The sequence below is a fragment of the Prunus mume genome, linkage group LG3, assembly GCF_029339155.1.
Source record: "Prunus mume cultivar Tortuosa linkage group LG3, ASM2933915v1, whole genome shotgun sequence".
NCBI classification, from domain to species: domain Eukaryota; kingdom Viridiplantae; phylum Streptophyta; class Magnoliopsida; order Rosales; family Rosaceae; genus Prunus; species Prunus mume.
This window is the reverse complement of record NC_142700.1, coordinates 23744269-23816357: the sequence shown is the minus strand read 5'-3', so window position 1 is coordinate 23816357 and position 72089 is coordinate 23744269. Positions and strand designations below refer to the sequence as shown.

At 39.4% G+C, this 72089-nt stretch overlaps 3 protein-coding genes and 1 pseudogene across 4 annotated transcripts in view; 1 reads left to right on the top strand and 3 right to left on the bottom strand.

Annotated features, from left to right (window-relative positions):
• The window catches only part of LOC103326805 (dihydropyrimidinase-like), an 8546-nt gene extending 5311 nt beyond the window's left edge, over positions 1–3235 (bottom strand). Inside the window, exons 1-5 of the mRNA XM_008229049.3 lie at positions 2931–3235; positions 2658–2822; positions 804–855; positions 261–530; positions 1–158 (exon numbers count right to left, since the gene is read on the bottom strand). The exon at positions 1–158 is cut by the window's left edge and continues 54 nt beyond it. Coding sequence (XP_008227271.2) covers positions 1–158; positions 261–530; positions 804–855; positions 2658–2822; positions 2931–3023 — 738 coding nt within the window. The 5' untranslated portion in view covers positions 3024–3235. The remainder of the gene's footprint in view (positions 159–260; positions 531–803; positions 856–2657; positions 2823–2930) is intronic.
• Positions 3236–25458: 22223 nt separating this feature from the next.
• LOC103326804 (dihydropyrimidinase-like) lies at positions 25459–32965 on the bottom strand. Of its 2 annotated transcripts, none has more exons than XM_008229048.3 (13): positions 32739–32965; positions 32460–32627; positions 30886–30937; positions 30305–30574; positions 29990–30201; positions 29154–29274; positions 28321–28408; positions 28143–28221; positions 27738–27825; positions 27594–27634; positions 27435–27487; positions 27188–27344; positions 25459–25816 (listed from the first exon to the last, which is right to left on the bottom strand). In XM_008229048.3, the coding sequence occupies exons 1-13, from the start codon at positions 32832–32834 to the stop codon at positions 25625–25627; spliced, it is 1617 nt and encodes a 538-aa protein (XP_008227270.2). In that variant the 5' UTR covers positions 32835–32965; the 3' UTR covers positions 25459–25624. The 2 variants fall into 2 exon arrangements, with proteins under 2 accessions (XP_008227270.2, XP_088904457.1); XM_089048331.1 differs by having other exon boundaries at positions 32711–32844.
• A 1281-nt stretch (positions 32966–34246) lies between these two features.
• On the top strand, positions 34247–43710 carry CLT1 (CRT (chloroquine-resistance transporter)-like transporter 1). Its single transcript, XM_008229047.3, is given in 11 exon segments — positions 34247–34789; positions 34791–34912; positions 38487–38632; positions 39094–39131; positions 39735–39850; positions 40943–41042; positions 41133–41168; positions 41530–41580; positions 41713–41836; positions 42516–42641; positions 43155–43710. Coding segments are annotated over 11 exon segments (1362 nt in total). The 5' UTR covers positions 34247–34459; the 3' UTR covers positions 43328–43710.
• A 12386-nt stretch (positions 43711–56096) lies between these two features.
• On the bottom strand, positions 56097–57366 carry LOC148919163 (uncharacterized; annotated as a pseudogene).
• Positions 57367–72089: the final 14723 nt, after the last annotated feature.

The window sequence follows — 72089 nt, the reverse complement described above, 5'->3', positions numbered from 1 at the left end:
CATTCTTCTCTGTCCTTCATATACAGCATCTCCATTTTCCGCATGAACCATAGCTAACGCACCAAGAGACTTGCACTTTTTGAATGCTTGTAGCAGAAGCTCATCATTGATCATAAAAGACCCCTTGTATGCCATGAAAAACTTGAAAGAGTTTATACCTGAATTAAGTTCACAAATTATAAATACAAATAAATTTCATAAAACTTAGGATGGCCAACAATTAAGCTCACTCAATAAAACCTGGAAATACATAGACTAACCTTTCTCATTGACCATTATTTCCATTTCTTTTGAAACAACTTCATCCCATTTTGTAATTGCCATATGGAAACCATAATCCATGCAGGACTTCTTAGACTTTTTTTCATAAGCTTCTAATCCTGACAATAAACTTCCATTAACTGGTATAACAAAGTCGATGTGCATTGTTGTTCCACCAGCTAACGCTGCAGCCTGACCACTGAAGAAATCATCAATGGTTCCTGAACCCATGAACTCCATGTCTAGGTGGGTATGAGGATCAATGCCTCCTGTTAATGTTAAACAAATTAAAGTGCCCCTAAAGAATGACAGTCATATTTCACTATTAGGGGATATTTAATAATGGAGAATAGAAATCCAAATACCAATATACATAACAAGAAAAGCTTGAAACAACATGATAGACCTCAAAAGGTGAAGCCTGTGCAGAAAACAGTATTGTGATCCTGACTTGCACATTGTGTCCCTTATTATAGACTCCCCCGACTCCGAATAGTTAAAAGCTGTAGTAACCTATCACATAGGTGTAGTATGAAACTAACCTGGCATGACAAACTTTCCAGTGGCATCAAGCACAGTAACATCATCACCAACCTGCCAATGGCATTTTTTTTTAAAAGACGGTAATATGACATCAAATCAAGTAGAGCATAAAGAAATAAAAGATAATACAAAGAGTAAATAGGAGATAAAGAACTCAGCACAAATGAAAAAGTGATTTAGATAGATAACATTCTCTACATCGCTCTGAGTAATTTAGATCAAGACCATTACACTTTCATTTCAATAAATATATACCCCCAAAATTGGATACAGAGCACTTCATTTTCTGTGATATTGCAAGCGCAATTACTATTTCATTCAAATGGATATAAGATTGATCTTCAGCAACCAAAGTTTTTCTCCAAATTCTAGAGTTAGTGGGGTTGTACTAATAATTTCACAATTTATGAGATTTTGGAAGTATTGTATTCCATTCTCTAATTTTATGATATTGTAACTGAAAATAGTTTGAAAATCATCAGTTTTAATGTTCTCTCGAACACTAATTTACAGGAGAATGATTTGCACAAACCAAAGATTGGTCATAAAAGTTGTCTATTATACATATATTTTGACATTGGCTTTATATAAAAAAAATCTCATTATATATACGAAAGTTAAAAGTCAACTTAAACTTAATTAATATCATAAAAATGAATTATAGTTTGTCCTTGTCAATTCTACATAAAAATGAATTTATCTATAGGTATCTCCTGGTCATAGACATCCATGCTTCCTAGACCACCATCTTAAGTTTATGCAAGAGATCAAAAATATCCATGATTATTTTACATAAAAGAAAAAGGCAATTTCTTCTAAGAAAAAAACTTTTTCAAAATCTTTAGTAGACAGGATACTCTGCCACAAGTATCAGGACTAATCTGCAAGCTTTGGAACCAGTGAGGTTTTACAATAGACCAGACCATATAACTAACCACGTCTGCAGGCCTCATCCTCATCATGAAATGATTCTTTTGAAAATATCCTTTTGCCAAAGCATCCTCGCTAATGCCAAAATCAACACCGCATACATTTCATCCACAAGAAAATCTCAATCACATCTTAGGCACTCCTTTTGCATGGATTTGATTGGAAAACCTCAGGATGAAACTCTTAATAAGAGCTGCCTTGCCCCTTATATACACTTCTATATTCTCTTTAACACAACATCAATTGGCAATCCAATATTAAAGCACATCGACAAAGAACTTAGAACATAGGGAGGAACTAACCTTGCACCAAAATTTAAATAATCTTTTCAACTACCGTCCAGACAAAACCCCCTCAAATTTCTCCAAAAATAACAAGAGACTGAAGGGAAGAAAAGAGATAACCATATCCACTGTGCCTAAATCCCACACCATAAAACTGATTGAGATGAATTTACCCTAAAAACTCATCCTATAATCACGTTTACAAATTGTATTATCAGTTGGAAAAGAAATGGGGGCAGAGGATTGCATTGCTCCACTAGTCCAGAACTAGTAAAGAAACTCGTAGGAAACAGGTCCGCACGGATTGGAAAACTACAGAAAATGCAAAACCCACATCCTTCACTGCCCCTAAGGCCCCCAAGCATATACATCAAACCTACCAATCTCAATATCCTATCTACAAGTTATAACTAGACCTCCAATATCAGCTTGTTACTTAAGAAGTTACGAGCCACTTTTAGTAACTAAAACTAGAACGTCCACCCCATTTGCAGAAACAAAAATATTTGGAAAAAGAAAATAGTGGTTAAAGATTTAGAAAATCAATGACCAGCAAGCTCAACTACAACATACCAATGAAATTCATCCAATTTTGACAAAAAATACAGAATAAAGAAAACAGAGATTGAAATATTGCACCTTAATATTAGGCCTAACAGCAACAATGATTCCATCCTCCACAAAAACATCAGCGACCTCCATGTCATGAGCATTCACTACAGTTCCGCCTTTGATCAACAACTTGGTCGACGAAGACGAAGAAACGCCACACGACTCGCCATATCCAATTCCAGCATCGCAAAACTGACACACGTTGAAATAACAAAATAATCAAAAGACTGTAAGACTTTTTGTTTTTTATTTTTTTTTTCTCGGGAACCAAACAGAAGGTGGAGAGTGAATCGAGGAGACCTGGCCTGATTCTGAGATGGAACAAAAGGCGAAGAGAAGAAGGATGAGAGATAACAGAGGGAGGAGGCGTTGAGGACTGTAGCTGGACGCCATGGATTGGATGCTTTAAAAACTTCACTCCACTTGAATTCAATCCTGGAAGTCTGGAAATGCGGGAGTGGATCTCTCTCTCTTGAAAGTCTCTTCTTGACTTTGAGCGCCCTTTGGGGCCTTATACTTTTCAAATCTTTAGACTTTTCTTCTCTTTTTTTGGTCGACCTTTGGAGATTCTCTAAGGTCTTTGTTTCACAAACTAATGTGTGTGTGCTGCCCATCTCAACTGTTGTTTTGCTTTTCTCCAAACAACTCCACAACGCTTTAGCTTTCCTCCCCTTCCCCAACATTTTCTCTTTTACCCTCCGTTTGGATGATGAAAAATAATGAAAAATAACTCGGAATTTATCTAAAAATTGGAAATTTAAGAGGAAAAATTGACAATTCTCTTGTTTGGCTACTTAAATGCGGAATTTATTAAATGACCGGTGTAATCATGAAAATTTGGACATTAAATTCCCGAATTTAATTTCCCCCAAAATATGCGTTATTTCACAATTTTCATAGTGTCATTTACAAAATTCAACATACATAAATTCAAACACTGAAATCTTTAATTGCTAGAAATTGAAATGATGGAAATCTAACTTTGTCGTTTTAGAATTCTATGTAATTTTCAATTCATTCATCCTCATGGCATGTTTACCTATATGTGGTGGTAATAAAATGAAAATGAATGTGATAAATAAAGGATGAGAATCATATCAACAAGAACAGCCTAGTTTATCCGATTCATGATTTTTGGACATTTGATTAATAATTTTAAGGTGGGAGACATTCATATTAAATGATTCCGCATGTGTAACTAAACGTAGGAAAAGTCGAGAATGAAAATCCTCCTTTTTCTTCTTATTCCCATTACTTGTAGGTAAATGTATCATAGTGTGTATGGTAGCTTCACCACTCGATTTGTTTTTAAATCATCCAACAATTAGGAATAGTTGACCGAGTTATTAGCTATCACATACTATAGCAAGTTAGGAAGTAATCCACTAGCAAGAACTAAGAGAGGAAACCTAAGCTGAGAAAAGTTTCAGTTGTTGTCCCCATTAGGGGTCGGTGGCCTCCATCTCTCCACCCTTCTCCTTTCTTCCCCTCCTCCTCTCCAATATCATTTTCTCTCCGCCTTTCCCTCCCTTTCTCTCCCCTCCCTTCCACCCGCCGCCCATCCCCTCAAGCTTTCACTGGCCCTCCTCCCACCCTTCCCCTCGTTAAGCCTTTTACCCTTTTTTTAGTTCAACTTTGATGCTTGGCGGCCTTGATTGAGTTTTTTGGTTGTTTGGTTGCCTTGGGGACAACGTGATGTCAAATCAGCTTTTATTTTCTTATTGTGTGTTGCAGTTTTTTGAGTTGTAATAAATATATCAACTCTTTTTGAGTTTTCTGCGTGTTTAGAGTCTCTACTTGTAGGTTTTACTTGTGAGAATTAGGTGGCGTTTGGCAGCGCTTAATTTTTAAAAAAAGCAGCTTTAATAAAAATTTGTCATGAGTTGGGTGTTTGGTAAACATCAGAATCCCGCTTTTGTAAAATCGCGGTCAATGATCGCTGTTTTTGGTCAGATTCTACGCAGCCTTTTAAAAGTCGCTTCAAACAAAATTTAACCGTTGTTTTAATGAACTTTAACTTTCCCATAATACCCTCACTTGTTTTACAAATTGACAGTCTTTTGCCCCTTTTTTCTTCTCCATTCTGCGAACTCCATTTTCTTCATTTCCTTCTCTACTCTGTGCTCACTGAACTCTCATTGTGGACAGCAAAAAATTAATTGCTAAGAAAGTTGCCCACTCATCAGTAACTTAATTATAATTATGATTTTTCGGTTTTCCACTTCTCAAACTTTCTGCATCTAGGTTTTTCTCTGTCAAATTGGGGTTTTTCTATTTGTTGCAGGTTTTAGGAAGAAGAGAGAAAACCAGTCATAGGGGGAGAGAGAGAGAGAGAGAGAGAGAGAGAGAGTGATGAGTTTCATGTTCCACCTGAGTTTGTTGTTCTTGTTTTTGGTTTTGGGTGGAAAGATCCTGTTGCAGTAGTCCCAACTTTGGGGTGGCTTCAACTACCCCCACTACAGAGTGTAAACCACTCAAATCTCCATGGCTGCAACCCAGAAATCAGTATTTTCACCATGGCTACTTTCTCCACTATGATATCTCCCATCGCAAGAACACCAAAACATAAACCCAACATACAATTTTTCCCCTTTTCAGTCTCACCCACCCAAAAGTACTAAAAACAATTGGGGGAAACATATTAAAAGAAAAAAAAATACTGGGAAAACATGAGATAATTTTGGTTAGATGCAGGAATGAAGAAAAAAAAACTTGCAAATGGTAGAAAGAGAAAAATTGAAGTGGAGAGATGGGTTGTGTTGGGTTTCCAATTGGTGTTGTTGGGTTAGCTTCAATATATAACAAAAGGCATTTACTTTTCTGAGAAGAGAGGAACACGTGTATAGTATAAATAAAAAAATAAAAAAAATAATGTAGGGAAGCTTTTCTTAAGTAGAAAAAGAATGAAGAAGAAAAACAAATAGTTCCATCATCATGTCCTTTTTGGTCATTGTATATAATAAAAGTACTTTTTTTTGGTCATTTACCAAACACTTTGATTACTCACAGCATTTTTTCAAATATAGTTTACCAAATGCCTAACTGATTTTTTTCACAGCTGATTATTCTCGCAGCAGAGCAGAATCAGTTTTTTTTAAAAGCACAGCAATGCCAAACTTAAAAGGTTGTAGTTGTAGTTGTAGTTTTGTGCCTTGAGGCCTTTGCCTGATTTGTCGAGGCTTGTGGATTTTGTGCTCCAATTTATGTGGCTCTATGTATGAGTGGGGCTACACCTTGTGCGCTTGGTGTTGTAGGTGGGATCTTCCATTTTTTTATTAACCCCTTGAGATTATTGTGCTGTAGGTGGACTCTTCCCTATTTGGTTCTTTGTATTTTGTATTGGCCTTTGTGGCTGATGGTCTTTATGCATGAATTATGAATGCAATCACTACTACAAAAATGGAAAAAGACGACCGTAAAACAACGACATAATAAATAAATACCGTCATTGTGTTTAGCAAGACGACGGTAATAAAAAACTGTCGTGGATAAGTAAGTTAAACATCTCAAAAAATCGAGATCACTGGGGTATTTTTAAAACACAACGCCTGAAACTTACAAAGCGTCGTCTTGTTAAACATGTTTTCTCCAGACATAAACTCTTAACCCCAAAAAAATAATGACAGAAGGTATGAAGCTACCGATGTAGAAATTAAAGACTATGTTTTACCTAAACTATCGCCTTGTTAACTAGTAGTTAACCACAACAAACTCTTCTTAATTAGCATTGTATAATTTTACAAGAATTCACGTCGGTAGTTTCGTAATCAGCACCGTATTAATTTCATATACCATGACAGTAAAAATAAATTTATTGACATATGATGTCCTCATGTACTATGACTATATTGATAACATTACTGTCGTATAGAGTTATAGCGAACTACGGCACTTGTAGCGTAGATAACAATGTCTAAATGTAAAAATATCCACATCACTGTTTTACTATTTCAAGACGTATTAAGTTAGCACACCACGACGGTCTGTATAAATAAACGGTTGTGGTAAATGTAATTTACCACTTCGTTACATTTACCACGACCGTTATTGTAGAATATAGCGTCGGGTTGTTTGTACCTAACCACATCGGTTTAATTGACCGGAAAAAAAACAAAACAAATCCACATCGGTTTTTTCACAATGAGCATTATAGGAATCCACGTCGTTAATTTCTAAATAGCATCGTCTCTATTTCCTTTATACGATTGTCGTTCTGTGACTACCGTCGTTTGAAATTTGTATTACTTTTTAAGATTTATTTTCTTGGTTTTGGTAGCCTACAACGGTAGATCAACAAAATGACAAGTATGGAGTAAAAACATGACAATTTATATAGAAAACTGTCGTATGCGATATAATTTTTAGGCCTATTTACTAAATGAATTCGTCAGAGAAATGCAAATGAGATCCCATGAGATATGAAATCTTACCAGTGGGAGCTATGTTCCTCATCACAATCGAACCACCAATTTGAGAAAGACAATATTTTGGAAGTTGGTTATGTGTGTGTCGTCAATATTTTGGACCTTCAGAGAGGTGAGAGATGCACACACATACCAACATCCAAATTATTTCCTCCCACCCAAATTCGGACCTTCAAAGAGGTAGAGAGAGCCAAGGGCGTATGCGACTTGAGGTAGAGTTGGAAACCTAACCCTCCGTTTGGATGAGGGAAAATAACTCGAAATTTAGGTAAAAGTTGGGAATTGAATAAGAGAAATTGGCAATTCCCTTGTTTGGCAACTTAAACGCGGAACTTATTAAATGACGCGTGGAAAAAATCATGGAAATTGAGGCATCAAATTCTCGAGTTTAATTTCCACCAAAATAAGCCTCATTTCACAATTTTCGTAGTGTGGGAATTCATATTTTCCAGTGTGCTAAAACTTACATTTTAAAAAAAAAAACCCACCAAACTTTTCATTAAAAAAAAAACAGCGCCAAAAACCTATGAAACCAAGTATAGCCAGAGAAGTAAGGAGAAGGAGTTCTTCTTAGGTTACATGGCTCTTTGGATCAAGTTTGAAGGTTAGTCTTCAAGCCTTTCTCTCCTTCAATTTATATTTATATTTTATTTTAGGGTTACCATGATTTCTGAATGGCTATCAAAATTGGGTGTTTCTGCTAAATTTATGAATGTGTTGAATGGGTTTTGTGATCTTTGTGGTACTATGGCTGGATTTTTGGGAAGTTTTAACAAAATACTCTATGCCCATGGATATTGGTGTGTGATTGGTGTTTATGGTACAACTCTATAGTTGTTTGCTAGCTTTATCACTTTTGTTATTGCCTTGCTCTGTAGTTGTTTGTTAGCTTTATCGCTTTGTGTGAGCCATTAGATGTTGATTGTAAGCTACACCAACTTGCCCGTAAGCTGCAGCTTGGCCAAGGTGCTCCTTCATTCTTTGGGATCTGAATTAAGTCTTATGATAGTGATTCATTGATTTCATCATTTATTCCTATACTTTAGTTTGCAACTTTTTAATCAAAGCCCTTTCAGTTTCTCTGGTCATTGGTCTTTTGCCAAGTGAAAAAGAAGTACCAGGGTCTTGATTGCTGATTGCTTCTAGTTCTAATTCCATAGGTACCAGAGAAGTATCAGGGTTTTGATTGCTTCTAGTTCTAATTCCATAGGCACTCCCAATTGAGAAATATGTTGTTGATGTTCATTGCACGTAGGGAGTGATTTGGTTTGCTAATATGCTTTGTTTGTTTAAGTTGAGTTATTTAGTTCATCAAACAATATGTTATTTCATACTTCGAGGAATACCTTCTATGTCGGTTATCAGTTTGTTTGTTCTTTTGAAATATTTAATTTATGTCATTTATAATTTACATGAGCTATCCAAACATTGAAATTTTCAAATTCTGTCATTTACAAAATTCGATATACATAAATCCAAACACTGAAATCTAATTCCATTATTTCAATTTCTGGCAATTTGTAATTCCTTCATCCAAACTTAGCATAAGAGAAAAGTAAAAGTGAAGAATGCATGAACAACCCCAATTTATGTTTACATCCATATGGGTCCCACCTAATCATTTTATTTTGTAAGACGTCGATGGTTTTTTGCTTACGCCATAATAAAGCGTTACAACGTCGCTAGGAATATAACTACCGTCATCTAAGTGATATACCACATCACAATTTTACTACTACACGACGTATTAAGTACGTACACCACTTGGTGTGTACACATAAACTTCGTTATTGTAGAATGTAGTGTCCAGGTTGTTCCAACTAACCACGGTGGTTTATTCATAATGAGCGCCATATTAACTTAATATACCACGTCCGCAAAAATACACTTTTGTCTTGTAAAATTGTAATTAACCACGGCGGTTTCGAAATACTAAAAGTCATTTGACATTATTATCAACCACGTCGGTTTCTACATGTATTGCGTCGTATTAACTTCCATACTATGTCCATTTTTATAAAAATAATCGTGTTATGAAACTTTGCATTTCTATATTAACTTTTGCCTCACCTGACCTAAAATTTTACGTTTTCTGAACCCAATAAAATATTTCACTCCCCTCTCAGTTTTCCTTCCCAAAGCAAGTGTGTCTGAATCTCGCCATCTTCCTCTCTTTCTCGTCTTCGTCTCTAATTCTCCCAACTTCTCAAGCAAACTTTCATTGCATGCCAAAGGTTATGTTTTTTCTCACTCTCTTCTCCCCTTTTTGTGAAAATCATTTTACATGTTTCTAAGTTTGATACCATGAAAGAAAGTGTCTAGAAACAAGACTCCGTTTTCAAAATACCGCCGTCTTTCATTGTTTTGAATAATATCACTACGACAGTGTCTCTCACTCTCATGATTAAGACGGCGGTTTTTTTTTTTTACGTCGTTTTAATTATCACACTAAGACGGTAATTAACTCCGTACTAAAGCAAATAGCAATTACCATGGTGGTGTGATAATTAAAACGACATAAACAAGAAAATCGTTTTCTTATTAAGAGTAAATACAGAAAAAACCGTCGTAAGAGTGAGAGACGGTTTTTCTGTATTTACTCTTAATAAGACGACGGTTTTTTCTTGTTTACGTCATTTAATTTATCACACCACGACGGTAATTAACTACCGCCGGACTAAAGCAAATAGCACGATGGTACTTTTTATCTAGCGACATGTGAAATGTAATATTACGTCGTCATTTTTATTCTTAAAAATCTAAAATATATTCACTTGCATGTTATATTTCTCTATAACCATGGTTTCTAAAGCTCAAGGTAAGGAGGTTAGTTTGAACAAAAATAAAACTAAAGAGCTTCAAGTTTCAAAAGCTCAAAGTAAGGAACTTCCAATTTCAAAGGCTCAAATTAATGAAGAAAAAGCAACTCAAACCAAGTCCTCGAAGAAGATGAGATTTGCTTCAGTCGAGAAAGAACCAAATAGCACAACGACATTTGATGAGGAGCCAAAGTCAAGTCCTGGTATCAACACAATGAGCCATGTTGTGAAGAGAAAAATTCAAAAAATTAAACATGTTGTTGGGTACAATAAAAGAGGCAGGCCACATGGCAAGGCAGATGCAATCATATATTGGGGTTTTGGCATGCACTAGAGTCCCTCTTGTGGACATGGACTGAATTGCCCAATGATACAAAAGAGCAAATTTGGGAAGTTGTTCAGATAGCTTATGTTGTTGGGCAAGGGGCAAGAAGTTGGTCTTATCATCTGCCACAAAAAAATGGAAGGATTTCAAGTCTACCTTAACGAGGTAGTTTATTCTTCCATTCACAAATGATAATGAAAAGTTAAAAGAACCCCCTAGCCTATATAAATTCATAGAGAAACCAGAATGGGATGCCTTTGTAGCTTCAAGGTTATCCCCAGAATTTGTGGCTGTGCATATTGAACAATCACAGAGAAGGGAGAAATGCGAGTACAATCATAGATTGTCTCGAAAAAGGTATGTTGGTTTAGAGGACCAATTGGAGGAAACCATGCATGAGGAAGAAATTGATCATTCTCTATTATGGAGGAAGGCTAGAGAAGACAAACAGGGAAAAATCCCCGATCCAAAGGCTGTAGAGAAAGTAAGATTAATTGTAAGCCTCGCTCACTCTATTTTAAATTTGAAGTATAGAGTATTTTGAATTTTAATTAGACGTTGTTTGTTTTCTCAATGTCGTTAGAAATCTCACACAACAACAGTTTTGATTTACCGCCGTTTGAAATTCCATAGTACGTCGATTTTTTTAAGAAACCGACGTCTGGAATGAATTACCACGACGGTTTAGATTTGTGAGTTAGATGTTTTATTTTAACTGTTTTATGAGCTATCTTCATTTACTCACACACACACACACACACACACACACACACACACACACACACACACACACACACACACACACACACACACACACACACTCTCTCTCTCTCTCTCTCTCTCTCTCTCTCTCTGCAATTGGTTTTAACTCTATTTCTGGTAACGAATGTTGGTTTTCTATGGACTTTGTTAGTCTTTGCATTTGAATTATACGACAATTTTTTTGCCTACCGACGTTAGAATTGATACACAACGATGGTATTAATTTACCACCATTTGAAATTCCATACTACTTCAGTTTTGTCAATAAACCGTCGTCTGAAGTGAAATACCATGACGGTTTAAATTTTTGAGTTAGGGTCGTTTTTATTTTATTTGTTTTACAAGCTATCTTCACTCACACACACACACTCTCTCTTTTAGGATGAATTGAAAAAACAAGTCTCTAAGAATGTAGAAGTAATGATGTATTAACTATGGCTTTGGGAACACCCAAGCATAGTGGGAGAGTAAGAGGTTTAGGAGCTAGGGTTTCCCCTAGTCAATACTTCAATATACCCAAACAACATTGAATAAAATTTGCCGATAAACTCAAGGAAAGTGTATTAGAGGCCGTTAGAGAAGAGAGTTTGAAGACGGAGGCTCGAACATGGAATTGCTAAAAGCTGAGAAGGAATATATGTTGAAACAATCCAACTAACTAATTCCCAATTTTGATCCCAGCATGCTCAAACATCCAATAGTCCCAAAAATCCAATGTCTGACAAAGTAAGGTGCTCGGGTGCTACTCATGTGAGACCCTTTGTTTTAGAGGATGAAAATCCCAAGCTTGATTTTGCTGAAGCACAACAAGATGAAGTGGTAAATTCTCTGAACTTTGCGTTTTTCTGCTTTTTGAAATCTCAAACAACGACGGTATTTATTTACCACAGTTTGAAATGGCATAGTACGTAAGTGTTGTCAAGAAACCGTCGTTGAGAGTGAAATACCAAGACACTTTAGATGGTTGAGTTAGACGACGGTTTTATTTTACTTGTTTTACAAGCTATCTTCACTCACTCACACTATCTCTCTCTCTCTCTCTCTCTCTCTCTCTGTGTCTCTGCAATTGTTTTTATCATAATTCTGCTAAATAATGCTAGTGTTCTCTGAACTTTGTATTTCTCTACATTTTGCATTTAATTTAGACAACGGTTTTTTTGAATTGTGACGTTAAAAATTGGACACCACGATGGTGTTTATTTACAGTCGTCTAAAATCCTTTACTACATTGGGTTTTTCAAGGAACCGTCGTTTGGAGTTAAATATCACAACAGTTTGGATGGTTTAGTTACTATCGTTTATTTTACTTGTTGTACAAGCTATCTTATATATCTTTCTTTATTTCTTGAAATAGGATTTCTCAAAGCTGGACTTGCCACTTCCTCTAAAAGCTCTTTGCCATTATGCGGAGACAACATCGAAGACTTTTGGCAATACCTTGAGAATTACAATTGCAAAGGAAGTGTATGGCTTTAGTGTGAAACCTTCATCTTGCATGAAGATATTTTTCAGTTTGGAGCCATGGTAGAAATAGGAGCCACTGTGATTGCAATACCATGGTAAACATATAAATCCAATTTTCATTTTACAATTCACTTTCTTTAAAAAATAAAAAAAAATAAAAAAATAAAAAAACTCATTGGATTTCATTTATTTAGGTACCTATTTGAGTTCAAGAAAATGAAAAATGTGGTAAAACTTGTTGGCCTTTTCGACCCCGCTCAAGTTAGCGTTCAATTTGGACCATTATCTCAAAGATCATGGCACTAGCAAATCAACTTAAAAAGGCAGATGGGGATCAAATTTTCTTGGTGCCTTATAATATAGGGTTAGTCCCCTTAACAAGATTTTCTTTGTAATTAGGCAGCAACTCTAAACTATTTAATCTCTCCTCGTTTTGTGTAGGGGTCATTGAGTATTACTAATTGTGAGACCAAAAAAGGAGGTTGTATACTATATGGATTCATTATCACACTACATGGTTGGTGAGGAATGCAAAAATGTAGTGAACATGTAAGTTGATTTACTACATTGTAATGTGTGTTCGTGGGCTAAAATGTTTTTCATTAACACCTTGTTGTCTTGAAACAATGTGATCAAAATGTATAATGCACACGTAGGCAGACAATCGCCCAAAGCAACGATTTGGAAAACTCTACAAGGCACTCCAAGGCAACCATCCAATGTAGAGTGTGGCTGCTACGTGATGCGTTTTATGAGAGAAATAATCATGGATCCCAGCCTAGACTTTGACAAGAAGGTAAAAGTCTAAATTTAAGATTTAATTTTTGTCTTTTTTGTGCACTACGACAATTGTAATTGAAAAAATCGTCGTTTGTATTTTTATAACACGACGATTTTTTAAATATCGTCATTTGTATTACTATATCACGTCAGTTGTTTTATCTTTGAATAATCATTGTTTATTTTTTGCAGTTTGAGAAGAGAAAAGAATCCATGTCGTATGCCCAAAAAGACATTAATGAAGTTAGGAAGGAATGGGCAGAATTTCTGAGCCTTCATATGGACTAGATATTTTGTGTTACAATGTACATATTTTTTTTGTAATTAGTGAACAATCAATGATTGAGGAGATGTATATGTGTATGAATGACTAACCTTTGAACACAACAGTAGTTCCCTAAACCGACGTCTCATGATAGTGACAACTATGGATGGCAACGGGTCGAGTATGGGCCAGGTATGACAATACCATCCCCATCCCCGCTCTCCATCCCCGAACCCATCCCCATTTAATAGATTTTGGGAATCCCCATCCCCATCCCGTCGGGGACTATCTCTCATACCGCCCCGAATCCCGATTTTTTTTTACATTTTAAAAAAAATTTATTATATATTTTAACATTAAGTTTCATATTAATCTATCATTCAACACATCCAAATTAACTATAAAGTTCAACTCAACTATTTAAAATCACTTCAATATGAAATTCCAAAGAAGATTATGAAGAATTAGGATAGGGATGTTAACATAGGGTTAAACATAAATATTATAATCTATATATATAAAGCAAAATTCAGAGCATGGTGAAACATTCAAAATATCAAAAAATACCCTTGATTAATTCAAACATTAAGAATTGAAATTATTAATTAAATAAGGATAATATGGTAAATTCAAATTTTTTTCATATTAAAAAAATTAAAATTAAAAACAAAATCAAATAATAGTTTCTACTTTTATGGAACATAACTACCTATGTTATCTTTTCTTAATTCTAAAAATAAAATAATAAAATAAAAAAGAAAACCAATTGGCACATGATTCACGCATGTGCCAAGAGGCTAGTTATATATTTATTTATTTAAATATAAACATGTAAATTTTCAGGTCCGGTTTGGGGATGGGGACGCCAATACCATCCCCTCCCCATACCCATCGGGGATTTTTCAAGTTCGGGAATCCCCGTACAAGATATCCAGTTGGCCGATGGGGACCCACCCCGGAGGGGATTTTTGCCATCCCTATGGCAACGACACAATTATTTTATACACTGTCGTTTTATGACATGTAATTACTAAAAACACGATGGTTTATATAGAAAACTCATGTCTACCATATACTTTTTAAGGAAAACAATAACCCACCTTAAAAATACCTAAAAAATGTTGTACCTTTAAACAACATTGGTATTTACCCACATATAGATGTCTTAAAGGATTACAACGGTGATAAATACATAAAAAATGATGTTATAATTTTAATCAACATCGGTATTTACCCACTTAGAGACGTCTTAAAGGACTACGACGATGATAAATACATAAAAAAATGATGTTGTAACTTTAAACAACGTCAGTATTTACCCACTTATAGACATCTTAAAGGACTATGACGGCGATAAATACATAAATATGACATTGTAACTTTAAACAACATCGGTATTTACTCACTTATAGACGTCTTAAAGGACTACGAAGGAGATAAATATATAAAAAATGACATTGTAACTTTAAACAACGTCGGTATTTACCCACGTATAGACGTGTTAATGGACTATGATGACAGTAAATTCATAAGACACGATGTTGTAATTCATAAACAACGTCAGTTCGTGCCCAGCTATAGACGTCTTAAGGGACTAGGACGGCGATAGATAGACAAATAACCCCGTTGTAAAGGCATACGACGGAGGTTACCTATCAATACCTCGTGGTTTGATGTTGGAAATAAGCCATCTCGCTCGCTGAATCTCTTGTCCCAACATGCGTCAAAAATACGAGAGTAAGCCTATGAGCACCTGACACATGTCATTTCCCATTAACAACAGTTTTTTTATTGTATTTAATTCCTAATATTCATAATAAATTTTAAAAAAAATCTGAAAAACAAACCGACAACTACTATACACTCATTGAGAGATTGTCTTCCCCCACAATAGTACTTATACTTTCATAACATTACCTTAAGGTTTGTGTGATCCATTGGTGGCCATAAATACAAATATATGAAATCCTAATTTTAGCCTTCTAATATAGAAGGCATTGTCGTAAGGAGTTCATTGCAATTTTTGATTTACTTTTCTCATACTTATGTATTTTTTTGGATTTTTGTAAAATAAAAATAAAGAATTTAGGGTTTAGGGTATATTGAAACGACACCGGTTTCCTTATTTCTTTTTGGTCAATAAGGCCATTGGTCACACGCGTTCGAATCCCAGGAAAACCAAAGCCCACCTAATTATTTTATTTTTGAAGACATTGGTGATGGTTCTTGCATCGTGAAAAGGTTTTACTACAGCGTAATCCATATATTACTGTCGTAGTAAAGTTGTACAACGACCCTATACATGTATTAAATGTCGTCTCTACCGTGACCTTCAATGACTTTTTTTATTTATCGTTTTCGTCATTTTTTAGAAACGCATGCGTTTGAAATATTTGATCGCAACCTAAAATTTTCAAAATTTGCCCTCCCTTGAAAACATTTCGCTCTCTCTCTTCAATCCAAATTCTAATCTTAAAGTTTTCGCTCTCCATCCTCCTGCCGTTTCAAGTTGCGCTCTCCCTCTCAAAGCGTTGGTAATATTCTATGAGCTCAGTCTACCTGTAAGTACAAACCCTAATCTCACATGCTTGTCCTACTTTATTTAATGATATTGTGTTATGGTTTCTTAAGTACAAACCTAATCTGACATACTTCTTAAATCAATTAATGATTTCATTTGTTTTGGTAACTATGGGTTCTTAATATATGTCTTGGGAGCTATGAATCGGAAATGGAATATGAAAAACCCATTTAAGTGTTTGCATGCTTTTCATTATAACTCTCTGTTATGGGTTCTTAATATATGTTTGGTTAGCTATTAGTTCTTGGAAAATGACTGGGAATTGGAGATTTATTTTCTAGGTTTTTGTATCATACGACGACGGTCATTGGAGCAAACCATCATATGTATTGTCATCATACGTTGGTAGTTCTGTAACTACCGTGTATGAAATTTGTATTACATTTTGAAGAACAATTTTCTGGGTTTTGGTAGCTTAAAGACGACGGTTATCAAAGACATCATTGTCTGTATTACTATAATATGATAATCGTTTTGTAAATACTGTTGTCTAAAACTTGTAGTACTTGCTTTTTTAAGAAAATATACTCTGTTATGTGAATACGTCTTTTGTCATTGCTTGTCGTTTCACTTTTTATATATATATATATCGTATACTGTGGGAGATGGATAAGTCATGGATGCAAACAGATAGAAGATCGAAGGCATATGAATTAGGGGTATAAGGATTTTTGAATTTAGCTATAGAAAATCTTGGAAATACAACACATATTCATTGTCCATGTGTTAAATGAGGGAATATTCGATTGTTTGGGGTTGGAATTATAAGGGACCACTTATACTTTAATAAAGTTGATCAAAGCTATAAGATTTGAACATGGCACGGAGAACTTTGGGGATGGAATACTAATGCTAGTAGAAATGTGGAAGAAGATGACCAAAGTAGGTATAGTTTTGTTTATAAAGAATTAGAGATGGATGATAATGCAACCAGGAGATAGTTGTCGGCATTAGTGAAGTTATATAATTTGAAAGCAAAACATGAGATGAGTAATTTTTGTTTATAGAATTATTGATACTTCAAGGAGATTGGCTTCCAGAAGGAAATACAATTCCTTCCTCTATGTATGAAGCAAAAAAGACTTTGTCTGCAATGGGGATGAGTTATGAGAAAATCCATGCATAGGAAGGATTATGAAGATTCAACTACTTGTCCTACTTGTGGTATCCCAAGGTGGAAGGAAGACAAAGATTCATTCTTGAAAGAAGGTGTGTTAGCGAAGGTGGTGTGGTATTTTTCACCAATTCCAATGTCTAAAAGGATGTTTCAATCAAGTAAGACAGTTAAGAGTTTGACTTGGCATGCTGATAGAAAATCAATCAACAGTCATATGTCTCATCTAGCGGATTCCCTGTCTTGAAAACTTGTTGATGATAAATGGCCCGAGTTTGTTAAAGAGCCGAGAAACTTGAGATTGGCTCTCTCATCTATTGGATTCAATCCCCACAATTCTTTAAGTAGCATATACAGTTGTTGCCCAGTTATCTTAGTTACATATAATCTCCCACCATGACTATGCATGAAATGAAAGTTCATAATGTTAACCTTATTGATTTCCAGTCCTAAACAACTCAAAAAGTGATATAAACATCTACTTAGAGCTTTTAATTTATGATTTAAAATCTTTGTGGGATGAGATTAGAGGAGTGTATGATGCACACATAGGAAAATACTTTACACTCAGAGGTGTATTACTGTGGACAATTAATGATTTTCCTGCCTATGGAAACTTACATGGTTGTGTCGTTAAAGGATATAAAGCTTGTCAAATATGCGGCGATGATACACCTAGTCACAGGTTGAAAAATGGCCATAAAATTTGTTACATCGGGCATAGAAAATGGTTACCAATATATCATCCATATCGGAGGCAGCATGCAACTTTTAATGGGAAACCTGAATATGACATGCCTCTAGAGCCATTAACCAGAGAAGAAGTGCTGCAAATAGTTGAAGGTATTAATTACAAATGGGGCTCGAAAAAAGGGAGAAGTATTGGTGAAAATGATGGTAACAAAGTTTGTTGGAAGAAGAAGTCAAAATTCTTTGATATCGAGTATTGGAAATACCTTCATGTGAGGGATGCCCTTGATGTTATGCACATTAAGAAGAATGTTTGCAACAGTATCATTGGTACATTATTAGATTTCCCTAAAAAAATAAAGATGGAATTGATGCTCGGTTAGATTTATTGAACATGAGAGTTAAAACTGATTTGCAACTCAAGTATGGAGAAAGACGTACCCGCTAGCCTCCAAGGCTTTGGAATTTGTTAAAAGCATATAAGAGAGCGGTTTGCAATTCTTTCTATAGTATGAAGGTCCCTGAAGGTTATTTTTCAAATATAAAAAAATCTTGTATCTTTACAAGATTCAAGACTTCTTGGCCTTAAATCACATGATTGTCATACCTTGATGCAACAATTGCTCCATGTGGCAATTCGTTATGTTTTGGAGAAGCCTATAAGGTATGCAATAACTCGATTGTGCTTCTTCTTCAATGCTATATGTGCAAAAACGGTAGATGTTTCCAAGCTAGATAAGTCGGAAGAAGGTGTAGTAGTTACTTTGTGTTTGCTTGCGAAATAATTTCCCTCTTCATTATTTGATATCATGGTTCATCTAGTAGTACATCCTGTCAGAGAAGTTCATCTATGTAGGCTAGTTTATTTTAGAGGGATGTATCCGTTTGAAATATATATAAAAGTTCTAAAATGGTATGTTCAGAACTGTGTACTCATACCAAAGGTTGCATCACTGAGCGGTATGTACTTGAAGAAGCTATAGAGTTTTGCATCGAGAATTTATCTAATGTTAGTACAGTTAGAGAGTCATCAAGCCAAAAGATGGGACTTTCAAAGCCATTATCAGGTTGCATAGTGAGCTTAGTTGATCAAGACTTGTTGAACCAAGCACATCTATATGTCTTGGAGAATATGAAGGAAGTCCTACCTCATATCGAGTATGAGTTTTATTCATTAATTACGTTTTTAATTATTCCTTATGTTTATCTTATATAAAAGGGACTGTAATCCTTGAATTTTTTGTGTCATGTAGGAAACATATGATCCACATCAAGACCACTTATTCAAAATTTAAAAAGAGAACAAAGTGACTGCAAGATAAGCACAATAGCACTTTCATTCAATGGCTACGCTTTAATGTATATGTTATTGAATAATATTGGCGTGATTAATTTGCAGGTTCAAAGTGAACTCAATAGGAAAGACAATAATGGCATATAAGAAAATTTGAGGTGGCTAGCAGCTAGTCCAAGTATGGCAGTGCCATCATATAGGAGTAAATTGCAACATCAAATTTAAAAAAACCTTTTGGCAGAGATGTTCAGAATAACTTGGCCTTAGGGAAACACATTCTGATAATTTACAAAAAGATTAATTGGTCAGCTGCGGCATCGGCAAGACCATCGAGTGAGCGGCACCCTCGGCAGACGATTGAGGGGGAGCGTCTTCATCCTCGCACTCTTCCACCATCTCCTTTGTGACCCTTCCGGTAAAGGAGGAAAGTAGGCGGTGAAGTTGAGGTTGAGCTTCTGACCAAGGCTGAAGCGCTTGAAACGATAGATCAGATCCACCATCTCCAAGCCCACCTCCTTCTCTTGTAGGACGGTGAACTCTTATGAGGATTGGTATTGTCTGGCCGCTTCCTTCACGACAGTCTCGACCTCTGTAACCTTGGACCGATTAATCTCTTCCAGCGCCACCTGAACCACCTCTTTTGCCTCCTTAGCCTCCTTGGCTATCTGCATTGTCGCCTTAAGGTTCCTCTTTATTTCAGCAAGTTTTTCATTGGCTGCCTTTACTTGCTGTTTGACAGCCTCCTTGTCCTTGATAAGGTTGGCCTAATCCTGGAGCACCTTCCCACCCTTAGTAACCTTCAAGTGGCCATCCTCTTACATCATTTTGGCTCGCTAGGTAGCCGTAATGGCCCGCTTCATGTAGAGCCACATGTCCATAGATGATTGTAAAAATAATATATCAACAACCATATATATGATTCTAAGCAGAAGAGAAACGACAAGATTAGACTTACCAAGGCCTGGAAACCGAAGGCACAGCCAGCCTCTTCCCGAAGGAACTTCTTTGGCAGCTCCTTGATCTCAGTCAAGTCAATCTGAGAACCAACGATCATATGGTTAGCAAATTGGACAGTTTTTAGAGGACATGCGATGGTGACAGGATCGGCAGCCAGATTGTCTAGTCATCCTCGGCAGCAAGAACATCCCTCAAATGGTCCGGCACTTGAGGTTTCTTCAATCGAGTCGCATCCACCAATAACGGCGGGCCGCTTGCCGGTGACCTACTAATAGGCTTTCTTGGCAACAGCCAGCTCATCGACCCTCCGATTATGGTCGTCCAATTGCTTGAGCTGCTCGCCGAGTTTGATTCTCTAGTTCGGACTCGATGGCTCATGTGCCATAACCTTCGGGCTGAAGCACGGCCTTCGACTCGCGCCCTTGATGCCGAGCCTTATTTCCCATCGCGAGCCGTCTCTTAGATGACTCGGACATAGCTCTGGCATCCGTCACTACAAAGAAAAAAAACCATTCGATAAGGCACATTTACAAAAAGTCATAACTGAATGGTGATGGGGAACACTCTCTTCTACGCTGATGAGTTTGGCCTTTACCAAATTGGCGGTAAAGAGAAAGTTTGGATAGGTCCGAACAAAATCCGGCACTTTCGTCTTCACCCGCTCAACCTTCCTGATGTCCTCTATTGGTAGGGATCGCCTGCTTCAATTTGCCTGCAAAACAAAATGACACATATTACTTTTGGAAAGAAAAACTGAAAAGCATATGACCTACCGAATGATACTCTAATGACCTATCGGCTAGCTGAAAGGTAGTACAGATATGAAACCAATCAAGCCTATCAAGACGCAATTCCCAATTGCCGGATAGAAGCACCCGCTCATTCCTCCATGACTTATGAGAAGTCAGTACAGCCCTCACAAAATGCCCTCGGATGGAAGCTTAGAGGCAGTTTGCTTGGACCCAGCCTCCGTGGCCTGTGCACTTTGACTGGATGATGCTATAGAGGTAGGAGAATTGCTTGTAGGTCGGCTCCTCCTCCTTGGCAAAGCCAAACGCCATTATAAGTCCTCATCAGGGCAACCTAGAAGTTTGGGTTATACTAACCAAGAGCATACCCTAGATGGGCCAGGATCCTCTGAACAGGAGGTTGCAACGACAACCAAACCCTAGCTTGAGGATGTCTGTAAAGAAGGCCACTACCAGAGGGATTACAGTGTTCAACACGATACTTTGCCAGCTCTACTTCGGTCAATTTATTTGGTTCTAAATAGTCAACCTCGAATAAAAGCTCCTTAGGTTGACCCATTAGCACCCGAGGGTTCCCTTGCTGAACCATAGTGACGACTGGTCGATAAGATGATTCGGCAGTGGCAACCCCACGACCGGATGTAGAGGCCTCCAAATGAAAGCTTGCATGCTAATCGGGCAATTGCGTATCCCTCATTAGGAATTCACAATATTGGCTTGTGTTAGGGCAGTCAACGTCGCACGGTATTACAACCAATGGCACCACCCCGTCCGTTGGGACGAACACTTCTTCTGCCGACAGAGGGCACAACCTTGGCCCTCTTCTTGATGACCTCAACTTCGGCATCTTCACTCTGGCATCAAAGGCTAGTGCCTCACTCTCAGTATATTTCTGATCGTCTGATGATTCTCTATCAAACGCATTAGGTTCATTGTCATACGGTGACTCGCTATCAGACATCTACAAACAGAAATGAAAGGGAAACTAAATGCCATGCAATGATCAAACTATGAAGTCCTATGACTATCGCTACCTACGGCTATTAGACTACCTAACGTTATTCGTGATCAGACATGCTTATTGTCTAGTTTAAGCCATAAAGGTGCATTTGATTGAAAAAGAAAGCTAACAGAGCAACATACCTTGTTTTTTTATGGTTGATAAAGTCACCGGAAATCCTTCGTTGTGTGAACAATGGCGAAATCGCCTTCTCTCCGAAGAATGCATTGCTCTCACACACGGTGATCTCCAAATCTGAAATCATCCCCTTTTATACTGAAGGAACCAACAGAGGCCATCATTACTTCGTTCACGCACGTGTGCCCACGACACATCGCACCAAAATGCGCGATAGCAACCTGCATGCCACACACGAAGACTATGCATCATCCTATGCTCTAGATTTCGCTTCCCAACGCACACGCTACACACGAAGACTAAGCGCATCATGTTATCCACCAAAAATTTGGAAGATTATGAAAACATTTGGATGTATATAGCAGCAAGCGAACAAGCCTTGTACGCATTACCGTTTCAAGATCGTTTCTAACGTATGGCAAACATATTTTTATGGCCCATGATAAGCCAAGAAAACAATTTCGTACGAAACACCAAAACATTGCCAATGAAACGTTCGGATCTCCTATCCCAAAAAGGAGGCACTGAACGAACCACCATGAATTATGAAGGCATCTTATACCGAGCGACGCCTCGCAACAAACCCTCAGCTGATCAGGGTACCGATGAAAAGAGCAAGTCCCCAACTACGAAGATTCTCTCATATGGGAACTTGAGGTTATCTTGTTTATACCCCATTTGATCGACTAATGTGGAGGTCACAGGTGGAAAATAAGACATCATAGGTAGGGGAGTGTTCGACACCCTTTATTGTTGAACGCAATACAAGACCCCTTGCCAGTCATTTCTTGCTGGGACACGTGGAGCCACCACAGGCAATATCTATAGTCCCACATTGAAGTTTCACTCAACATGCATACCTCTCAAGACTTATAAAAGTGGGCACATGCCCCAAAAAGGAGGTAACAAAGACTTTCGGCAATTCAGCCATTACTATGTCAAGATTACTATACACTCTGTACTTATTTTTACTTAAGCATCAGAGAGCCTTCGACCGGTACCACATCAGTGCCCAAGGGTTTATCGAGCGTTTTCTATCTTGCAGATCGATCGTTCTACCGAAGCCTAGAAGGGACCGAAGGCCAAGACATCACTAAGTTGGCCCCAAAAGTGCTGAACGATTTTTGAGTATCAACAGGTTAGATTTGATTCTATGATTTTTGAGTGTCAAGTGGGTACACGAGGAGATGCCCACTGTCCTTTTGTTGCTTTGTGCTTTTCAGTTTTGTGGTCTGCCAAAAAAAATAGTTTAGGATATCTAACACCTGCCATAATTTCATTTTCGAAATAAATTTTCAACATTATGTTTTTGGTTTCTTTTTCTCAACCAAAAAAGAATTGTTGATTCCTTCAAGTCATATACTGGGCACTTCGCGTGTTATTAAATTTGTGTATAATATCTAGCTAGTGGAAAAAGCCTTTTACTTGTAAACTAGTCGTCTCAGATTTGAACTCCCATAGCACTTTTGTAATGCATGTGTAAGAAACCCTCATTCCCTTGTAGTTTAGACTATCACTTATTTTTAAAATATTGTGTATAATCAGGGACGGTCCTATACCTAAGGCAAGGTAGGCTACTGCCTACCCCAAAATTTTCAAAAATAAAAAATACCCATATAAAATAGGCTAACCCATGTGAAACATACAAACCAATGCCCACCCAAAAAGTAAGCCATATGTTATGTATGCATAACCTAAAATTTATCCTCTTTAATTATCTCCTCTTTGATTTTTGAAATTTTATTGAGATGTTTGATTTGATATTGGTATTGTTGAGATGTTTTGATTTGTTGTTGGTATGTTAATGTTTGATTAAAGACATTGATGTTATTATGATAATTTATTTGATTTTTTGTTGGGATGTTGGATTAAATAGGTTATCATTTGTTATGTCAAATCACAATTCGAATCCCAAGAAAATAAAGAATTTGTTGGAAATTTTTTTTTAAAGAAAAAGAATAGTTTTTTTTTTCGCTATACTTTTATTTATGTATAAAGATGCATTTGAGGGTAAAACTCATTATATCCTCATACTAGGAGTATATTTTTATGTTTATTAATGAGATTCACTCATAACCTTGAGTTTTTAATGTGAGTTTCGCTCAGTTGGATTTCAAATCCTGAATCCGCCACTGTGTATAATATGTCCATTACATAAAATACTTTTATTTATTTTTTTGTATAAAATACTTTTAATTTTTTTTTTAATCAAACGTCATATATATACATGTACGTACACATTCTCCATGTTTAATACACAATTTTTTTACAAATTTTGAATAATTTTTGAATTTGCATAGCATACATGTATTTTCACATAGTATTATATAAAATGACTATACATTTAAACTTTTAAATACGAAGTATTTAAAAACTATATCATTGCCAAATTTTTCATTGTGATTTTATTCGTGTTTTTCCCATCACATTCTTATATTTATTTTTTTTAGAAATAGAAGTCATTTATAGAATCAAGATAGCGTACATAGAACGACATGAAATAATGACTTTATTAAAACCTTCATGAGGGACAAGCTCCAGGATAGGAAAGAATACCACACGTCATGGACTAACAAGAGAGTCTGAAACAGTCACGTAGAACCAAAGCCAACGGAAACAAAACTAATTAGCAAGAGAACCCAAAAGGACCAGTCCTCAAAATCTAAAAAAACTGAAGCCCACAAGGATGCCCAGAAGCTAACTCTCTGTAATCTTCATTGCTGCTGCGTACGATGTAATCTTCATTGCTGCCGCGTAGATTCAGTCATGACGTACTGTTTAGTTATTGGAAGAACCAAAGTACTCTCTTTCGAATCCAGGAAACAGCTCCCAGACATCCCTTTTCCTTTTGGACATGAAAGAATACCGATGATAGCTAAAGATGCAAAAGCTTGATGGATCAAAAAAAAGAGGAAAGATGCAGTAGGCTAATGATGGGGTTGTTGGTTAAACTCCATATTATGAAACAATGCTAAGAAATGCGAGCTTACATTTCGTGCTTCTCTCAGAACCCGTGATTTTAGGAAGAAAGCACTGTAAAGAAAATGGAAACCAGTGTCGAATCAGAGGGAGAGAGAACGGTGGTGGCAAGTGATGGCTGTAAAGAGAGACTAAGAAAGGTGGCGTGATGGGCAGCTGCATTGGTTCTTAGTAGCACAATGCCATGAAATCAAGTTGGAAATAAAAGTCAGAAGAATAAGAAGATCACGGTATTGTGTTCCTGGTCAATAGAGTGCCATACATGTTTATACTAGAAAACCAACAAATCACTTCTCCTAATATTATGCTCTACAAAAAACCAGCCTCAAATGAAGCCAACACAATGAGCCTTCAATTAAGGCAATCCAACACTTACATTAAACAAATGTAACACATCGTCAACAGCCTATATCATTAACAAAGTAATGACACAAGTGAAGTTGGTTAATATAAACTTATCCATTCAAATAAATTGCCAACTGCAAACTGCAACAAAAGTATTATTTATTGACTTTAAAGTGAATTCACATACATGGTACAACAAAAAGTAGAAACTTTGATCTTATTATTCAAACCATTTGTCATATATACAGGAGCATCATGTCCATTTACACCTCAAGTTTAGTCGAAAAGGAAAGAAGTACCTGAGCTTTTTAAGTGGTGGCTCTAAAACGCTTTACAGGTGCTTTAAGAGAAGATAGATACTTTTCATCTGCCTTGCCAATTCCATTGAAAAGATAACTGAAAGGTCGCATTTCTACGTACTTGCCAGAACCAGGAAAAACCTTCAACTCATCATTTAACCAAACAACCCTTCCACCAGAAATGGTCACTTCAATCTTTCCCTGCGAAAATAGAACATTGTCACTTCAACCTTTCCCAGAAAAAATGTAATATGAACTTTTAATGTCTGGCATGCCATAAAAATGCAACATGAATGCATGCACAGTATTACACAGGCTTTCTACAAGCTCAATCTACACACACGAATAAAAATGAAACTTTATGAATGCAAGTATATTTTGTTGTGTATGTACAAACTGGAGAGAGGTTTGAGGGGAAAATACCACACACGGGGGCAAAGATTAGAAAGATGATACAGGGAAGCATATAACTACAATAAAAAAGATATAACAATCCACAATCTTCCTTAGAACCTGTTGATTTTCCCATGAAAATACTGTGAATAGAACTTAAAAACTGTGAATCACATAATCACACCAAGAACACACAAGATTTATTATGGTTCACCAAATTCGTGCTACATCCACGTCGGTTTTCACTATGTAATGAGTGTTATATTTACATTGAGGCATGAGAGCCTTTTGAGAGAGTAAATCGAAGAGAGTTGCGATGAGAGGGTGAGGAGGGCCATTATATATGGAAGATAATGGGTTCTCCTCTTTTGGACTTCCTCAAGGAATAAAGTGAGGCCAAAACTATGGTACCAACCTTGTTGATTCACCAATAAAATACCAAGAATAATGCCACCGATAATTCTCATATCGACTGAAAATTAGAAATATAAACAGAATAAACACGCGCTGCTTTGCATAAGTTAACCAGCCAATTCTTGAAATTAACATTGTTCTCTTCTTATTTTGACGAATATGAGGCTGCCTAAATTTTGGCTAACAACAGCCTAACTATACTAACTACTAAGTCAAGCAGCTTAGGCGTAATGTAAATCTGAAAGGAGTGAATAGGATCGGAGCTTTTAGTGTAAATTGTTTAATTTAACTTTAGAAGAAAAAGAAATATTAATTCAATATGTTAATAAAATCCACACATACATTTCATTATTCAAACATAAATAATAAATAAATAAAAGAGGGATTAGAACTACTACTTTTCTCTTGAGTATTTGAAATCCCTCCACTTATTAATCAATCAAATTTAGATGTGGACTTGTTAGCATAAGAAATTAAACTTCTAAGGTCCAATTGAGCAGTAAAACTCATTTCTAAATTCCTAAATTTAAATCCTTCCTTCCAAACATCAAACAATTTGTTTCAAATTACATTTTATAGTATCCATTACCTGGGAATGCACATAATACACACATATAATATATCTCATTTTTGTTTTTTTCTCAGCCATGTCTGTAGATCATAGCCACCAAGGTGTCCCCAAAAAGGGAGCAGTAGCCTCCTAATTGTAAAGTAATATCATACTATCTTATGGAAAAATAAAATCCTTTATGTGACAAATATTACCTTCCCTCTCCATCCCTCGAAGACATTGGTATCAGATCTCGAGTGGTGGGACTTTGCACTTATTTCAAAGCTTGAGTTCGGATTGAGTATAATTATATCTGCATCAGAACCAGCACGAATTGCTCCCTTCCTCGGATATATATTGAAAATCCTAGCACTGAAAATTTTGTGGACGTTGAAATCATTTTAACGTACTTTAGGCAGCATAATGGGAATTTATAGCAAACACAATTTGATGCAAGAATACCATTCAGTACTTGTCACCCGGACATAGTCAGTAACAGAAATTTGACCGGATTCCTGAAAGTATGCACAGAAATTTAAAAAAATAAAAGATTATCCTAAACACTGATTCTAATTTAAGCTGCTTATTTAAGGGATAAGCAGGAATTTTATGGCAGCTTACCACCATTGTATCCCATACAAGATGCATCCTCTCCTCAATACCTAATTTCCAGTTGCCGTGTTAAGTATTAGAAACTGAAATTCGAATAGAAAACAGAGAATATATCTTAGTTGAACAATATCAAAGACCATTTCTGTTGACTACCATTGACACCATTTGGAATTTTCTGGAAATCATCAATTCCAAGAGCTTTCTGTGTTGAGTTGAAAGGACAATGATCGGTTCCTACAAGCTGCACATTGCAAAATCTAAGTCAATTTATACTTTCTTAAAACAAATTTGTTCACTATTAAGTTCAGGTAGCTAAATTATAGACACAAAAAAAACAAAAGTTTAGGCAGCTGAATAGTATATATCCCATCATGTTTGATCAAAATCTGGTTCTGAATACAATGTCAAGGGAAACCCATTAACTTGTGTCATCATTTACAATAACTCCTTACTAGTTCCCCCCATCCTTTCAAGGCTTTGAAGTAAATCATTGCAGTACCAAGATGCAATGTGGACCAAATCAGATAATTCTTATATAAGGTTGAATAAGAGAGACACCTGCAGAGCTCCCATTGAAAGAGCAGCTTGAAGGGCTTCGCCATGTCCTGCGGCCCTTATAGGGGGACTCATGACATACCTGAATTTTCAGAAGGCGGCTTTGCTTAACATAGCTCTATTTGATCGAACATCAAAAAATTCAATAAAGAAGAATATAACAAAGAGTGCAGACTCCTACTTAGCGGCAGTGATAAAGTCAGGATCCCAAAGCCAAGAATCATTCAGCACTAACCCAGAAACTACTGGTTCTCCAATAACCTTCTGCCCTGCAGTTTAAGAGAGTCATTTTTTTCCCCTTCCCAAAATGATAGGTAAAAAAGAAACAGGATACTGTGTCTGGAAATATGTCTACAGTTTATATGCCATCTTAATCAGCTTCATCTATCTTTATTAATACATGTATTTGTGGAAGTCTGTCTATAAGTTTTTTTTTTTTTTCAGTTTGTTCATTGTGTTCTTTCTATTAGCCTTCATTTGAGCTTTTTGGTCTCTAGGCTACCATGAAACGGCACATATCGGAATTGACAATTAGATAAGAAATTCTTTGCAGTTGCTAAAATGCACTCTGGCTGGGTATCATATACTCTTGCAGCATATTCTTTATGACGCCACTTCAACAAATCAAAATTTTTGGAAATTGGTACCTGTTTGTCATTGATTTAGGATACAAAATACAGGTGATACAGAGTCAGTCCACATCACATTATGGAACTTTGGGAAAGGGTGGTTGAACATGATTACGACATGACACGGTAATGTTAGAGAATGAAGTTGTTGTATACGAAGACCAACTGCCGAAGCTATTTACTTAGGCAATTAATGTAAAGTTTTGAGAATAAAGGAGAGTTTATTGCTTACTTACACAAACTGTAACTAAACAAACAAACCAATGAAATAGTAGAAATTCTAGTTAACAATAACAAGATAGTCCCCAATCGAAAAAAGTAAAAAACATGGTCCTGCTGACCAATATATTTACCAGCAGAGCAAGAAATGTCAAACACAAAGAACCTGATTTGCGAGCTTCAGAAATTTCTTCCATAGCATCAATGCTCATCACATGAACTACATAGAGGGGAGTATTCACAAAACCCGCGAGTTTAATTGCTCGAGCAGTTGCTTCTCCTTCCAGCTGCATTGTTATTTAAGCTGAATCAGACATTGATCATATGCTCATTAACATACTTGCAAATAACTATTAGATAATTTAGAGAACCACAGAACAAATATAACAAATGAATTTCCATTAATATGACTTCAGCATTAAAAGATATGTGCTTAAATAATTGCATATTCATTACGAAAGGACCAATTTTCATACAATCATTACTTTGCATTCAGCTGGAAAGGGGATCAGATTAGAAGCATGTATCCTACTTGTTTTAGTCTTTCTAAAACAGTAAAGGCCACAAAACCAAATTCTTTTACGAAAGTTCAACCTTTCCTCCATCTCTAAGAAAGTTTTTAACAAGTCTTTCCAAGATAGTAAGAACGAGAACATCTTCTTAGTTTCAAAGAGAGAAATAAGAGCCTCACCCAGAATTAGGATTGCTACCATATCTATGTCATGATTGCAGAAGAAAGTTTGCCCATAAAAATAGGGACTGATAAATAAAAATAAAATATTCATACCAGGTAGATATGGAATATAAAGTACTATTGAATTGTAATTAATAACAGCATTAAATATTACTGCATAACAAATGCTCTATGTGAAGGGAGATGATGCACATTTAATAATTACTAATTAATATCAAAGTTATGTTTGCACAATAGGAAAAAAGAAAAAACCACACTTTCATCTTATCCAAGTTATGTTTGCACCATGAATCTATTTCTATAATTACCACTGGGGGCCTTGAAAGAGCATGTCCCTCTGGACCAGTAATACCAAGTTCTATCATTCTTCTCTGTCCTTCATATGCACCATCTCCATTTTCTGCATGAACCATAGCTAACGCACCAAGAGACTTGCATTTTTGGAATCCTTGTAGCAGAAGCTCATCATTGATCATAAGAGACCCCTTGTATGCCATGAAAAACTTGAAAGAATTTATACCTGAATTAAGTTTACAAATTGTAAATACAAATAAATTTCATAAAAATTAGCACGGCCAACAATTAAGCTCACTCAATAAAACCTGGAAATACATATGACTAACCTTTCTCATTGACCATTATTTCCATTTCTTTTGAAACAACTTCATCCCATTTTGTAATTGCCATATGGAAACCATAATCCATGCAGGACTTCTTAGACTTTTTTTCATAAGCTTCTAATCCTGACAATAAACTTCCATTAACAGGTATAACAAAGTCGATGTGCATTGTTGTTCCACCAGCTAACGCTGCAGCCTGACCACTGAAGAAATCATCAATGGTTTCTGAACCCATGAACTCAAAGGCTAGGTGGGTATGAGGATCAATGCCTCCTGTTAATGTTAAACAAATTAAAGTTTAGAGAACACAGATTGGCCCTAAAGAATGACAGTCAAATTTCACTACTAGGGGATATTTAATAATGAAGAATAGAAATCCAAATACCAGTATACATAACAAGAAAAGCTTGAAACAACATGACAGACCCCAAAAGGTGAAGCCTGTGCAGAAAACAGTATTGGGAGCTTTAAACATAAAACTTTTATTCCTGACTTGCACATTGTGTCCCTTATTATAGACTCCCCCGACTCCGAATAGTTAAAAGCTGTAGTAATCTATCACATAGGTGTAGTACGAAACTAACCTGGCATGACAAACTTTCCAGTGGCATCAAGCACAGTGACATCATCACCAACCTGCCAATGGCATTTTTTTCAAAAAGACGGTAATATGACATCAAATCAAGTATAGCATAATGAAATAAAAGATAATATAAAGAGTAAATAGGAGATAAAGAACTCAGCACAAATGAAAAGTGATTTAGATAGATAACATTCTGTACATCGCTCTGAGTAATATAGATCAAGACCATTACACTTTCATTTCAATAAATATATACCCCCAAAATCAGATAACATACAGAGCACTTCATTTTCTGTGATATTGCAAGCGCAATTACTATTTCATTCAAATTCATATAAGATTGATCTTCAGCAACCAAAGTTTTTCTCCAAATTCTAGAGTTAGTAGGGTTGTACTAATAATGTCATGATTTATGAGATTTTGGAAGAAGTATTGTATTTCATTCTCTAATTTTATGATATTGTAACTGAAAATAGTTTGAAAATCATCAGTTTTAATGCTCTCTCAAACACTAATTTACAGGAGAATGAATTTGTCTATAGGTATCTCCTGGTCATACACATCCATGCTTCCTAGACCACCATCTTAAGTTTATGCAAGAGATAAAAAATATCAGTGATTATTTTACATGAAGAAAAAGGCAATTTCTTCTAAGAAAACAACTCTTCCAAAATCTTTAGTAGACAGGATACTCTGCCACAAGCATCAGGACTAATCTGCAAGCTTTGGAACCAGTGAGGTTTTACAATAGACCAGACCATAGAACTAACCACGTCTGCAGCCTCATCCTCATCCTGAAATGATTCTTTTGAAAATATGCTTTTGCCAAAGCATCCTCCCATATGCCAAAATCAACACCACATACATTTCATCCACAAGGAAATCTCAATCACATCCTAGGCACTCCTTTTGCATGGATTTGATTGGAAAACCTCTTAAGTGTTGCCTTTCCCCTTATATACACTTCTATATTCTCTTTAACACCACATCAATTGGCAATCCAATATTAGAGCACATCGACAAAGAACTTAGAACATACGGAGGAACTAACCTTGCACCAAAATTTAAATAATCTTTTCCACTACCTTTCATGACAAAACCAGCTCCTAAAAATAACAAGACTGAAAGGAAGAAAAGAGATAACCATATCTACTGTGCCTAAATCCCACGCCATATAACTGATTGAGATGAATTTACTCTAAAAACTCATCCTATAATCACGAAATGTATTATCAGTCGGAAAAGAAATGGGGACAGAGGATTGCATTGCTCCAGTAGTCCAGAACTAATAAAGAAACTAGTTGGAAACAGGTCCGCAGACGGATTGGAAAAGTATCAGAAAATGCAAAACCCACATCCTTCACTGCCCCTAAAGCCCCCAAAGTATCAAGCATATGCATCAAACCTACCAATCTCAATGTCCTATCTACAAGTTATAACTAGACCTCCAGTATCAGCTTGTTACTTAAGAAGTTATGAGCCACTTCTAGTAACTAAAACTAGAACCTCCACTCCATTTGCAGAAACGAAAATATTTGGAAAAAGAAATAAAGAAAACAGTTTGAAATATTGTACCTTAATATTAGGCCTAACAGCAACAATGATTCCATCCTCCACATAAACATCAGCGACCTCCATATCATGAGCATTCACTACAGTTCCGCCTTTGATCAACAACTTGGTCGACGAAGACGAAGAAACGCCACATGTTGACTCGCCATATCCAATTCCAGCATCGCAAAACTGACACACGTTGAAATAACAAAATAATCAAAATACTCTTTAAGACTTTTTGTTTTTTATATTGTTTTTCTCGGGAACCATACAGAAAGTGGAGAGTGAATCGAGGAGTGCCTGGCTTGATTCTGAGATGGAACAAAAGGCGAAGAGAAGAAGAAGGATGAGAGATAACAGACGGAGGAGGCGTTGAGGACTGGAGCTGGACGCCATGGATTGGATGCTTGAAAAACTTCACTCCTTCACTTCAAAATTCAATCTCACCATACCATAAATGAGTTTCCATTACCATATGTAGTAGCAATTTGTGGCTGTGATGGAAGAGAAATTATAGAATATTAGTGGCGATAATGTTTATTTTTCCGTTTTTATATCCACTTATATCATAACATGTATACAAGAGGAATATTATCTTGTAGCCCTGTGTTATACGACGTTTTCTTGCTCACTATTGACCTTAACTTGGTGGATAATACTTGGGTCCTAACTAGTCAACTTAACTACTCCAGTTAAAACCAGACAAGTGTTACAATATAAGCTTTATAAAAATTGAAAAAAGTAACCAAACACTGTGTTATCTAGAGATGCAGAAATTTGCCCATTCGCTTGTGCCCACCAAGTGTTCTGATTAAAAGCCTCAAAGATGCTGTTTTGTTTCTGCTGTGCGAGACCTTGAATATTTAGCTTAGATTGTTGAGCTCGATCTCACGATCATGTAGGAGAAAACGGTTCGTCAATTGGACCTCTACAACCAAAGTTATAGATTTTAGAAGATTTTAAAATTTTTTCACGTAAGTTGCAGACACCAATCGAAGAAGAAGATGACTCGACGTGTTTGTAGTAAAAATGTTGTGCTTCTCAACTTGCATTCCTTTTTAATATGATACACTATTAAGGCGCCATGTGTCAAATTTTAGCTAAGCCAACTTCAAAAATTCATTAAAAATTCAAATGTGTTTTGAAAAATTCACCGAAAAATACCCCAAACTCATAATCACATGTATTTTTAATCTTGTGACCTCCAAATCACATATACTTTGGGTTAGATTAATTTGCATTGCTTTTGGTTAGATTAATTGATGATTTCATACGATTTCTGATAGACTAATTGACATGCATTTTGTTTATATTTTATATGAGTTTTGATAAATAATTGTGTAACATGAATTTTGTCCATATTAATTGATATACAAAATGGACTATAATCAATTAGTGACGTAAAATTCTTATTTATTTTAGTTACTAAATAGACTATAGTCAATTAATGAATTTTGTTTAAATTGTTATTATTATTATTATTATTTTACCTCCTGGTCACTGAACGCCCGTGATGGAAAGAAGACCTCCGCACGCAAGTATAATGATTTGTATTTATGATTATTCTAAAGCAAGGTACAAACCATGCATGCACCGCAGCCAAACACTCTACGCCATATGTTTTTTCAACGCGCTCAAATTAAATTCCTGTAATTCAAACCAGTCCTCCTTGTCAAAAAAAAAAAAAAAAACAAACAAACCCAGGTGATTTGGAAACGGGCCAAGGTGACCATCTTACCTACATCTCAATTTTCGTGGAGCAGACAAATGGTAAAAACGCAGGTGCCGGGTTTCAACTAGAACCGACCGTATCTAATTACTCCCCCCCCAGCTTCTAGATTCCTAGCTTTTTTTTATTTTTTATTTTTTATTTTGTATGTTCTGTTCAGGATTCGAAGCCGTTTTAAACAACAACCCCCTACAAATCATTTGAGAGCTCGAGACAACAATCACCTCTCGCATTTTGTCTCGGTATACGGAAATTGAAACAGAAAAAAATTTATCAAATTACAATTTCTGTAATGATGTGGTGTATCCGCCGGGTATGCGCCGGCGCCGGAGCTCCGGACCGACCTATTAGGTTCCGGGGACATCCGCGAGCGTCGGAGATCCCGCGTCTCGCCAGCAAATTCCTCCGGAATCAACGGCCAGAAATCGTCCTCCGGACGACACCGTCTAAGCATTTGCGGAAGGTGGTGTGGGCGGTGGAGGCGGCGGGACCCGGAGGAGCGTGGGATCGATCGGACGGGGGAGATGGAACGGAGAGCTCGAAGGCGGGGCTGTGCTCGTACGCGGTGGGGGAGTATCGGACGGTGGAGCAGGAAGGTGCGAGGAGTCAGGATCGGAGAGTTGGACGTGGCGGTTGCAGCGGCGGTTACGGTGGTTCTGGGTGTAGGCAATCGGGTGCTCTATAAGCTGGCCTTGGTTCCTCTCAAGCACTACCCATTCTTTCTCGCTCAGCTCGCAACTTTCGGGTACTTCCATTACAACCGCCTCTCTGTCTATGTGATTATTTTATTATTTTATGAGTTTGTTACCATTTTTGCTACTTTTTTTTTTTGGTCGAATCCATTTTTGCTACTTAGAAATTAGTTTTAAATTCCACTGTGGTTTTGGTGACTCAGCCATTGGTCATCCGAGATTTGCTGATTTCGAGGCTAATTAGTTGGCCGTTTAAAACTGTAGCAACAATAATACGAACCCAACAATCTTCTCTTCGCACCCAATACCAAAGTTTGGCGCCTACAACTTCCTAATTTGCCCTCAAATTAAATTACATGAGAAAAAGGAAACCAGCCAACTTCCTTCTCTGTCTCTCACGGTGGTGCGGGGAAATGCTGGCGGGCTACTTGCCAGCGTCGGGGAAGTAGTCGCCGGAGTTGGCTGAGGGGATGGGGTTAGGTTACAAAAAATTTCCTACACCTTAAATTTAAATAATAACAATACTCGTCTCGAAGAAAATACGGGTTAGACGGGTTGATTAGGACAGTAATGTAGTGAGCCCACCCCTTACAGCCAAATTCAGATATTCCTCCGGTCGATTAGGAGTCGTTTGTAGTTAAAAACAATGCTTGCCTCAAATAATTGCCTCACTATTATGTTGAGCGACACCGTTTCGCCTCATACAAGGCCCATCCCTGGTCTTGTTTTCTACCCGGGGCCCAGAACACCACTATACGGTAGCCGACGCAATGAACCATCCCATCACGGTACCCAACACCCCACCGGCGGAAACCAATAATGTCTTGGGTTGAGACAAACCAAAATGCATAAAGTAAAATAACATAAATTTTCTGTACGAAAAAACTTTAGGAAAATTTTTAAAGCCACAAAATTACCGTGGATGGTGTAGAAATAATAATCTGGGCCGTTCGTAATTCGGAGGCCTGGTTGAAAGGTTTTGGTCCGATGAACAAATATTCACAAATATTTTTCTTTGGGAGAAAATGACCACCCTATACTTGTCCTCTTGTGATTTTCTTTTGAGTGAATGTGACTTTCTTGTTGGATTCAAATTGGACTTCTCCACTTCTCCTTTTTCATGTTTTACACACTACAAACAAATTCTTCCCTTTTTGTCTTTTACTTGCACACCCCAATAGTCACATCTCTTGATTGTGTTTACGAGTTACGCTTGACTAGTGTCAATTGCGCATGACTCATAAATAGGAACAGCAAACGTGGATTAGTTAATCGACTAAAGTAGTGCTCAAGTTTGATGCTTCTTTCCACAAACTAGAGGAATTTAAAATATTATTTTGTTAAAAAAAAAAATATAAATAGGGATTGACATTTCCATAATTAGATCACATTTGTTTAGAAAATATATAATTTCAGCAAGAATTATACAGATTTATGGGGTTTTTTTTTTCTTCCTGGTAATGAAATTTATGTTTTTTTACTTTTATTGAGTATTTTGCTATTTGTGCTTGCAGTGGACATTGCACAATCCACTATAAGATGCATGGTCCCTGCACTATGATAATTCCATTAACTTAAGAGATTCATCATGAGAGGAGCGAGAGATTCATCATGAGAGGAGCGAGAAAATTGAACTTGAGATCTCTTTTAACATCTCGAGAGAAAAGTGACACTGAACCAATAGCTAGTTGGATAGAAGATCACTATTCATGTTTTTTCTTTTAGCTTTTTTCCTTCATAAATGGAACTAAAGTATAGAGGTAGGCATGACATAGATGTAGGCGTCTAAAAGCAAGCACATTTTGGTTTTATCATGACACCCATAAGCGTTAGATGCCATAATATAAAATTTTAAAACTTTATGAGCCCAAATTGAAAAGGCTATTTTGTTTCATTGTTTGAACCCCTATTCTCATCGCTCTCTGGTAAATTCTAAGTTCTAACCTGTTTGGAATTATTAATTTTTTCTATTTATTTTATTTTTTTGGCACTTAGACAAATGAACCCGGATGTAAGAGGGCGAGCACACCGCCTTTGCCAACCGACATAAGTCACAGCTGCCTTTTTTTTTTTTTGGGTCGAAAAGTCACAGCTGCCTTTTTAGACAAATGAATTTGGTATTTCTTTCTTTTTCTATTTTAAAACTAAAAGGGCGGATAAAGGAGTAGACGCTGCGAAAGTGAACATGTCGGGGTGGGCCTAACTTGAATCCAAACCACGGACTCATAAGGGAGAGACATGTTATCATCACCTGCCCTTCTTTTTTGGTTTGATTTGATTCCTTGCTTTTTGAGTGTCAAGTGGGTGCACGAGGAGCTGCCCGCTGTCCTTTTCGTTTCTTTGTGCTTTTCAGTTTTGTGGTCGGCAAAAAAAAACAAAAAAGAAAAAGAAAAATGTTTAGGATATCTAACACCTGTCATAATTTCATGTTCGAAATAAATTTTCAACATTCTGTGTTTGGTTTCTTTTTCTCTACCAAGAAAAAAAAATAATTGTTGAGTCTTTCAAGTCACTAGCCCCTTGGCACATGCTGCAAATTGATTTTCTTTTTTCTTTTTTATTTTATTTTTAGAATTAAGAAAAGATAACATGGGTTGTTATGTTCCATAAAAGTATGACTTATTATCTGATTTTGTTTTTAATTTTAATTTTTTTTAATATGTAAAAAATGTGAATTTATCATATTATCCTCATTTAATTAGTAATTTCAATTCTTAAATTAAACAAGGATTTTTGCTGGTATTTTGAATGTTTCACCATTCTCTACCTTTTGCTTTATATATATAGATATATTGGGCACTTTGTGTGTTATTAGATTCGTGTATAATATCTAGCTAGTGGAAAAAAGCCTTTTACTTGTAGACCAATGGTCTCGGGTTTGAACTCCCATAGACCTTGTAGTGTATGTGTAAGAAACCCCCGTTTCTTTGTAGTTTACACTATCATTTGTATTAAAAAAAAAATTGTGTACAATATGTCCATTACATAAAAATATTTTGATTTTTTTATATAAAATACTTTAATTTTTTTTTATAATCAAACGTCATATATATATACACATACATACACATTCTCCATGTTTAATACACATTTTTTTCTTACAAATTTTTGAATTTGTTAGAATGATATAAATAACAATAATACTTTAACCTTCAAATATTTTTAATGTTTCTTAATTTTAATTGCACAAAATTTGAGCCATTTATCTTTTGGAATCAAAGAAAGTTAACTTTCAAATTCGACATAGATAGTTTTTTATGACATGTGTACTTGGAATGGGGAAAGTTATATTGGAAGAGAAGAAATTAGTATATGATCAACTACTCCCCCTATTCATGTTTTTCATGTATTGGATTTAATATGGAACTTACATAATTTTTGATTCCTTATGTGTTAGTAAATGCATGGGAAGTCATGAATTGTATTGATTTTCATAACCATATATAAGTTAACGCAGGAGAGGTCATTAGATAGTACTTTAGAAATAGAATAATCTAATTGTGAATCTCTCATATCTAATTTTTGTTTTATTAATGGCATTGATTAAGGGGAGGTGTACAAGCAACCGTCCAAGGCTCCAATACTATGGACTAACTTCAGTCGCTGCCTTTTAATTTTGTTTCTCAGATATGTAATTGTATATTTCTCAGTCTTGTATCTCCGGTATCGTGCTGGTATTGTCACAGATGAGATGCTTTCCATGCCAAAAGCTCCATTTCTTGCTGTTGGCCTCTTGGAAGCTCTTGGTGCTGTTACTGGAATGGCAGCTGGAGGTGACGTTTTCAATATTACCTAATGCATTTCAATTTTTCTATCTTTCAACGCTTATAATCTTGGGATTTTTTTCATTTCTATATGACCATCAGGAACTTCTCTGAGTTATATGTGGGTACATAATTAAAACGTCTCCAACAATCATTTTCTGTACTAGTTCTAGTGCACTCCTCATTTTGAACACCATATAACCCGAACCTGTTAATTGCTGAATATTGGCCCTTCTTATGCAAGTTTTGTAGACTCTTCATGAATTCTGTTTTATGTTTTTGGTTTCAGTATTTATATACAGGTTTACATGTTTTTAATTCTGTGGATGCCATGCCTAATATCTGCTAGATTAACCTTTTTTTATGGTTACCGAAATAGCTGATTTATACTGAGGATTATTAGTCTGTTATACTTACAGCTTCATACGCAAATATCATTCCTCACTTTATTTCCTTTTTCCTTGAATCAGCAATTCTTTCTGGAGCATCAATTCCAGTTTTGTCTCAGGTAATCCGGTTTCAGTGCATGCTTTCGAATACAGCTGCTTGTTATATGTGAAATTCTATTCTGGTGCTTTAGTTATACTGTGTTTCCTGAAACGAGCATATCTCTGAATTTCTTAAGCTAGCACATTGTGGTTTGAACAAATGAGGTGATTATCCAACTAGATAATGCCATGCTTTATAGAAAATTTGAAAGAAAAAAAAATGCAGCTGTAGATGTTTAAATACCGCATTTTTTTAAGATCAATTAATTGGAGTTGATGCATTCCATACAATCAGAATACATCATTATATCTATATACAATGCAACCTATTAATAATAGAGTAAGCTTCAATGGAGGGATCACAATTAGATGTCCTAATGGCTTCAAAATTGTACTTTTTTCTAAGGATGATCTATGAATGAAGACTTGAAAAATAGATAGTTTGGATCGTTGAAATACAATGCGGAGTGGGCCCATCCTAAACTTATTTGGGAGCTCTGTCGATAGAAAGGGACTCTTTGTACCAAATCTCTATAGATATTTCCACTAATTGACGTGGCTTGATGCCAGTAGAAGAATACTGAAAGTCAGATGTTTAAAATATTCCTGTACTTATTCTGCAGACGTTTCTTGTTTGGCAAATTCTCCTGTCAGTTATTTTCCTTGGAAGGAGATATAAGGTCAATCAACTTTTGGGGTGCTGTTTTGTAGCCATTGGTGTAATCATAACTGTAGCGAGGTAAGCCATATGCTTAAACATCTTTTTATTTATACTTATGACCTTAAAATGATGCTTGTCTCTAAACTATATTCATTTAGTTTTTTCTGTGTCAACCTGAACAATTTGTTCCTCTAAGGATTGTGAAATTTGAGTGACATAGGTTGACTGAGAGAGAAAAAAACATTGAAACAGTTTTATCAAAGTGCAGCTTCCCCATGGATGCTGATTTTGGTCATAGTGATCTCACAGTGTAGTTTACATTCTAAAAGACTAGTTCAGACTTGCTAAGAATTCAAAACTCGTTAAGACTATTGAGTACACTGGTATGAGGGCAAGCCATTGCGTAGATTCTGTTGTTGATTGGGTTCAGGTTCCCCTTCTGAAAAACTAGTCAAACCCTGTTAAGAGTTCAAAACTTGTTAGGGCTGTTAACGTCCGCTAGATACGCTGCTGTGAGTGTAGGCGCCATTGCATAGGTTCTGTTGCTCAGTTACTGTTTGGGTTCAAGCATGTTACACTGCAAAAAAGAAAACAAAAATATGTTAACTAAGTTGAAACAGACAGACAGACACACACTCACGTACTATAGGTGGATTTTCAATTGTGGGATGTCGGGATGTCCCAGATCACTACACAATGTTAATTGTATTGGTCACACAATGAAATCAACATGATCAGTGCTGCATTGAGGGGCCTTGGGCATCACAGGTGATTATTAGATCCTTTCCGAAAGGTTGACAGTTGATATGAAATACCTTTTCCAATTATAGCCAAATGTTCACCTTGGTAATTCATTGGAAACTTGGAAGCAATCCTTGATAGCTTTCGGACTGGAAGAAAATCCTAGTAACCACAACAACAAAGTTATGAACTTTCTCCCTCCTATGTTTTTATGGTCACATTAAGTAGTTGATGGTCTCACTTAAGTAATGGCCAAACTTTATATTTTAGAAAAATAACCAGTCTATCATGATTTACTTCATAAGATGATATTTTTACTTTTTTTTCTCTGAAAAAACCAGTCAGCTAGAATTTGGGTTCCTCTTTGGTATGTTCATTATGATTGTCAATGTTAGCATGTCAAGTACTTACCATTTTCTCTCTCTGAAGTGGATCTAGTGCTGGACATTCATTAAAAGAAGCTGGTATATTTTGGAGTCTTCTCATGATAGTTTCATTTTTGTTCCAAGCAGCTGATACAGTGCTGAAGGTTGTAAAATTTCTAATGGTTATGTAACTTTTCTACTTTTTGACGTTGTATTACATTCTCTGTAACAGGAAACTTTTTATCATTTTGTAGGAAGTAATTTTTCTGGATGCTCGTCAGCGATTAAAGGTATAACTGGCTATACACAGTTTTCGTCTGTATGTTCCTAGATCAGTTGTAAGCTTGTAACTTCTGCTTTCTGAAGGACTGGGAAGCAACAAGTAAGATAAAGGCTATAACTTAGATGAATAAGATTACCACTGAAACCAAGACTAAAAATCAATATGACATAATTTGGAATGTTAAGATGTTTTACATGCTTGTAGGGAATAGGGATAGATATTGAATGAAAATATTATTTTTTTCTCCTCTGAGATTAAAAAGCAGCTCAACAAAAATTATATAAGCATAATGAAATTGTATTAAATTTGTGATTTTTTTTTGGGGTTATTTTATTCTAAGAATTTTTGTTACATCCAACCTGTTACAGGGAAGTTCGGTGGACCTATTTGTTGTAAATTCCTTTGGGTCTGCTTTTCAAGTAAGTATCAAGCAACGAGTTGAAATTCAGATTTTTGGGTGTTTCAAAGTTGTGTTGTGTTCACCTTTTTATGTTGTCTTCCATTATCAAATTTAAGTGAAAGCCAAATATTGTTGTCTATATGAATTGCAGGCAATATTTATATGCCTTCTCTTACCTTTTTTGTCCAAATTATGGGGTATTCCATTTGGTCAATTGCCAAACTATCTCAAAGACGGTGCAGCTTGCTTTCTAAATATGGGTACCTTATCAGGTGGTAAGATATATATCTGACCTTCTCTTCTGCAGTTATTCGAATTCATTTAAATACTAGTTATTTTCTTTACAAGCCTATGAATTTATTTATTATACTAAATCTCATATCAGCTTATCCTGCATTCTTTATTCAGATTTAAAATTTGTTGATGTGCAAATTTGAAATGAAATGCATGTATATGTCAATGTGCAACCCAACGAAGAGTGAGCTACCGAAAAAACCACCTGGTAACCGAGGTGGTGTCCGACCAGTCACCACTAGGGAGCAGTATTGATGATCGTGGGAACCCTAATTACGAGTGAGTGTGAGGAAAACACTTGAGTGGTTGTAACTGTTTCTCCTTCTTCTTTGACAGTGAGAATCTCATAGAAACCCTGGGATGGCTCATATTGAGTGAGCCTTGTAAGTTCTTGTGTGGTTTGTGTGATTGGTTTACTTTTTGTGTTTCTCAATTGCGTTTAAATTGTTCCGCACTTGCTCTCCAGGAGATTAAGGGCCTGATTTCCTAACATGAGTAGGTTACAACCCAAAATAATAAAGTGCAAGTAGGTTACTCCCGAAATAATGTAGAGGATAGTAAGGCTGTAACGAGAGTGGGGTTTGGGCCCTTATGGTAATCTTTACACTGCAATTTAAGTGCATAATTTATTTGATTACATTCATCTTTGGCTTGTCACAGGATGTGATGGTGCCCCCTTACTTCCTTTGCTGTTTGTTGTTGTCAACATGGGTTTTAACATATCGTTGCTGCATCTTCTCAAGATATCTTCTGCGGTGTTATCTTCCCTCGTATCAACATTTTCAGGTATGTCAATTTTACTGAAGTAACTTATATATGAAAAAGCTCTGAAATAAAATAAACAAAAAAATAGTAAAAAGAATTTAAAGAGAAAATTCCATGCGAAAGGTTTTACAGCAAGCAACTATCACAGCTGGTGCATGAAAAATGGGAATCTGAAATTTTGGCTTGGTTTGTGTGGTCGGTTTTCCACGAAGCTGAAAGATGGGTCAGTAAATGGATGATGCTCAGCATGCATTGTGCATTTGGGTTGATGAGCCTTAAAGATACATGAACTCATCAAAGGCAGACCTCTCTAGCCCTTTGTCATATATATTAAACAAATCCTTCTAGAATGAAGGGAAGGATTTTTGAAAGTTGGAGGGTTATTAGCTTTTATTTGGAGTTCAGATTTCCCGTTAGGTAAATCATGAGCAAATAGCAACAAAATCCTTAATGAAAACATTGCAAAGTTTACTATATTTTCCTCTTGTAATTTGTTCAGCGAATTAATCAAATTTGTATGTTGACATCTTGCAGTGCCAATATCTGTATACGTCTTCACATTGCCGCTACCGTACCTAGGTGTTGCAGCCTCGTTGCCGACAGGCTTTGTTTCTGGAACCATTATTCTTGTAATTGGCTTGCTCATCTATGCCTGGACACCTTCAGTCTATCCAACTAGTCCCTCCCCATCACCTCCTAATGTATGATCGTTGATATCAGCATATTGCGGCTCAAGCCGAAATGCAGGACATCGGTCTTTTCATGGTCATGGCAGATTACAGGAAGACAAAGAAGGTTGTAATCCTTGTTCGCGAAACATGTCCATTCATTATCCTTCATTCACAGGCAATAGAAAAGAAGGAATAAGCCTTCAAATTAAAAAAGGAAGAGGAAAAAAATAAAGGGCTTCTTAGATCTAGGCTCAATACGATTAGCTATCATTGGGTTTAGTCCACACGTTTCTAGTTTTAGACGTAGGTCCTTTGACATTTATTACTTTTTTGTGGTGTCGATTTTATCCTTAGAGGTAAATAAGGAAAATACATTGAAAATCTAAATTTAATGCATTATTTCCTTTTTAGAATTTTAATTTTGAATTCTTTCCTTGATAATATTCCTAACATATGGATAAAATATAATTTAATCAACGAAAAGTAAAGACCCGCATAATATACCAATTGATCAAACAAGCACCCACATGAAATTATGTACCTCACATCTAAGTAAATAATGTTATTATTAGCAACGAAAAAAACTTAGTGACAAATTGTGTTACCTATGAGTTATGAACATAAATTAGAAGACTATTTATAAGTTAGATATAAAAATTGATAAATAAAATTGCATGTTACCCACAAAAAATGGCTAATTATTATAACATAAATAACTATTACTTGATTTAAACCATAAGGGGCAACATTGGAACTAAAAATGATTTTAAAAATAATAAAAAAGAAAATTACATCAGAAAATATTTAAAAATAATGTAATCTTATGTGGCACAAAAGTCAAAAGACTTGGATCAAAGTCACCAAATCGAGGATTAAATCCAATTCCTTAATAAAAATTTGGATCTATATCAACTTTTTTGAAGAAAAAAAAAAAAAAAAAAGAGGAGAGGGAGAACAAGAAAGCCGAAGGCAGTTATTATTAATTGTGATTTTTTTTGGTGTAAGGAAAAGTGTCTAATTTATTCATGACTCTGAGGATGCAATTGCAAAGCAAAGTTAAACTAGAATATCGACTTGGGAGGAGATAGATTGTGGTGGCAGCAAGAAAAATGAGTGCCATAAACATTGACATCGAAACAGGGATGAATCCAGGATTTCAAAATACACTGGGCTAGATTTCCCTTATAAACAAACTTGACGGTACGAGTGAATTTCATTGATAACAAAAATTATATACCTAATCAAGGATGACATAGTGAGCCTTACCCTCAAAATGCATCTAGTACATAAGATATAAACTAATAAAAAAAGACAATAATAAACAAATATGCAATGCAAATACATAATACAACTATTTGAGTTGCACCCTTCTAGGCTTCAAAGAGTTGAAATCATTAATTATTGATTTGTTATCGATACTGAGTGTACAACTTTCCCCACGAGAATATTCGATTGGAAATATTCTCCTTTCTTCTTCGCCGCCTCCTCCCTGCAAAATAGAACCAATAAGAAGACCACACACGGGGGGTGTTGGCCAAAGGCCCTCCGATGCTTAAATTAGTTCAATTGAATCGTATAGAAAACAATAGCTATAGGGTACGGAGATGTGTTTATGGTGTAAACCGAGCGGCCGGAGCCATATGCAAAAGAGGGAGAGAAAGGAGGTGGCTAGTGTTTGAGAGGAATTTTCTGCAGAGTTTCAGTAGAGATTTCAGACGTACCTCAATCCTTGTGTGTGGCTATCTTTTTATAGTGGTCTCGGAGGCTAGGTTTTCAGAGAAATAATTTCGTAGATGGAAGGGAATTATTCCTCCCCTATTTGGAATTGATTTGATTAATTAGGGATTTGATTTATTAGGGTCAAAAATTAGGTAACGTTCAATTTAATTGGGTAATCCCCAATTAAATTGAGTAACTCCCAATCAGGTTGATTAATTCCCAATTAGGTCAAATAATCTACGAATGGAATGAATTATTTGACCTAGGATTTTGATTTAATTTGGTTACCACAAATGCCCCCTAGCTTCTGCATGGTGCGCGGTGGACATGTAGGAGATGTGAATTATTTGTTGGGCTGTCCATTGTAATCTGGGCTTCCTTCTTGGATTTGGACTCCTTTTGCAGATTGGGTTCCCAATTGGAGTGAGCCTTTGTTTGTTCTTGGAGTTGGGTTCCCAGTAGGAATAGGCTTGCGATTCCTTCTTGACCTAGGATGCCCAACCTGTGTAAATGCAGGGCTTCTCTTCACTCTTCTTCACATCTCAAACTTAACTTCTCTATTTTCTAGCTTGAGAGAGATCTTGGAGAATTTGTACTACTTGTCGAAGAGAGGAGTCGCTGTGCATCCTAAAGTAAGTCGAGCATGTATATTTCTTTTTCTTCGTCTTTTCTTCTTTTTTGCGGCGAAGGTTAGTTGGGGAAGTCCGCGAGTTGTCATCGTGACATGCGACGGTTGGTAGTGGGCGGCAATGTAGGGCAGTGCGCGAATGGACCACCGCTGCCTATCATCGCAGCCGGCTGGAGCATGTTGGGCCTCGTGCGCTGCGTGCCTCGTGACTAAGTGGGTATCCGGAGGAAGTTGGTGGTCTGCGCTCTACCCAGGATATTGAGAGATGGAAGCATAATGGTCCAAACTTGGATGATCTGCGTCGGGCAAGATGAGTGTTTTGCCGACTCTTAAAAAGGAAAGCTAATGTCAAGTCTTCAAGAAATGAAGCTGTGAATTCGTTGGCGAAAGATGCGTCCCCGTTGAGGAAAGAAGCCAAGGATCTCTTCTGCTGAGAAGACTCAAGTAAGTGCTATTTATTTTTATTTGAATTTCTTGAAGTGCGGTTGACTAACTTCTGTCTTCTGCTTATAGTGAGTGACATCAGCAAGCAATTGGAGCTTGGACCGGACATGGCTAAGGTCCGCTATGCTTTGAACATCCCTTTAAAGTTTCACGAGTGGCGCTGGCTATTGAGCGAGTACCGAGAGGTAGACGGTGGTCGGCCCTTGTTGAGGATGTCAAAGGTGAAAGCGAACGGCCTTAATCCTCGACGATCCGCTTGCCGGACAGAAGAGTGTTTCATCAATCTCCCCAAAGAGAAAGGCTGCTGCCAAATCTTCAAGGGGTGAAGCTACTTCTTCGTATGCAAAGAATGGGTCTCCATCGAGGAATAAGCCAAGGCTCCCTTCTGCTAAGAAGACTCAAGTGGGGTCTGCTCCATCATCATCTGCCATGGTCAAGCATCTCATGGGTACAGATAGCATGAAGGTTGGTGGTATGCGCGGTGCTTGGGGTGTTCTCGCCCGAGCCTCCTGCGACACGCCGAGAACCATGATGTGCTTCGTGAGGCAACTCGCGCCGACCTAGGTCTGCCGGATTTCTAGAAGAAGATGTCATTCGCTTGATGAGAAATAAAAAGGAATATCAAAAATTCGAGTGGTCAAGCTACTTTCAAGTAATAGAAAGAAAAACAACAAAAGAGATGCGATATTCCTCCTCGGTTCGGCCGTCGCACCGGTCAAAAGATGGAGATCGGCGGGAAGTCCGCTCATGATCCACCGTTGAGTCATGAGTAGTCAAGCATGGAGTTGATTCAGTATCATTGACTCCTTTTAGAGATGAGGTTGGCGGAGGCTAAAAGGATGAGAAAGTCATCTGCCCGGGCTAAGGGTTCTTCTCCAGCGTCGGCGGTTGATCCCAAGGCGAATAAGTCTAGCCTTGTAGGGGATGCATGCGTGTCTGATCTGCTCAAGACGAACTTCCTATGAAACCCATCTTCCTGTGCTTAGTTGGTTGATCACATCCGTCAGGCCGACAATCTTGGCACTTTCTCGAGCCTTTCCTTGGAAAATCAAAGGGAAGCAACATTTCATCTAATTCAAAAAGGATTGGTTTTTGCTGCGGAGACTATTCAAACTCATCTATTGTTGTTCTATCTTTTGCCCAATGAGTTGGAGAAGAAGAACTCGAATTGGCTAGCCATTGAGCAGGTCGGTTATGAGAAGAAGACGTCGATTTGAGGGCGATGATATCTGAGCTGAAAAGCTCCTGTACCGAGAAGGATTCCAAGCTCAACTCTCTTGACGCTTTGGTTAATTGAAAAGATGCCTTCTTTTGTCTTGAGCTTAAGAATGCTGACATCTCCCTTAGCTATGACAAGTTCCTGGTTATATTTCATGCATACCACAAGTCCGCAGAAAAATCCAAGTCCTGAAGCCATCATAGATGCGTACAAGTTGGGCTACCCTGATGCGCAGATGGGACTACTCCCTTGTATGCAATTGACGACGTAGACATCGAGACGCTCGCCTGACTCACCTGTGGAAGGAGGAATCAAGAGCAGCAGCCGGAGAGGACGCAGAGATGAGATGATGGTAGATGTCGCAGAGCAGATGGAGCCGCGATGGCGTGGATGATTAGGCGGAGGCCAAGAGGCGCAGCTCAAAGGTCTCCCGTCAAGGCCCCGAGTAGATGAAGACTTCTTCATTTCTTTTCAGCTTTTGCTTTCTTGTTTAGAATAATTGGTCTTTTTTGACCATCTTCTTTTTGTTGAACTTGGCGGGTTAGTCATCTTGTTGTGGAAATTTCAGTTGTCACTTTCAACTTTCAATTTGCATATTGACTTGTGAACTGTTAAGTAACTAGCCTCTATCTTGATTGCACACCTTCTTCGGAGATTTATGAGTGATAAGGTCCCTCTTGAGGGATTCGAGCGTATTCTGCATATCCCGTAGGATGTTTTTCCCTTAGGAAGTTGGCGAGTGTGGTCCCCTTGAGGGACTCCGGGCGTGTTCTCAACATCCCTTAGAATGGTTTTTCTTACGAAGTTGGCGAGTGCCGCCCCTTAAGAGGCTCCGGCGTGTCCCGCACATCCCTTAGGATGGTTTCCCTTAGGAAGTTGGCGAGTGCCAAGGGCCTCCTTAAGGGGCTCCGGCATGTTCTGCACATCCCTTAGGATGCCTTGGTTGTCGCCTGTGTCTCCCGAAGGACACCGCTATGGGCAATCGTGACTATCCCGCCTCCCTTAGGAAACGGATAGGAATCTAGATACTTCCCAGAAGGCATGGAGACCTCATTTTAAGAAATTCCGGGCATCCTACGCCTCTTAGGACGCTTTTAAGGGATGCGCCTCCCAAAGGACGCTGGTCGCCGCCGCGCCTCCCGTAGGATGCCGCTTATGGGCAATCGTGTCTATCCCGACTCTTAGGAAACGGATAGGAATCTAGATACTTTCGCAGAAGGCATGGAGACCTCCTTTAAGAAATTCTCGCGCACTGCGCTTCCTTAGGACGCTTTTTACGCCACGCCTCCTCAAGGACGCTGGTCGCCGCTCGCGCCTCTTTTAGGACGCCGCTTATGGGCAATTGCGTGTCTATCCCGCCTCCCTTAGGAAATGAATAGGAACTCGGATACTTCCGCAGGAGGCATAAAGACCTCTTTTTAAGAAATTCTTAGCGCATCTCGAGTCTCCCTTAGGACGCTTTTACGAGCCGCGCTCTCGAAGGACGCCTGATCGCCCCCGCATCTCCCGAAGGAAGATGCTTATGGGCAATCAGAGGACTACTCGCCTTAGTGAACGGATAGGAACCGTATACTCTTAGGAAATTTCTAGCGCACCGCGCCTCCTTAGGATGCTTTTTATGGGCGCGCTCTCCAAGGACGCTTCGTCGCCACCCTACGCCTCCCTTAGGAAGCCGCTTATAGGCGCATCGCTTTGCCGTGATCTCGCCGCCATTGAATTGTGAGCCGTTGTCGTAACCAGCGATTGTGGGTAGCAAAACCGAAGATGATGTTTCTCCAGATGAATCGCTCCACATCGGCTTCTTTAATAGAGGATAGAGCTTCGGCCTCGATCTATTTAGTAAAGTAGTCGGTTGCGATGATCATCATGTCCTTCTTGGCGGGCACAAGTGGCAAGAGTCTCACTAAGTCAATGACCCATTGCATGGATGGTAGACTTCGGCAGGCAGGTTAGGGATCGGCTTGTATCGCTGGCAGCGATCACATTTCTTGACATATTCAGTGGAGTGGTGGCACATGGTAGGCTAGAAGTAGCCTGTGTTTAGAGCCTTCTAGGAGAGTAATCTGCCCCCATAGTGGTTGCCACACTCGCCGCCATGAATTTTGCAGAGGACCTCAAATGTTTGAGGGTACCTTATGCAGGTGAGATGAGAGCCGAAGTATGATATGCGGATGAGCTTGCTCGCCGTGCATATAGTATCTCGCGGCCTTCTACTGACCTTCCTAGCTTCGGACTTGTCCGTTGGTAGGTTCCCATTCACTAAGTAGTCGATGATAGGGTCTTGCTAGCTGGGGTCCTCGTCAATTTGCATTATGTCGATTGGCTCTATTTCCTCAATGCTTGGTCGGTCAAGGTGTTCAACTGGGATGGAGCATCTGCATGTGTGTTCTCTACCCAGGGGCATTTGTTGGATGCTGAAGGTAGGAAACTGCCTTTAACAACTCCTAGACTTTGTCAAGGTACAAGATCATCCTTGGATGCTTTGCCATGTATTCTCCTGACGCTTGATTCATGATCAGCTGGGAATCTGAGTAGATGACTAGCTTTTTGATTGCGAGTTCTTTTGCCAAGTGCAGGCCGGTGAGCAATGCTCGTGATTCGCCTCGTTGTTCGAGGTCGAAGCCAAGCGTGATAGCTTACTCCAACAAGGTTCCATCCGAGGTGATGATGACGAAACCTGCTCAGCGGAGGTCCCGTTTGCTTTTGAACTTTCCTTCTTTTTGTTGACCAATTTCTCTTCTTTAGCCGATGAGGTGAATTCTGCTACGGTCTGCTAAAGTCTAGGCTTTTATTGCATCTTTTGGCCTGTAGAAAAGGTCATATTGGCTTAGCTCTATAGCCCACTTCATGAGTTGCTGAAAAGCATCAGGGCTGTGGAGGATTGATCTCGAAGGAAAGTCGGTCATGGCAATGAATCGATGAGCTTGGTAGTAAGGTCGCAGCTTTCTCGTAGAAACTAAAATAGCCAAAATGAGCTTCTCCAATTTCGGGTAGCGAGTCTCTGCATTGAGGAGAGCTTTTGAAGTGTAGAATATCGGATGTATGGCCCCTAGCTCTTTTGAATGAGAGCCGAGCTGACAATTGAGTTGACACTACCAGTACACGAACAAGTCCTCACCAGGACTAGCTTTGAGAGCAGGGGAGGTGAAGTGAGATAAGTCTTCAGATTCTGGAAACCTACTTCGCACTCCTCATGCCATTTGTCTTTTTGTCCTTTCTTCAAAGCTTTGAAGAATGGTCTGCACTTGCTAGTTGATCTCAAGAGGAATCAATTGAGGGTCGCTGCTTTGCCCATCAGACTTTGTATCTCATTCACCGTAGATGGCGAATTCATCTCGAGAATGGCTTTGATTTGACGTAGGTGTGCCTCGATACCTTGTTGTGTGACTAGGTATCCCAGGAATCGGCCAGAGGATACACCAAACATGCATTTACTTGATTCAATTTCTTGCGATGCGGTGGAGCAGTCAATGCCTCGGCGAGGTTTTTGATGTGATCTGCACGCTTTGGGGCCTTGACCAGCATGTCGTCCATGTAGACTTTCATAGTTTTGCTGATCTGCTCCTTGAAGATTTTATTCACGAGCCTTTGATAGGTTGCTCGGCGTTCTTCAGCCCAAAGGGCATTGTAGCAGTAGGTCCCTCTCTCGATGATGAAAGAAGTTTTTGCCTTATCATCCTCGTGCATCCGAATTTGATTGTAGCCTGGAGTAGGCGTCCATGAAGCTGAGTAGCCGATTGCCGAAGTGGAATCTACGAGTTGGTCAATTCTCGGCAATGGGAAGTTGTCCTTTGGGCATGCTTTGTTGAGGTCTGTGCAATCGACGCAGACTCTCCACTTGCCCTCTCTTGTTTTGCCACCAGAATAATGTTGCAAGCCACTTTGAGTAAGAGACCTTTTGATGAAGCCGGCAGCTAGGAGTTTATCAATCTCACCGATGATAGCGACTTGCTCGGGTGCGGTTGTGTGTCTTCTTTATGCCACCGCTTATAGGCGTGGTTGACGTGGAGTCGATGACAGATGATGTTTCGGGTCGACGACAGGCATGTTTGACGGTGAACATGCGAACATGTCTTTGTTGTTTTGGAGGAAGGTGGTCAGCTCCTCCTTCTTTTCTGGGCTTAAGTGCGAGCCGATCCGCGCTAGGCTTAAGCATTAGTCGATCCGCGCTTTCCTGTTTGGCTGTTCTAGATCCAAGGGTATTAACTTGACGTCTTCATTGGGCTTCCATCCTTCTTTAGGAAAGACCTCTGGACAGATTTCCTCTGCTTGGTCCTGACGCTTTGATTGCTATAAGAGAGCAAGATTCGGTTTGGTCCTGCTCGACTCACAGGAGGAACCGCGCTTGTTTGCTTTTCTTCAACCCTTGGGCGGAGCACTTCCTCACCATTGCCTAATCGCTATTGATTTGGCCGACACCGCCCTAGGATTGGGTCTGGATTTTCCTATGTAGAGGTGATGATATTGATCTTGCCAATACATGGTCCGCCTGAATGCCGTTGTAAGGTGAGACCTCATTAATGACCATGAATGTTTGCAAGCGACTACAAAGCAGGAGTAGACGCCGAGGTCTATCATGCCCACGGTAACCGCTGTTGCACCATTAAAGCCGGCCAACGATCCGGCTGATTTGTTGATTTTTGCCTTCAAGCCCATCTCCGGATGACACCACCGCAGGATATTGGCGCGCCGCTCGCTCGCATGGATTCGATCGACCATGGCTCGGGCGATTTGAATACCGGCGACAGGGGCATCATTATGTGGCATGTAGAGGCCGATCGATCTTTCTTTTGAAGCCGATTACAGGATCGCCTTCGCCGGTGGAAGGTCACGAGACTTGGAAGATCATAGTGGCCTGCTTGATCTTCCTCTTCTTTCCTTGTCGGTCGCCCATGACTCCTTGGTGTCGGCTAGGATTGTGTTAATTTTATGACCTTCTAGGGCGGTTCCTTGGACGGTGTCTCGATCTTCATCCGCTGGATGGCTCGCGCGATGAATTCCATGCAGTGACGCTTCTTCACGAGTTCTTCAAGGTGTACTTTCCAAGCGAAGCAGCTTGTTTGTAGTGTGTCCGTACGTCCCGTGGAAGGCACAATATTTGCTAGTATCCCTCTTGTCCGGATCTCATTTCAATTGTGGTAGTCTTTTTACCCAAGGTTTGTCTTTCACTTGGGCTAAGATTTGATGTATGGGGATGGTGAACTTGGTGTAGTCCTCTCCTGCTTTAGCGTCCCCTTGTGGGTGTAACATGCACTTGTCATTGTTCTTGTTGCTAAATCCATCGCTTCTTTGGCCTACCCGCTTAATCGGCTGATCTCCCTGCTTAGTAGACTTTTTGCAGCGATTTCATCGTCATCCCAGAGCGCCGTAGCGCCCGCGGTCTCATAGATCCTTGCCGAGTTTGGCCGGGAGTGATAGTCACCGCAGTACAAGTCATGTTCACCGAAGACCTTTCTTGAAGGCGATGACGAGATATGGTCATCACATTCTACAATGTTGGCCTTTTCTCGCTTTGAATCTCTTGATGTAATCTCGAAGGGATTCACGAACTTTTGCTTAGGTTGTAAAAGTGGTCGGGTTCTTCTTGATTGTCCGGTAAGAGGTGTATTCTTTAGTGAAGACGTAAGCCAGCCTCCTTGAAGTCGCTGATCGACCCGGATGGTAGGTGTGGAACCAGTCTTGGCTGCTCCCCACAAGGTCATTACAAACACCTTGCACATTAGCGCGTTGTCAGCCTTGTGGAGGATCATGACACTTTTAAAGTGTTTTAGGTGGCTCTCGGGATCAGAATCCCCTTTGAAATATGTGAACGAGGGTGTTGAGAATCTCTTCTGAGGAGCAGCTTGCTTAATTTCGCAGTGAAAGGAGTAGAGTTCGCATGGTCCATCTCCTTACGTAGTGCGTCTTCAAAGTTCCTCGCCGTCTTCAAGTCTCGAAGTTGGTCGTTCACAAGCTTCTTAATGTCTTCCGCACACATTGTTGGTCGGTCTCGTTGGCGATGCTGATTGACCTCCTCATTGGTCTACGAGGGTCGACCTTCTCGCCTGCGCTGCTTAGGCGGCGTGGTGGTGGACTGCGCTTGCAAAGGATTTTATGTAGCTTGCCGACGAGAATCAACTCTTCGAGAGTGAGTAGCAGAGCGCCTTTCCTCATAGTCCTCATTGTGAATGGTTATCTACTGGCCACCTTGGGGGCCTAGCCTTTCGTGAATGCTCCTCGCGAGTGGACAGTGAGCGTCTTTCTTCACGATCCTTGCCGCGATAGTCGTCTGGCTGACCTCCCTAGGGGCCTAGCCTTTGAAGTACATTTCCCTGCAGGCCCAAGCAATTGTGGATGTCAAGCCATGGGCCCAACCTTTCGCGTACGCTGCTTTGAGTGTAGCCTGCGGATGCTTGTGACATGTTGGCAAGTCTGATCACGTTGTTGTCCCTCTCCTTGTCTACCCGCTCCTGCTCAACCGCTTGGTACCCAACAAGCTGCCGATCGGCGCGTTCATCCATCCTTCTCTCTCTCGGTTGTCCAAGGCCAAGGTTTTGAACCAAGTTTATTTGGTTAAGGAGTTGCCTCATCAGATTGGTTTAGTCCTACATTCTCTGAGCTAGCTGGTCAACTCTCAGACTAAGGTCTGCTTGACTTCGTGGATCGGAAGGAGAGAGTGTGTGAAGCCCAATTGCACAGGCTATGGTTTCATTGGAGGTGTGCGCGGAAGCGTGTGTCGAGCGTGGAGGCAATGGAGGGAACGCTTGAAGTTGCTCCAAGACCGGGCCTAAGTCGGTGGTAGTAACAAGCCCACCTTGATGGGAGGTTCCACCATGTTCGGTCGGCGGCGGCCGGTGCGGTGGTGAGAGGTGGTGGTGCTACCATGTCAATCGCGGGACCATGGGTGGAGTGGCTTTCGGCCGTCGCCGATTTAGCCATCGCAGCGGATTTTGCCTCTCATCTTCATGATTCCAACCGTGGTTGTTTGGAAGGCTTCGGTGGATTGGAAAATAAGAGGAACGGATTCCTTGAGCACGCGTTGAGTATAACTCGTACTCTCAATGAAAGCACCAATTTTGACAAATTTCCCCACGAGAATATTCGATTGGAAATATTCTCCTTTCTTCTTCGCCGCCTCCTCCCTCCAAAATAGAACCAATAAGAGGACCACACCCGGGGGGTGTTGGCCAAAGGCCCTCCGATGCTTAAATTAGTTCAATTGAATCGTATAGAAAACAATAGCTAATATGGTACGGAGATGTGTTTATGGTGTAAACCGGGCGGCAGAGCCTTATGTAAAAGAGGGAGAGAAAGGAGGTGGCTAGGGTTTGAGAGGAATTTTCTACAGAGTTTCAGTAGGGATTTCAGACGTACCTCAACCCTGTGTGTGACTATCTTTTTATAGTGGATCTCGGAGGCTAGGGTTTCAAAGGAATAATTCCGTAGATGGAAGGGAATTATTCATCCCCTATTTGGAATTGATTTGATTAATTAGGGATTTGATTTATTAGGGTAAATCAAATCCCTAATGGTGGTAGGTATCAAATCAAATCTCATTTTAATTAGGTAACTCCTCATTTAATTGGGAATCGTGGTAAGAATCAAATCAATTCTCAACCCAATTAGGTAACGTTCAATTTAATTGGGTAATCTCCAATTAAATTGAGTAACTCCCAATCAAGTTGATTAATTCCCAATTAGGTCAAATAATCCCCAAATGGAATGAATTATTTGACCTAGGGTTTTGATTTAATTTGGTTACCACAGATACTATCAGCAAATTCTTTTTCAATGTGAAGTATCATACAATCAGCAAGAAACTCATCCTCTATCTTGTTCCGAAGTCGATTTTTGATAAGTCTCATAGAAGAAAATGCATGTTCTATTGTTGCTATAGAAACCGGAAGCATTAACACTAAACAAATCAATCTATCAATCAAGTGGTAGGTGTGTGTTAACCTTGTTTCAAGTAAGCACCTAAGTAATTCAGGAATAGAATCAAGATTCTTGAAGGCTAGAAGACGATCCATCTCAGTCTTATAAAATCCCAACTGTTGATGTAAAGCTTGCAACTCAGTGGTAGTAAAATCTTAAGGATAAAACTTCCCAGCAAAATTGCATATATCACCAATGTTAAACCGCTTAAATGAATCATGGGGATCCAATGTTGAGGTAAGATAAAGAAGTTCCACAGTTTGCTCCGGAAATCTAGTATTTAACTCTACCAACTGAAAATCTATTACATCATTAAATACATCAAAACAGAAATAATGCTCAACTGTAATAGAATCCTGTTGTTGACAAGAACGACATATACCCATTTTATGACGAGCACTCATATCAGGTACACTAATGTCATGTCATTCACAAAATGATAGCACACTTTTGATAAAATCATCCCAACCATTATTTCTCAACTCATCAAGCTTCATTTTTGTACTTGAAACAAGATTCAAAGCATTTACAATGTCCTGAGATTTGCTTTGAAGTGATTGACAAAGAAAATCTGTGAATCCCATAGTTTTTTCCAACTAAAGTATGGAAAAAACAAATTCAAACGACATTGTGATGTAGGTCCATTACGACCTATTTCATCAAGAAGTGTCTTGGTTGCACCAAATAAATCAATCAAACTTCTGATAGAACTAAAATGAGACCCCCAACGAGTAGTTCCAGGTCGTTGCAAACGATGAATTTGATTAGCCCCTGTACCCATTTCAAGTTTTCCAGCCTCTAACAACCCTTGAATTTCAGCTTTTCAAGATAATTTCAACTCAAAATGACATTTAGCACAAGCACCAACAAAATTCACAATATTATTCAACATTGAAAAAAATCTCCAAATAACTCCTACCTCTTTGGCTGCAGTATTTAATGCTAGTTGGAGGCGATGAGCGAAGCAATGTATATAATATGCATATGGACAATCATTGAGAAACAATGCTTGTAAGCCATTCCATTGACCACGCATATTGCTAGCACCATCATATCTTTGGCCATGCATATTACTTCACTAAAAGAGTGTGTTTACCAAGCACTTTACAAATCTTAGTTTTAAGAGTTGAGGAATTAGTATCATGAACACTTATAATCTCAAAAAACCGTTCTCGAATAAACCCATCACGACCAACAAATCTTAGGATAATAGTCATTTGTTCCTTTTTAGATTCATCAAGTGCTTCATCAACAAGAATACAAAATTTTCCATCCTCTCCAACTTCCTCACGAATCTTCTTCCTTACTTTGTTAGCAAAAATATTTAGGATCTCCTTTTGTATTGTTGATGCAATATATTTCGCATTTCTAGGAGCATTCTCTAAGATGACTTTTTCAACTTCTACATTCATTCTTGAAAAGGCTTTTATCAACTCAATGAAATTTCCCCTATTTGATAACTCACAAGATTCGTCATTACCTCTGAAAGCCAATACTTGATTTGCTAGATACCTAATGGACTCAATTGTGCTTGTAAGTCTGAACCGATTTTTTGGAACATCTTGTGGTGATTGCACCACTTTGTCAATATGTTGAGAAGGGTTGCTTAAATCCATCCACTTTTGCATAGCAAGATGATGTGGAGAATTTATATTGCCTACATGACCAAGGAAAACACATTTTCCCCCCCAACTCTCTTCCAATTTTTAAACCCATCTATAGTGAATGCCTTGTGTGAATGATCAGTTTCATGGACAGAATACTCAAGCCAAGGGAATTGTTTGAACCAACATTGTTGAAATCAACAATTTTGATTCCCATCTAAGTGGCATGGATATTCCCCTAATGTGGGTTGACATGGTCCTAAGAGAATATATGCTCTTCGAATGTTATCACATTCATTAATTGAATATGTGCATATTTGACGACATAATCCCGGATCACGTTCAAGAGAATTGGTATCAACTTGTTGATTACAATGGATTCTCTTTGAGAGTCGACTCTTTGAAATTCAGAAGGTGGTTTCTCCTCACAAATTGGAGAAGATGAAGAAGGGCTAGAGGGCATGCTACTTGATGATCCTTCATTTTTTTTCTTAAAAAAATGCAAAATATTCTTCACTCTCTTAGGATTTCGATGATGATCTGACATTATAAGTATAACCTATAACATGAATGATGTATGTAAGCATATTCAGAAATCCCCACATTCAAAAACCCTAAATGTTGTTTATAAAAAAAATATAATTATAATTCCCTAATAAGAACTAAGTGAAAAAATTACCTCAACAAACAAAAAAAGGAGAAATTGGCTTGTTGAAAATTACCTCAACAAACAAAAAGAGGAGAAATTGGCTTGTTAATTTGTTGAATTGGAGCTAGACCAATCGCTGGTGAGATGCCTCTGGCTTTGTTGGCTCTTTGGTTTTCACCCGAACTGATGCTTTATGTCAATTGTTTTTTTTACCACTCAATTAGAGTTTGATTCTTTGTTGTGTGAATGCAAGTGGGCTATCCCTTCAATTTAGTTATAGATATATATATATATATATATATATATTTTTGGGCTAAGACTACATCACATTTAAAAGTCAAATTTTTTTTGGCATGGGCTATAGCCCATACAGCCCATTAGCTGCATTCGTCCCTGCATCGGGGGAAGACAAAATGTTGTGATATCAATAGCTAGATAGAGATTGGAGTAATTTTATAGGAAGGAGGGAAGTTATTTTGTTTTGTAAGTCTGATAATTGTAATGTGTCTTTGTTTTTGTTTTCTTGTTTGTTGCACTATTTAAACATGAAACACACCCAAAATACAGAATGTTGGGATCCTTGGGTTTTTTTATAATTTACATTTTGGGTGTTTTAGGATATTCTTTTTAGGGTAATTTTAAATTTACTACTGTAAGGTTTACTAACTTTTAGAGTTCGATACATCAAATTTTTTTCGTCTCTGTCGCATACACAAAGTGAATTTTCTTACCATTTTCATACATATCGTCAGTCTTTCTGTTAATTGCTGACGTGGCAACAAATGTGACATATAGACTCACTCATATGATGCCATGTGGTCCACATATATTATTAGATAAACATTAATTAATTAAATAACTTAAAATTAAAAATTAAAAATAAAAATCTCTCTCCCTCTCTCTCCCCCTTTCTCCTTGCTCTCTCTCCCCCTGCAGCCCCCATCGAACCCACACTCCCAAGCCCAACGCCACCGTACAACCACCCTCATCCCCACTAAAGATCCATCCCTAGCCCACCTGAGACCTATCCAAACCATCTATATATATATATATCTCTCTCTCTCTCTCTGTGCAAATTCAAAATTTGAAAAGAAAAAAATTCAACACTTCACATCCGGGGTGAGGTTGCGGCTGTTTGGGTTCTGCGAGTTCAGTTGTGCGGGTTGGGCTCTAGGTTCTAAAGGGGTGGGAGGAGGAGGAGGAGGTCTTGTGAGTGGTCATGGGGATAGAGAAATTTTTTGGGTGTGTTAAGAAAGGTTGGCTGGGGTTCTGGGTTCCATAGGAGAGCAAGGAAAGAGTGAGAGAGCATTGGGGTTCTGGGGCAAGGAGAATGATGGGGTTTTGGGTTCGATGGAGAGCGAGAGAGAGAGGGATTTTTATTTTTTAAGTTTAATTAATTAATTAATTAATGTTTATTTATTTAATAATATATGTGGACATATGGTATCATACGAGTGGGTCTATGTGGCACATTTGTTGTCACGTCAGCAGTTAACACACTTGGTAATAAAAAGGCTGATGAGATGTATGAAAGTGATAAGAAAATCAACTTTGTGCATGCGACTGAGATGAAAAAAATTTGATATATCGAACTTCTAAAAGTCTGTAAACTTTACTGTAGTAAAGTGAAAATTACCCTTCTTTCCAATTTTTTGTTTGTTTCATATAAAAAACAAATCTCTAATTTTTTGCAGTGTTTTTAGGGGTGGCAATTTCGGACACGACCCGATACAAGACTCAAACCCGCACGATAAAAAAAGGTCAATTTCGGGTCAACCTGCTTTGATCCGTTTAATAAACGGGTGGGTTTCGGGTCAACCCGCTAACCCACTATAATACCTGTTTAACCCGTTTATTAAACGGGTTGTGTCAACCCGTTTAATACACGCCAACCTGCGAAAAAATGAAGAGAAATGTAGAGTTCAACAAGCACACAAGGGGTTTCGAACCCCCACCACCCTCATTCCTCTCCAACACTTTATCCACCATGCTACATACAACTTTGTGATTATATACTATGCCTTTTGATATTTATAATGTTTCTTTTTCTTCTTTTGTTTTCCGTCTATCTTCTCCTCTCTTCTCTCCTCTCTTTTTTTTCTTCCTTTTCCTTATCTTTAGGTTTCTCTCCTCTCTCTTTTTTTTTTCTTTCTTTTCCTTCTCTTTAGTTTTCTCTCCTCTCTTTTTTATTTATTTTTTATTTCTTTCCTTCTCTCTTCTCTCCTCTCTCTCTGTCTCTATTTTTTTTTCTTTTCCTTCTCTCTTCTCTCCTTTCTCCGTTTTTTTTATTTAAATTTTTTCAATTGTGAGTTTTGTAACATGCATGTTATTATTTATGAACCCGTTGCACGACTCGAAACCCGCACGATAAAAGACGACCTGAACCCGATACGACACGTTTATTAAATGGGTAAGGTTCGGGTTGAGCATTCTTGACACGTTTATTATCCCAACACGACACGAACCCGACATGACACGACCCATTGCCAGCCCTAAGTGTTTTTATACTGCTGTTTGTGAGCCATGGTTGGTCGACTTGGCACAGTACAATCCTCTAATTTGAGGCATTCCTCTCCTAATTAAATTTTTTGGGGTCATATTGTGTGATTAAACAAAAGTATTGGAAGTCCTAGTAACAAAGATCAATAAACAACATAACATCGTACATGTGAAGTAATATACATCTTCAATAATCCTATAACAAAAGTATGGCCTTTCTCACTATTTAGTATGCACATCTACAATGGGAATAACATAAACATAAGTATGGTCTTCCTCACTATTCAGTATGCACCTCTACAATGAGGATGACATAAAATGGTATGGATGCTAGTGAGGGTACCTTATCTATGTGTCAATTAGGTTTTCCACCCATCAAGTAAAAACCTAATTTTAACACAAGTAGGAACAATTAATGGATACTAAGTCCACATACTATGTAGTTAATGGCCGCATCATCTTTCGTGTTAACATGTCATAGACATATGCATATCACCAACAAGCCCGTATATTAATGGTGGAGCTTGAGCTATTACAAGAACTTTAGCATGCTCTTTTCCTTAGATAGCACCTTCGTCTTCCATTCGATAACCTCTTTTTGTCTATACAGTGTGTTATTCTCCTGAATGGCGGCTTAAACTTCGGCTGTTTTGACCTTCGCCTTCTCCCCATGCTGCTGGGCCAACTCCACTTCCTTGTTCGCTTTCCTAAGGGTGATGTACATCTCCCCCACCACCTTCCGAACATAAACAAACCATATAATCAAAAGCACTTAGCAACCTCCAATTTATGTACAATTAATATTACAATTACATGGGATACCATCAAAAACGTCTTCCCCATGTGTTCCTAGAAGCAATGAGGTTTACCCCTCGCCAAGCCTTCAAGGTTCATTTTGATGCCCTCCATGAACGCATTCTCCAATGACACCTCACAATGCATGGCCAGTCTAGCCTCGTTCTTTTCGTTATGCATTTGACAGAAGTCAATTTCCTCACTATTGTGGATGCAAATTATCCTAGGTCAAATAATTAAGCCAATCAATTTGGGAAATATTTGACCTAATTGGGAGTTACTCGATTTAATTGGGAGTTACCTGATTTAATTGGGAGTTACTTGATTTAATTGGGGATTTATTTGATTCTTGCCTTAATTAGGGATTTGATTTAAATCAAATCCCTAATTACACCAATCTTGCCAAATCAAGGAAGAATAATTCCTTTCCATCTGTGGAAATTATTCTTCTGAAACCCTAGCCTCCGAGGCTCCTATAAATAGATGGCTACGCACAAGGGTTGAGGTACGTCTAAATTCCTCTCTGAAACTCTGCAGAAATTATCTCTCACAAACCCTAGCTGCCATACTCTTTCTCTCTCTCACACAAGGCTCTGCCCACCACACATGGCTTCGGCTACCCGGTTCACACCATATATACATCTTCGTATCTTTTTTAGCTATTGTTTCTCTACGAATCAATTGAACTAACTTAGGCACTGGAGGGCCTTTGGCCAACAACCCCCGGATGTGGTCATCTTATTCCGATTTATTTTGCAAGGAGAAAGAGATGACGAAGGGAAAGACGGAATCTTAGACGAATATTCTTGTGGGACGAAAATCGCTCCCACAACTATCATTGGGAACCACCCCTTTAGCTCAATTGACATCCTGAATGGCTCAGGTGCATACCTTATCATCGCTAGTATGTCATGCACTCATGCATGCCTAGGTTTCTCTTTTATAGCAATTCTCATTGTTCATGCAAGGTTAATGGTATATTTAATGAAATTCAACAAAAACACAAGTCTAATTGTAAAACAATGAAAGGAATTGCTAGCATACTTTGTTCTCAATGGTGGTCGGAAATCACTCCCCCGCAATCTTGTTCTCATCGAAATCACCTCCAACCAACTCTCGATTAACTCTCAAATGCTAAGTATCTTCCCCACATTGAGCCTTTCTAGGTGGCATGAGCAACAATCACTTTACCTCATATGTCCTCATGAAAACCCAAACAACCAGACGCAAGGTTAAGTGTCACTTCCTTTGGACCTTTGACCCCTACTATAAGAAAATATCATTTACTGCTCGGTTAATTTCTAACCAAACGGTAGGCCTCGTTTGCCTACCCAATAAGAAGGCCTCTCCCCTAAAAATGTGCTCCCTATCAATCGGTCTATTTCTAATTGAACGAGAGGCACGTTTGCCGATTTGGTTAAAGACCTTCTCATCTAGACCTTCGATCAAATTCTAATTGATCGGTAATGTGGGAGCAATTTTCGTCCCACAAGAATATTCACCTAAGATTCCTTCGTCTTCTTTGCATCTTTTTCTCTCTGCAAAAAAAATCGGAGTAAAAGGACCACACCCGGGGGGTGTTGGTCAAAGGCCCTCCGATGCCTAAGTTAGGTTGGGTGTTTGGAGGAAAACCGGGTGGCCGGAGCCTTGTGTGAGAGAGAGAAAGAGTATGGCGGGTAGGGTTTGTGAGGGATAATTTCTGTAGAGATTTGGTAGGAATTTAGACGTATCTCAATCCTTGTGCGTAGCCAAGTATTTATAGGGGCCTCGAAAGCTAAGGTTTCATAAGAATAATTCCGTAGATGGAAATGAATTATTCTTCCTAATTTGGCGAGGTTGGTGTAATTAGGGATTTGATTTAAATCAAATCCCTAATTAAGGCATAAATCAGATACATCCCATTTCAATCAAATAACCTCCCAATTAATTTAAGTAACTCCTAATTAGTTTAAGTAACTCTCAATTAGGTCAAATAATTCCCAAATTGATTGGCCTAATTATTTGACCTGGGGTGAGATATTTTGCTTCCATAGGTAAGATGTTCATGGATAAGATATAGGCTTTCGCCTGCTTTCTGACCTTCGGTCAAATTCTAATAGACTATTAAGACGTTCAACAATCTGGTTAAAGGCTCTAGCCATTTTTTGATTTCCGTTCAATTTCTAATCAATCGGTAAGACGATTTACAGATCCATAGAGGCTCTCGCCTCTTTTGTCACCTTCAGTCAATTTTTAACTGATCGATAAGACGATTCACCAATCTGGTTAAAGGCTCTTGCTCTGTTCTGACATTCAGTCGATTTCTAACATATTTGCAAGATGTTTAGCGACCTGGTTAGAAGCCCCAACTTCTAAATTTTCACCATTGCCTTTCTAAGAGGCTCTCTTTGGTTGGCAACTTAGGGGACTATGTGACTCCCATCAATACCCACGTTGTCGAACCGCTCAGTCAACCACTTGATCCTAGGTCAAGTTCTGAACTAAGAAGCCCCTTATCAAGTGGCACTTGTAGTCGACCAAGCTCAATTGGAAACGAGTGAAGCACCAAACACTGCATTTACTGAAGGATGAACCCAAGGGCAACAACCACCACGTGAGCTCTGGTCGTACTTGCCAAATGCCAGGCATGGTTCTTAATCGCCAAACGGTAAGTAGGACCTTCTAAACTCCAAATGCGACTCCCATAACCGAACTAAGGCTACCATGTCAGCCTTGTGACATGTGCCATCATTAAAATGAGTGGCAAAAAGACCCGCATGGAAGAAATATGCAAACAACTTTCATCCATTTTTATATAAAATGGTCACCAATCTCAAAAAAGAATGTAATTAATGCTAACCCTAGTTGTCACTCTTTCAAAATCATTCCTCATTTTATACTTAGATAACGTAAGCATCAGAGTGCCTTCTGTTGGTACCACATCAACTCTAAGTACTTACGGATTTCTTGCAGAACCCCGCATACTTGCGGAAGGCTCTTTGAGGCAATACTATTGAAGATTGAATTACATTAAAGTTGTTTCCAATTTTGGACACCAACTAATTATTGCTAAATTTATGCAGGATTAACATCCTCCCAGTCTTTTACTCTTTTAAGTAGCACCTAACCACCACCACAAATATTACTCAGCAACTTAGTTTTGTGGGACAAAGGAGATGAAAAAGAAGAAGATTCCTATAGAGAAGATTGAAAACAAGAAGTCTCATAATGTGACTTTGTCAAAGACAAGGAATGGTCTAATCAAGAAGCTTAGGAGTTTTCAATTCTCTCCAGCGCATCCGTTGGCTTTCTTGTAATCTCTGTAGCCGGCCACCATTACACTTATGGCTTTCCTTCCCCTGACTTTGTGGTCGACCAATTCTTCTCCAGAACCACTGTTGGCCCTTCCACTTTGACGACTGGTTCGTCTTCCTTTGTCTTTATGGATGACCAATTCCTCACAAGTTGAAAGATTGCAATCACTTCAACTCCATGGCTATTATTATATCACCATCATCCTCTCTCTAATGGCTTGCTCAACTCTTCTAAATCGTTACAAGCTTCAAGGTTGAAGTCTAACAAAGCCTTCAGTGTGTCTTGAAAAGAGGGAGAATTGGTCATGAAGAAGCTAGCTCTGGTGGTGGAAGAGTCAACAGTTGCGGTGGGTAGGAATTGATCAACCTTAGAGTCATCAAAGAAATGAGAGCTAGCAGGAGCCGATAGGAACTAGTCAATCATGGAGTCAAAGGAAGATGAGCCAGCAATGGTGGTGGAAGAGTCAGTAGCTGCAATGGGCAGGAATTAATCAACCGTTGAGTCAACGATAGGAGAGCCAGTGACTACACTAGGCATGAATTGATCAACTGTGGAGTCAAAAAGAGGAGAACCAACAATAGTGAATAGAAACCAATCAATCATGGAGTCAAAGGAATTTGAGCCAGCTGTGGTAGTGGAATAGTCAATAGCTGCAATTGGAAAAAATTGATCTACTATAGAGTCAAAGGAGAGCCAACAACGACGAATAGAAACTCATCAGTTATGAAGTCATATGAAGCTAAGCCAACAATGGTGGTGAAAGAGTCTGCATCGCAATGGGCAAGAATTGATCAACCATGGGGTCAAAAGAGGGAAAGCCAACCATAGAATAAAAAGTCAGGAGAGTTAGTAGAAGTGGCTATATCAATCAATGATGGAGTCAACGAAAGCTGAGCATGCAATGGTGGTGGGGAGAAATTGATCAACCATAAAATCAATGGAAGTTAAGCTAGCATTGGTGGTGGGAGAAATTTGTCATCTCGGGAGTCAAACCAAGGGAAACCAACATTCATGATGGAAGGGTGAATAGTGGTTCTTAAAAGGAATTGGTTATAAAAAAAAACCAACAATCAAAGTGGAAGGGCCACTAATGGTTCAGAGAGGAATTAGTCGACAATAAAGTAAAAGGAAGGAGAGCCATAGGTGTAACGTCACTCAACTAGGGAGATTACAAGAATGACAACGAATGAGCTGGAGATGTTTAAGCACCCCTTAGCTTTCTTTAAGTGGTCATTCCTTGTCTTTGAGAAAGTCACCATGTGAGACTTCTTGTTTTCAATCTTCTCTATAGGAATCTTCTTTCCTATATCCTCTCTCCCTCTAAATTCAATTCCCTCCTCCTACTTCGATAAGAAAATAAAGAAATATGCGTTTTAAATTTCTCAGAGTTTTTAAGTTTCTTTTGTGCTAACCTATTAAATGCAGTAGATTTAGTGCTGAAATACTATTTAAAAAAATTACCATGAATTAATTCCATAAAACCATTTATTTAGTTATCAAGCGTATATATATTGAAATTTGGGTACATATCTCAATTCATTGTCGTTACAAGTTTACAACTATAATGAGCACAACAATACCACCCAAAAAAAAAAGAAAGTTTGCCTAGTTTAGTGTTGTTGAACCCACCATATATTTAAATGGGTAACACGATATATGTTCGTAGCTCTCGGATATAACAAGATAGGTTTAGACTATAATCTGCCTTCTCGTTAGGACTGTATTTCATAGGTCAAGTACATGGGATTTTTGAGAGGGAGGAAGGAAGTGTCCCATTTTTCACAAATGTTCTATCCTTATTTATAGGGGGATCTGACCACCTCGGCTTCGAGCCGAGCCAGTATATGTCACCTCCTGCTTAGTCAGGAGGTAATTGGGGGTTTTCGCCTATGCCTTTAGTTCGCTCGGTGGCCTGTATTCTCTGTCTCTCAGGTAGAGGCGCCGCGAGTAGCCCTTTGTCGGGCATGGGGACAATCTTGTCTTGGTGGGGTGAGGTTTTGTCATAGTGAGGGCGGTTCCTTATTTGGTGGCTTTTGGCAGGGTAGTGTTTAGGAGCCGAGACCGAGGTGCTTTTAGGTGTAAAGCGTTTTTAAGAAGTCCACGTGTCGTCTCTTGATTGGGCAGCTTTGGCTTGGTGTATGCCGAAGCCAACAAGTCCTCCAACTCTCCGGGCAAGTTCCCTTGGGTGGGGAGTGGTATGCTTTTACCAAGTTGCCTGATTTGGAAAGCATCTTGGAAGAGTCAAGGTATGCATTAGCTGCATGTGGAGAGGTGAGCGTTTTCCTGGTCGATCAGCGTGGCCGAGTGCTCGGTCACTGGTGAGTCCCCCAACTCCCAGAAGGGCTGGCTTACCTCGGGTATGCGAAACGATGTAGAAGTGTGTCGGATGCTCGAGATGCGTGGCATTTATTGCGAGTGTCATGATGAGTCCGGGGAATCGGAGCGGGTGGGACATTTGGGGTCGCATCGATTGGGAAATACGAGGCGTTATTGCCGCGTGTCGTGATCCGAAGGTGGTAGCGAGATTGATCGGACGGTGGTTGGAGCGCGGGCTGTGGTATATATACCCTGAGATGCGAAAGTTTTTCATTTTACGTCCCTGTGTGAGCTTTGTCTTTTGAGGTACGAGTTGGTGCTTGCAGAGGAAGAGCTAGTGGGGCGTGAGCTAGGCAAGGGAGGTCTGCATTTAAGCCAAGTGAGAGTCCCTCTTTCTCGGTTTGTTTTAACTGTTGTGGTGATGGTGTTGGGGGGACAAATGGGAGTGAATTCAGTAGGGGTAGTATAAATTTCGGGAGTTGGATGAGGCCCTGGCTTAGGTCGGGTGACATGCCAGTGGTGGGGATAGGGGTGGAGGAAGAGCCTTGGTGGTTGAGGCGATGAGCTCGTCAAGAGCGAGAGGGGATGAAAATGTAGAGGGTAATCCTAATGCCGAGGTAGGAGATCGAGGTGAAGTTGATGCAAGGAAGGATGCCGAGGACCTTGACAAGGCTCGTAGAATCTGGATGGGGTGCCTATAAGAGTGAGTACGGCACGGAGTGTAGGAGGGGCATCGTGCTCACACAGGTGGTTTGCCCATGCACCCGTTTTTACAAAGAGGGGAGTAGTCGGCGGATACAAAGGCCGACGCGTATGACCCATAAGCTATTGGAGAGGATTAGGCGAGAGTATGAGGTACCGAGGATGTGGTCTTCATGCTGCCGTAATCGGATGATCGTCCTAGCCGACCGCCAAGGGGTGGGTAACGTTATACTGGGCGATGTTTAAGAATGGTTGCGCCGCCTTTACATTCGTTCGTAGAGATGGATGGCCTTCCTCGGCGTCGCCCCTCACCGGATGAACCCGAATATACTGAGGACTATATTGTGTATGTTTGTGTTGTGAAAGAGGCACCATGGGATCGAGCTGAGCACGAACATCCTGAGGTGTTGCTATGGGTTAAGGAAGAGCCCAAAGCAAGCTGGGTTCTTCTATCTGCAAGCACTATAGGGGAAGTTGTTGGAGAATAACCCCAGATTCGCAGAGGTCGTGGAAAGGTCACTGGTTTTTTGCGACTGGGTGTTGGGAAGTGGCCTCGGGGGTGGAGAGGCCGAGGGCTCTAGTGGCGAGGTGGTTTAGGGAGAAAAGTGGGGTCTTTTTACAGCGGTCGGCCCGTTGGGCAAAATCTTGCCGCTTTATGCTACCCTTTTTATGTATTTTCTTTGGGTTTTTTTTTTGTTTTCTAGGGTGCCGAGAGTTTGGACTAACCGGGTTCTGTTTGGAATGGCTGTGGATTGGGAGAGCGGGGAGTTGTCTAAGGACGAGGAGGGACAACTTGAGGTGATCTGTGCTCTGCCACCTAGTGCACGTGACGCTAAGCTGTTGTCGATCAGCTCGTTTAGAAGGTCCGGTTTGCTAGACCCGATCCCAGAGGGTAAGGTGTTCTCGGTCTTGTGTCTAGGTGTTTTGCTTCTGTAAGGGCTGGACTGACATGTTGTGTTGTGTAGCAATGGGTATTGACAGGAATGATCCGAAAGCTCGGTAATTGTTGGAAAAGTTGCTCAAGAAGGGAGCCGGAGCATCGGGCTCTAGGCCAAGAGTGCCGCCCACAGCTCGAGCTAGGAACAAAGCTTTGTGCTCGTTGCGCCGCTGGCGAGCCTACGTCCGATTGCTGTGCGACTACGGGGCCATGATCATGGGAAGGGGCCAATGTCGGAGGAGGGGAAGCCACGGTGTGACGAAGAGGTGAGACAATCCGAGGAGGGGAAGCCTTCTTTGGAGGATGTGTAGCCGAGCCCCTAGAGCCTGTGGTTGATCGATGTTGGAATCGCCAGAGAACTGAGCTTTGTTGTTTTTTTTTTAGACTTGTTGGAACAATAGGTCCGACTGGCCTTTCAGTTTGTTGTGAACAATTTTTTAGTATTTTGTGTTTTGACTTTTGGGTATATTTATCGTAAGTGTTGCTTATATGTGGTAGAGTAATCTTTTCAGTTTGTTTAATTTTGTGAATTTCGTTTGAGTGTGTGAATGGTTGTGGGGCCGATCGGACAACATGTTTGAAAGACATACGAAACACTTATTAAAAAAAAAACAACTTTACACAAAAAGGGCTAGGGTTCATCTGCGGACCCTTTGTAGGCGCTCGGCGCGATAATCAATAATAACAAAAAATAAGACGGGGGAAAGAACTTAGGAGTAGTACTGGCGAAGGTGCTCGACATTCCATGGGTGAGGGAGTGGTTGTCCGCTGAGGGTGGTGAGGGTGTATGTGCCGGGTCGGACTATGGCGACCACCCTGCACGGGCCTTCCCGATTAGCTCCTAAAGTACCTCCCGACCGATCTTGGGTGGCGAGAAGTAGGTACGTAGGACAAGGTCCTTGGGGCTGAAAGTTTGAGGTCGGACTTTCTTATTGTAGTATCTCGTCGCTCGTTGCTAGTACGTGGTGAGAGTTATTTCAGCGTGAGACCTATGGCCTCCACTAGGTCGAGGTCGGGTTGCGCTACTTGGCTTTCTGCTAGGGATCAAAATGTGCCATACGATGGGTTCGTAGGCCAATTTTAAATGGTATAACGGCCTCAGGAACTGAAGGCTAGAGAGGAGGGGTCTCGCCCTGAGGAGCCCTGGATGGTGCGATAGGCCCACGTAACCTTGGGAAGGAGCTCGCCCCACCTTTTTGTCACCGAGCTTTTTTAGAGTGCGTTTGATGATTTTGTTGATGGCTTCGGACGGGGTGGTCGGGTGGGTATCGGATATGACCACGGGCTGGTCAGGGTAGGTATCGATATGATCACGGATTCTAAGTCTTCTAGCGGCTAGGGCCGTAGGTACTCCTCACGGGGATCGTCCATGGGCTCGACCAATTGGTCTGCTGTGGAGATAGCATACATGTAGTGGTTATGTTCCTGCCGATCGGCGAATATCGTTGCCACCCCCTGGAATGTAGGGAGGCTTAGAGTTCGAGTGTAGTAGCACAACGTTACGTGCAGGCTTTGTATGAAAGGGTGTCCAAAGATTGCTGGGTACGGGCTCGGATGGTCCACCATTAGAGAGTGTGCCATCACCCCGGCCTGCATTGGGAACAACCCGACCGAGGCTAAGAGGTTAAGGTAACCGAGGACGCAGGCCTGTGTTCCGTCGAAAGCGTATAGCTTGTGATGGTAAGGGAAGAATGTTCTGGATTCCAACCCAAGCATGGGTAGCGCCGAGGAGAATAGAATGTTGACGGGGCTCTGCTTTTTCAGCAAGACGTTGGAGGTATCCTGTTGGCGTATACGGGCGATAACCGAGAGTGCCTAGAAATACGATGGTCCTTCTGGTGACGAAGGTTTCGCCTCGAGTGTTCTTGCTCCTTAGGGCTAAGATGTAGCAGTTCGTCCGAGACTTGGTCCCTTGGATTCCTACCCCATGAGGGGTTCTGAATTTGAGCACGAGGGTGCGGTAGCGATAGTGAGGCCCAGCTCCGTGAGTGTCGGTCGACCCAAGATTACATTATACGTGGTCGGACAATCGACAACCACGAAGTTGGCGACGGTGGTTGCTTATCATGGGTACTCCCCTATGGTCAGGGAGATGTGTATGTTAGCCAAAGGTTGTACCCGGGCTCCCCGAAGGCATAGAGGGGCGGCGTTGTTTTATTGAGCAGGACTCAATCTATCCCAAGTTGGTCGAACATTAGCGCGAAGATGATGTTCGAGGAGCTTCCTCAATCGATAAGGTCCTGGTTTATGTCGCAGTTTGCGATTCCCACTGTAATGACCAAAGGGATGCTATGTGGTTGGGACGTGTGGTCATCGTCTGAGGTAAAGATGATGGGTTCCAGTTCGTTATCTCGAGCACGCTTGAAGGGGCGAAACGTATTGCTGATGGAGAAGGCGTGGCTAGTCTCTTGGCGAGCGACCATACGTACTATTTTCTGGACCGGTTGGTGTCCCCACCTAGGAAGGGCCTTCGTCGATGGTGGATATTAGTCTTCGAGGTCGACGCTGAGTCGACCCTCCCGAAGGGTCGGTGGCCCTTCTAGTTGCTCTACGTACCTCCTTAGTTTCCCCACTTGACTAGTGGTTCAATGTCCTCTTTTAGCCTGGTAGCAATCCTCTGTTGAATGGCCATATGACCGGTGGTACTTGCAGATCGGGCCAAATCTCACTTCCCTTGGTACTCGTATCGGCCTTGCCACGGGATTGGCAGCTCCTTCCCGACGATGGCTAAGATGGCTTCTTTATTGGTTTTCAGGGGTGTGTAGCTCGAATATTGCTTGAGGGCATAGTTTTGCCAATCAGCTAGCCTATTTTGCTGGCTTTCCTTTCTTTGGGGATTCCCATTTCACTGTTCTCGGGGGAGACTAGTGGGCTCAAGTCTGTGGTCTGCATTCGGCAATGGTACTGGTACGGGCCGAGTTGAGTTGCTTAGCTCGGCTATAGCATGTGGCATCTTGAAGGAGGTCTTTGTATGTCTCTGGGGGGTTACGGGTGAGGTGAAAGAAGAAATCACCGCCTTGGAGTCCTCCCATGACTCTGTTATGGGTTGTGGCCTCGTCGCAACCCTTACATCGAGCATACTCGTTGTTAAATCGGGTGATATAATCCGAGAGATCGTTGGCTGTGTACAGTCGGCTCGAGATGATCATATATCTATCAAGGAAAGCCTGGCGTAGCTCAGAGAACGAGCCAATGGACTTGGGACTTAATCGTTTGAACCAATTCAACGTCGTGCCCTTCAGGGTTGTTGGGAAGAGTCGGGACTTGGTGGCCTCATTCGCTCCAATACCCTTTATGGCATAGCAGAAGCTGTCGAGGTAATCGTAGAGACCTTCATAGAGGGCGATTTTGGGTGCCTTTGTGTCGCCTACCACGACCGAGTCGAGGACGTCCTTCATATAGGGAAAGGGGATCTCGTCCTCGGAGAACTAGGGGACAAGCGGATGGTAGGTTTTCTCGACCTTGCCAAGTCGGTCCTAGACGCTTCCCATCTCCCCTTTGATCATGGCTCTCATAGCTTCTCTTAGGTCGATCTCGTTGGCGATGGTGGCTGGGGGGTCGATTTCGGCTTCACCTTCGCCTCCTTTCTGCAGGTACCTTTCTTGGTTGAATTCTGGGGTATGGTCGAGCCCAACGTTGCTAATCCGAGGTGTGTGTGTGGACTCCGTTTCCTCTCTGAATAGGCGCTGCGTTCCACGCTCCTCGTGTGGCTAGAATCCCTTGTAGCCTTTTTTGGGCTTTCCATAAGTTCGCCGAGGCCGATCTGCTGCTTCTCGAGGCGTTCATTTTGGTTTTGAAGGACCTTGTTTTGGTCTTGAATGACGTCGGCCTCGTTTAGGAGTAACTCCACCTTGGCTTCGAGGGCGTTCATTTTGCTTTTCGTCTCTTCATGATTTTCCTGGGAGTCCGGGGTTGAGGTTCCCTTCATTTTCCGGCTCAACTTGTTGGTAGTGAAGTAGCCAACGCGTAACCTTTAAGTGTGTGTTCCCACAGACGACGCCAAATGTTGAACTCACCAGATATTTAAATGGGTAACACGATATATGTTCGTAGCTCTCGGATATAACAAGATAGGTTT

Bases quoted from the DNA above. Each gene is read 5' to 3' on its own strand.
- LOC103326804 (XM_008229048.3), bottom strand. From the start codon at position 32,834: ATGGCGTCCAGCTCCAGTCCTCAACGCCTCCTCCGTCTGTTATCTCTC. The intron at 28,222-28,320 runs GTAGGAGTCTGC...CTGAAAATTCAG, and splicing joins GACTTTATCACTGCCGCTAA to GTATGTCATGAGTCCCCCTA. The intron at 27,345-27,434 runs GTATTCTTGCAT...CAAAATTTTCAG, and splicing joins CGGGTGACAAGTACTGAATG to TGCTAGGATTTTCAATATAT.